Source organism: Henckelia pumila, chromosome 4, assembly GCF_033568475.1.
Source record: "Henckelia pumila isolate YLH828 chromosome 4, ASM3356847v2, whole genome shotgun sequence".
In the NCBI taxonomy this organism is placed as follows: Eukaryota; Viridiplantae; Streptophyta; class Magnoliopsida; order Lamiales; family Gesneriaceae; genus Henckelia; species Henckelia pumila.
Window position 1 is genome coordinate 173,922,376 of NC_133123.1, and position 72,089 is coordinate 173,994,464.

General features: G+C 38.5%; 3 protein-coding genes across 3 annotated transcripts; all 3 read left to right on the plus strand.

Annotated features, from left to right (window-relative positions):
- Positions 1 to 26,008: 26,008 nt before the first annotated feature.
- Positions 26,009 to 29,389, plus strand: LOC140863517 (uncharacterized). The gene is made up of 7 exons (XM_073266993.1): positions 26,009 to 26,166; positions 26,912 to 27,285; positions 27,547 to 27,774; positions 27,860 to 28,214; positions 28,315 to 28,439; positions 28,585 to 28,720; positions 28,966 to 29,389. Exons 2-7 carry the CDS (start codon positions 26,942 to 26,944, stop codon positions 29,203 to 29,205), a joined length of 1,428 nt encoding a protein of 475 aa, XP_073123094.1. The 5' UTR covers positions 26,009 to 26,166; positions 26,912 to 26,941; the 3' UTR covers positions 29,206 to 29,389.
- A 3,258-nt stretch (positions 29,390 to 32,647) lies between these two features.
- On the plus strand, positions 32,648 to 33,788 carry LOC140866798 (glyoxylase I 4-like). The gene is made up of 3 exons (XM_073271847.1): positions 32,648 to 32,974; positions 33,076 to 33,392; positions 33,505 to 33,788. Exons 1-3 carry the CDS (start codon positions 32,778 to 32,780, stop codon positions 33,588 to 33,590), a joined length of 600 nt encoding a protein of 199 aa, XP_073127948.1. The 5' UTR covers positions 32,648 to 32,777; the 3' UTR covers positions 33,591 to 33,788.
- Positions 33,789 to 43,499: 9,711 nt separating this feature from the next.
- Positions 43,500 to 51,153, plus strand: LOC140862343 (uncharacterized). The gene is made up of 7 exons (XM_073265361.1): positions 43,500 to 44,283; positions 44,422 to 44,901; positions 45,034 to 45,293; positions 45,435 to 45,494; positions 45,784 to 46,261; positions 46,619 to 46,807; positions 51,020 to 51,153. The coding sequence occupies exons 1-7, from the start codon at positions 43,500 to 43,502 to the stop codon at positions 51,151 to 51,153; spliced, it is 2,385 nt and encodes a 794-aa protein (XP_073121462.1).
- Positions 51,154 to 72,089: the final 20,936 nt, after the last annotated feature.

Genomic DNA, 72,089 nt, shown 5'->3' on the forward strand with positions numbered 1-72,089 from the left:
GAACTGTTGGCCCTAACACTCAAGCCCATTTTCTTAAATTCTGGCCCATTAACACTGAGACTGGCCCATTAACAAACTTAAGCCCAAAAATACATTTCTAAGCCCAATTAATTTATTCAAGCCCATTAACACACACTTGGCCCAATAACAACTTAATCTGGCCCAATGGGCCCAAAAGCCCAAAGACTGGCCCAATAACTTCCATGGGCCCCCAGGCTCATAAAAATTATTGGACTAACTTAATTAAATTTATTTAAGCCCAATAATAATTAAATTCAACCCAATTAATTAAATGGAGCCCAATTAAATTTTTGGATTTAATTAGGCCCATTTAACACTTAATTAAACTTAAAACTTAAAAATAAAAAATACCCAAGCCAACTAACTTAACCCGGACCCGGACCCACTAGAATTGACCCATGACTTACTGACCCGACCCGGACCCAACGAACCGACCCGGACCACCCCAAAACCCTACAGCCTGTCGCCCCCTTTCCCTGTTCTGCTCGGCCGCGAGCAGCAGCCCTTATAGGGCTGTTGCCGCCCTGCTCCGGCCGCCCCTGGCCGGAGCTCTGCCGCCCAGATGTATCCCACGTCTGGGCGTTCCAAACCAGCCCATGGCCCCAGCCCTATGCAGCCTAGACCACCATCTCCGAACCCCATTCTCAGAACCCTAAACCTGCGCCCCATGGAGGCCGATCGAACCAGCTCCAAAATCTGGGCTCTTTTGGCTTGAACCATCCGAGCCACTCGAGCCTAGACTCACCTTAGACATCCTAGGGACCTTGACCAGCAGTTGTACGATCCATGACTAAGAAAAACATGAGTGTATGTCAATCAAGGTGAGAAAAACGTGAGATGCTCAACCACCCGAGCCTTTTTCTGAAAAATTCTTGAAGATCTTGATGCATACACAATACACACATATTTTACTGATATGACACAAAAATAAGAGAAAGAAAACATGCCTTGCACCGTTGAATGGAAAGAAAAAGACGTAGATGACGATTCCGGGACGACGGGGCGATGACAACCAACTTGGAAGCTTTAAAAAAAACGTCTATGGTGCCTTAAGCTTTCTGGCCGATTGGGAAGGTGATGGAGGCGGCTATGGGTGCTTAGGGTGAGAAAGAGATGGAATTAGCGTGTGTTAGAAGATTTGGGCGATGGTTTGGGAAGTTTAGGATAATAATTTTGGAAAAATAAATAATATAGGAGATAATAGCATAATTAAAAAGGTTCCTAAGTTTGTAAAATATTGATAAATTAAATAAAATATCACAAATCCCGAAATATTAAATTAGGGGATTTTTAAAGATAATTAAATGTCAATATTTTGGCTAAATTTGGATAAAAATGGACTCCTAAAATTATATAAAATTAAATAATGATAATTTTGAGGAAATAAAACTAAAAATAATATTTTTAAACTCCTAAAAGACTCATAAAATAATTTGGGTAGAAAGTTGTCATCTCAACCGTCCACGGTCCCGTCTATGCGATAAAATAATTAAATTTCCATAAATCATGAAAATCACTAATTATGGGTTAAATGCTTAAAAATAACTTAAAACATGCACAAATAATTTCACATAATTATTTAACCCATAATCTAAAATTCTAAATAAATAAAATCCCTAATTATGCATGCGAATTTACGTACTTAAAATACTGGGTGTTACACCTTTGCTTATGGTTCTATTAAAATTCAAAATGTCCAAGATTTGCAGCATGTTATGTTCGATTTTTTACCTACTTTTCAGCATGATGTTTTATTTTTTTCGAAAATTGATGTATGCTTTGAGTTTAAAGGATTACATGGTGATTGTGATTGGAAAGTTGAAGAGTATTAGTTGCTTTTGTGAGTTTTCGAATTTTCAGAAGTGTATGCCTTACATATTTCGAAATTACATGATATTAGGGCTGTTTTTTTTTTTTTATGTTTGGTGTGTTGTGTTTCTTGGCCATTGGTTGTATTGATTAATCAAGAATCAAGACACATTTGGTGCATGTGAAAAGAGTGGGTGCCCGGTGAACCAACTTGTGGCTAAGGGCTTTTATGACTCTATGTATAAATAATTTTTTGTTTAATATAATTTACACTTTTATAATGGCATTTACTTTATCTTTTATCATATTATTATGTTGTGACATACTATAAGATGTTTAGATGAAGACCTTGAATATACTATAGTGTATGTAAGATATGGTAGCACATGGGGATGGCTATCATGAAACACATCTTAAAGTCACTTTATATTCTAAACAGTTCCTAGTCAATTGAGTCGTCCGTTAATAAGGATAAGGATCGCTCGAGATTGAGACTAGCGTTTGCGATGCCGAGTACCACGTTTCATTGGTATGGAACATAGAGATGCTCAAAGCATGCAAATGGATATTCATATGATGAATGATTGAACTACCCTATCCGGACTTTCAAAGTGGTTATCACTTATCGAGTGGATAAAGTCCGCGGTTTTGGTTGTACACCATTAGTCCTTACTACTTGAAACATCATTGAGACTCTATATGCTAGTACTTTACTTTGACTCGTTTACCGACTCTATTGGGGTCATCAGGTGTCGGGATTGGGTACAGTTACTGTTGGAAAACGGTGTTCAGATCAATTAGAATTGATACCCGGTGCAGCGGAAGTTTAAAAATTTATTTTTATTAATATGGAACGATTCCATATCTGGGTATCAAAACTTTTAAGATTAAATTCATACAAGTAAAACAAATAATCACAATTAATGTTTTACCTTAAATCTCGAAACGAGATTATGGACTCCAACAGAATTTAATCTGCTCTTCTTGTAAATCCCGAGAACTGATGGCGTCACGATCAATCACCGGAATAAGGTCCACGAACAGAAAACAGAAACCCTCTGATTGACTGCACTAAAAATCAATCAGAAGTTTATCGTAGAGAATAAACAGATATGATCTGTTAATTCAGATTGTAATTTTTCATAAAAATCACAAGACGAATTTTCTCCGAATTGACAGAGGAATTTTCGAAAATCCTCTTGAAATAATTATGCAGTGTTCGAAAATTTGAAGACTGAATCACATGTAATTTTCGAACCCACTACATGTATTTATAGATAATTTCTATACTAGGTTAAGTTATAATTGTGTTAGGACTCTAACTCCTTAAAGCCCACAATCCATAACTTAAGCCCAACAAGCCAAGCCCGTTGTTATAAAAATTAATATAAAATTCATCGTGAATCCGATTGATAAACTGATTTCACCAATGTGTACAGAAACCATTTATGCATCTTTTAGAGTCAAGATAATTTATCTGAATCCGAATTCAGTGATTTCCAAAAATGCTCATCCCTATGTCATTTTAGGAAATCTCACTCCCTTTAGTTAAGAAGTCCAACTTCTCTTTCATTAAATTTAACTCTTTAAATTTAACTATCTCTGGGTTTTAGTAATCCATTACTTGTGTAACCCTCAATGGTTCAGGAATACAGCTAGCCGTGGGCTCACAACTCCTTGTGACTCGGAACAACAATTTCCGACTTACCCATCGAATCATGGTAAGAGCGCCTAGCAACATCGCCCCATGATTCCCTAGGTATTTTTGATAGTGCCTGTAAGAACCAGTAGATTTTGGTTAGCGTACAGTACGGTCCCTTCATCCATATATCCCGATCGAATCAACAACCATTGGTATATCGAGAGTCGTTCGAGATTCGATAACTATGCATTACATCTTGGAAATCAAATAGTGACATCGCATGTGTTACTAGGATAACCAATTAACCTAAAACACATCATGTACTCTGGCCAGAGATTCGTCACACTAATATCTCCTCAGATCGCATAGGATATCCACACTCGCAAGTATGTGGTGAATCCTTGACAACAAAGCATCGACTCCTATATGTGTCGTAACTGTACCCAATCCCGACACCTGATGACCCCAATAGAGTCGGTAAACGAGTCAAAGTACAGTACTAGCATATAGAGTCTCAATGATGTTTCAAGTAATAAGGACTAATGGTGTACAACCAAAAACGCGGACTTTATCCACTCGATAAGTGATAACCACTTGGAAAATTCGAATAGGGTAGTTCGATCATTCATCATATGAATATCCATTTGCATGCTTTGAACATCTCTATGTTCCATACCAATGAAACGTGGTACTCGGCATCGCAAATGCTAGTCTCAATCTCGAGCGATCCTTATCCTTATTTGCGGACGGCTCAATTGACTAGGAACAGTTTAGAATATACAGTAACTATAAGATGTGTTTCATGATAGCCATCCCCATGTACTACCACATCTTACATACACCATAGTATATTCAAGGTCTTTATCAAAACAACAATAGTATATCATAATACAACAATATGAAGAAAGATAAAGTCAATGCCATTATAAAAGTGTAAATTATATTAAACAAAATATTGTTTTACATAGAGTCATAAAAGCCCTTAGCCACAAGTTGGCTAACCGGGCACCCACTCTTTCAATCTCCCACTTGCCCTAAAGCCAACTAGTCATACTACGTAATCCCATTGCTTCGCGATGTTTGTCAAACAATGGTCCTGGCAAGGGCTTAGTAAGTGGATCAGCGATATTGTTTGTAGAGGCCACTCTCTCGACACTGATGTCTCCTCTTTCCACAATCTCCCGGATGATGTGGTATTTCCTCAGTACGTGTTTGGACTTCTGATGAGACCTTGGCTCCTTTGCCTGAGCAATGGCACCCGTGTTGTCATAGTACACCGGGACTGGGCCAACAGCTTCAGGAATTACACCCAACTCTTGGATGAATTTCCTTATCCAAACCGCCTCTTTAGCATCAGCTGATGCTACAATGTATTCTGCCTCAGTGGTGGAATCCGCTGTGGTATCTTGCTTGGAACTCTTCCAAGAGACAGCACCGCCATTGAGCACGAATACAAATCCAGAGGTTGATTTCGAGTCATCCACGTCACATTGGAAGCTAGAGTCGGTGTAGCCTTCCAACTTCAATTCTCTTCCTCCATAAACCATGAACACATTCTTAGTCCTTCGCAAGTACTTAAGAATATCCTTCACGGCTTTCCAATGCATTTGACCGGGATTGGCTTGATATCTGCTTGTGACGCTCAGAGCATAGGCCACATCCGGTCTAGTAGATATCATCCCATACATGATACTACCAATGGCTGACGCATATGGTATGTGTGTCATCTTCTCTATCTCTTCGTCAGTCTTGGGACACATAGACTTGGATAAAGAAACTCCATGACACATAGGTAGATGTCCTCTCTTGGACCCATTTATTGAAAACCTTTTCAATATGGTTTCGATGTAGGTTGATTGAGTAAGTCCTATCATTCTTTTAGATCTATCTCTATAGATCTGAATTCCTAGAATATAGGAGGCCTCACCCAAATCCTTCATCGAGAATCTACCTGATAACCATATCTTTGTTGACTGCAACATCCCTACGTCATTCCCCATGAGTAGAATGTCATCAACATAAAGTACTAAGAATGTTACCGCATCCTTAACTACTTTCTTGTACACGCATGGTTCCTCCGGGTTCTTGATGAAACCAAAATCCTTTATTGTTTCATCAAATTTCTGGTTCCAACTTCTTGATGCTTGTTTGAGACCATAGATTGATCTCTGAAGCTTGCATACCTTATGCTCGCTTCCCATGGATGTGTATCCCTCAGGCTGCATCATATAGATCTCTTCCTTAATGTTTCCATTAAGAAAAGCAGTCTTTACATCCATTTGTCATATCTCATAGTCATACCATGCTGCTATGGCAATAAGGATTCTTATGAACTTGAACATTGCGACTGGTGAAAAGGTTTCATCATAGTCAACTCCTTGTCTTTGAGTATAACCTTTTGCCACCAATTGTGCCTTGTAGGTCAATACCTTTCCATCAGGCCCAAGCTTTCTCTTGTAGATCCATTTGCACCCAATTGGAACAATTCTATCGGGAGGATCTACTAAAGACCAAACTTGGTTAGAATGCATCGAGTCTATTTCCGATTGCATAGCTTCAAGCCATAAATTGGAATCCGCATCAGAAATTGCTTCCTTGAAGTTTCTTGGATCACATCCAATGACGGGTTCACTTTGATCCCCTTCAAGAAGAAGACCATATCTAATAGGAGGCCTAGAAGTCCTCTCGGATCTCCTAGTAATAGGCGTGTCTTGTGATGATTCTTGAGGTGTAGGATCACTATTTTGTATCTCGGGTTCTTCTCGAATTTCTTCGAGTTCCATCATCTTGCCTTTCTTATCCAATAAGAACTCCTTCTCCAAGAAGGTGGCATTCCTTGAAACAAACATTTTGTTTCATTAGGATGATAGAAATAATATCCGATTGATTTCTTCGGATACCCCACAAAATAACATAAGGAGGATCGACTATCCAACTTATCTCCCACTGTCTGCTTCACGTAAGCAGGACATCCCCAAATCCTCAAGTACGAATACTTAGGAGCTTTGCCATTCCATAACTCGTATGGTGTTTTATTTACTGCTTTAGTGTGGACGTTGTTTAACAACAATAGCGCCGTTTCAAGCGCGTAGCCCCAAAACGAAGGTGGGAGCTCAGTGAAGCTCATCATGGATCGAACCATGTCCAACAAAGTTCGATTGCGATGCTCCGAAACACCATTAAGCTGAGGTGTCATAGGAGGAGTCCACTGTGAGAGAATCCCATTCTCTTTTAGATAGTCCAAAAACTCGGTACTTAAGTATTCTCCACCTCGATCCGATCGAAGTGCCTTAATACTTTTACCTAGTTTGTTTTCTACTTCAGCCTTGAATTCTTTGAACCTTTCAAATGCTTTAGACTTATATTTCATTAAATATAAATACCCATACCTAGAATTATCATCAGTAAAGGTAATGAAGTAGGTGTTGCCACATTTAGTACCAATCCTAAATGGACCGCAAACATCTGTATGGATCAAATCCAACAGATTTTGACTACGCTCAGGTTTCCCTTTGAAAGAAGATTTAGTCATTTTTCCCTTTAGGCAGGACTCACAAGTAGGTAGAGAGTTAATATCAGACATATCAAACATGCCCTCTCCCACTAGCTTGTTCATCCTCCTTGAGGAAATATGACCTAGCCTAGCATGCCAAAGGTTTTCCGGGTTTTGACTATCGTCCTTCCTTTTAATTGTTGTTACCGGTTTATCAACATAATTAATTGGAATGTCTTTTAATTTTAAGCTATATAGATCGTTTTCAAGTTGTCCATTTCCAATCAAACATTCATTCTTGTAAATATTGCAAATCCCATTTACAAAATTGCAAGAAAAACCATCTCTATCAAGCATAGAAATAGATATAATGTTTTTGACCAAATCCGGAACATATAAAACATCTCTTAAAAATAACTTAAAATTGTTCTGCAAAACTAAATAAATGTCTCCTATAGCTTTGGCTTCGACTCTAGAACCATTCCCGAGCCTTAGCTGGGTCTCACCCATCCTTAGCTTACGACTTCTTGTCATTACCTGCAAATCATTGCAAATATGAGATCCACATCCGGTATCCAATACCCAAGAAGAAGTATTAAGCGAAACATTTATTTCAATGTAAAACATACCCTTTGCAGTTCGCAACTGTTCGAGGTATTCCTTGCAGTTACGTTTCCAATGACCGTGTTTCTTGCAGTAATGGCAAACGTTTTCATCTTTTATCTCAATTGAAGCCTTGGCCTTTCCCTTCTTATTTGGTACAATCTTCTTGGGCGGGGCAGAACGTTTCTTACCCTTTCCACTTGGTCCTTTCTTAGAGTTAGAAGAGGAGCCAACCAAGAGTACCGGTTTATCCTTCTTTAGTGTGGCTTCATAAGTCACAAGCATATTGACCATCTCTTCAAGGGTGGCCTCTATCTTGTTCATATTGAAGTTCATCACAAAGCCATCAAACGATGAAGGAAGTGAAAGAAGCAACAAGTCCACATTGAGTTCATGCTCTAATGTCAGTTCGAGTTTTACCAACTTTTCAATGAGCCCAATCATGTGTACCCCATGCTCACGGACCGAAGTCCCATCTCGCATGCGGCATGTCATGAGCTCTTTGACAGTCGCAAATTTCTCGGCCCTTGACTGAGCTCCAAAAAGTTCCTTGAGTGCGCTGTGAATGTCAGCAGCATTCACCGCATCCTCAAATCGCCTCTGGAGTTCATCAGACATTGATGCTAGCATATAACTCTTTGCCTTGACATCATGGTCCCACCAATCGTCAAGCTTTTTCAACTCTTCCGGACTAGTGTTAGCCGGGGCTTCCTTCGGAGGACGCTTCTCTAACACGTAGAAAGCCTTCTCCGAATTTAGAATGATTTTTAACTTACGGAACCATTCCGTATAGTTAGCGCCAGTCAACTTGTTTTGATCGAGAATTGAGAGTAATGGATTACGCGAATTCATAGTAATGAAATACTGAAAAGGAAACAGACAATAATCAGTGATTTGTTCAATTAATTTACTAAGACATAAAATATGGCGAATTTCATTTTATGAATTACACTCCCACTATTTTGACGATTTCACTACCCTCTAGTGAAAACGAGAAACATTTTTTTTAGCGGGAACATGGAGTCCAATTGACAAACTATGGTCCCGAATAATATCAGCCAACCATAATTTTCAAAAGGTAGAGCCCAATTGCTTCTAAAGCAACCTCCATATTTTTACCTCATGTCCAATAAGGGCCCAATAATATGACGCCGTTTATTGTAACATGTCAAGATGACCCATCAATATTAAGTTGTGATGGACGGTCGCCATGTGGATCCCCAATAATATGAGCCAATCCCATGGGAGTTCCACCCAACTTACAACATGTGTCGATCCAATGTACAGCTTTCCGACGAACGGGCCCCCCCAATAATATGAGCCGGACCGTATCCGCGGGTAGCATCACATACATTGATCGTTGATGGAAGGTAGGAATATTTAAACAATATTTAAAATTCCCTTTTGTTTATCTTGATATCAATTTTAAATCATATTTAAAATGAGGGATTTTATTTTTGAAAATTTGTCTCATCATGCAATTTATGTATGCTGGCGGGATTCATACAATTTATGTCTAAACATGCATACATCAATAATATCATATATTATTTAAGGATGATCGATCCCATTTACTAATCGACCCGTGGTTGCCAATCACGAGTCTAAGTCCAATCCTAGGTGATATGCAAGTATGCAATGCAATCCTATTACATTGAACTTCCAATTTACATTTCTTCGTCTTTATTGTCTGCTGGGCCCACCATTTCTTCAAAACATTATCTCCCACTAAGTCTAATAAATTTACAATAAATTTCGATGACAAAAATGGGATACATTTTAGGGGTGGGAACGGGCCATAAACCAGGCCCACTTTTATTACATATGACACTCATATTTGGGCTATAAACCAAGCTCATTAATAAACACCAACAACAATAGGACAACTGTAAATCACCTAACATACACCTAAAATATTGGTCATGGCAATCGATCATCCTTTTATCCAATAATTAATTCAATAATTAAAATAATTGGATAAACATGCAATGGCATCATAATTAAAAGATAAAATCATATTTTATCTTATCCATCCATAAGATCATATCTTATCATCAATTGTACCAAAATAATTAATTTTATAAAATTTAATTTAACGGATAAAATTTATAAATTTTCCAAAAATTCAAATTTATCCAAAAATCAATTTTAAAAATTTCGGACTCGAACAATTCGATCCGATTCCTCGTGATCTAATCAACAATAGCCCGTCGCTGCCCATTGGGCAGCGACGATCGCTGCCCGTGTTTTGCCCGTCAAACATTTAATTTTAAAAATTTGTTTTGTTTCAAAAACCGAGGCTTAAAAATTTTGTACAATCGATTAATTTAATCGTTTGATCTGAGCAACCTGGCTCTGATACCACTGTTGGAAAACGGTGTTCAGATCAATTAGAATTGATACCCGGTGCAGCGGAAGTTTAAAAATTTATTTTTATTAATATGGAACGATTCCATATCTGGGTATCAAAACTTTTACGATTAAATTCATACAAGTAAAACAAATAATCACAATTAATGTTTTACCTTAAATCTCGAAACGAGATTATGGACTCCAACAGAATTTAATCTGCTCTTCTTGTAAATCCTGGGAACTGATGGTGTCACGATCAATCACCGGAATAAGGTCCACGAACAAAAAACAGAAACCCTCTTATTGACTGCACTAGAAATCAATCAGAAGTTTATCGTAGAGAATAAACAGATATGATCTGTTAATTCAGATTGTAATTTTTCATAAAAATCACAAGCCGAATTTTCTCCGAAGAGACAGAGGAATTTTCGAAAATCCTCTTGAAATAATTATGCAGTGTTCGAAAATTTGAAGACTGAATCACATGTAATTTTCGAACCCACTACATGTATTTATAGATAATTTCTAGACTAGGTTAAGTTATAATTGTGTTAGGACTCTAACTCCTTAAAGCCCACAATCCATAACTTAAGCCCAACAAGCCAAGCCCGTTGTTATAGAAATTAATATAAAATTCATCGTGACTCCGATTGATAAACTGATTTCACCAATGTGTACAGAAACCATTTCTGCATCTTTTAGAGTCAAGATAATTTTTCTGAATCCGAATTCAGTTATTTCCAAAAATGCTCATCCCTATGTCATTTTAGGAAATCTCACTCCCTTTAGTTAAGAAGTCCAACTTCTCTTTCATTAAATTTAACTCTTTAAATTTAACTATCTCTACGGGGTTTTAGTAATCCATTACTTGTGTAACCCTCAATGGTTCAGGAATACAGCTAGCCGTGGGTTCACAACTCCTTGTGACTCGGAACAACAATTTCCGACTTACCCATCGAATCATGGTAAGAGCGCCTAGCAACATCGCCCCATGATTCCCTAGGTATTTCTGATAGTGCCTGCAAGAACCAGTAGATTTTGGTTAGCGTACAGTACGGTCCCTTCATCCATATATCCCGATCGAATCAACAACCATTGGTATATCGAGAGTCATTCGAGATTCGATAACTATGCATTACATCTTGGAGTCGGTAAACGAGTCAAAGTACAGTACTAGCATATAGAGTCTCAATGATGTTTCAAGTAATAAGGACTAATGGTGTACAACCAAAAACGCGGACTTTATCCACTCGATAAGTGATAACCACTTGGAAAATCCGAATAGGATAGTTCAATCATTCATCATATGAATATCCATTTGCATGCTTTGAACATCTCTATGTTCCATACCAATGAAACGTGGTACTCGACATCGCAAATGATAGTCTCAATCTCGAGCGATCCTTATCCTTATTTGCGGACGGCTCAATTGACTAGGAACAGTTTAGAATATACAGTGACTATAAGATGTGTTTCATAATAGCCATCCCCATGTACTACCACATCTTACATACACTATAGTATATTCAAGGTCTTTATCAAAACAACAATAGTATATCATAATACAACAATATGAAGAAAGATAAAGTTAATGCCATTATAAAAGTGTAAATTATATTAAACAAAAGATTGTTTTACATAGAGTCATAAAAGCCCTTAGCCACAAGTTGGCTAACCGGGCACCCACTCTTTCAGTTACGACACATATAGGAGTCGATGCTTTGTTGTCAAGGATTCACCACATACTTGCGAGTGTGGATATCCTATGCAATCTGAGGAGATATTAGTGTGACGAATCTCTGGCCAGAGTACATGATGTGTTTTAGGTTACTTGGTTTCCTAGTAGCACATGCGATGTCACTATTTGATCTTCAAGATGTATTGCATAGTTATCGAATCTCGAACGACTCTCGATTTACCAATGGTTGTTGATTCGATCGGGATATATGGATGAAGGAACCGTACTGTACGCTAACCAAAATCTATTGGTTCTTGCAGGCACTATCAGTGATACCTAGGGAATCATGGGGTGATGTTGCTAGGCGCTCTTACCATGATTCGATGGGCAAGTCGGAAATTGTTGTTCCGAGTCACAAGGAGTTGTGAGCCCACGGCTAGCTGTATCCCTGAACCATTGAGGGTCACACAAGTAATGGATTTCTAATCCCCGTTGAGATAATTAAATTTAAAGAGTTAAATTTAGTGAATAAAGAAGTGGGACTTCTTATTTAAAAGTAGAGGGAGTAAGATTTCCTAAAATGACATAGTGATGGACATTTTGGAAACCACTGAATTCGGATTCAAAAAATTTATTTTGACTTTAAAAGATGCAGAAATGGTTTCTGTGCACATTGGTGGAATTGGTTTATCAATCTGAGTCACGATGAATTTTATATTAATTTCTGAACATGCGGGCTTTGCTTGTCAGGCTTGAACTTATGACTAATGGGCCCTAAGCTGTTAGCAGCCCACATTATAAATAAGTTATTGCAGTACAGAAATTAAAAAAAAAGGTCACAAAATTTTCGAAAACCCTAGTTGTTCTCTCTAGGTGTGGCCGCCCCCTCTCCTCTCTCTGTTCGAAAATTCCAGCCTGTGAATTTCGAATTTGCAGTCTGGTTTAACAGATCAAATCTGTTATTTCTCTTCGTAGAAACTTCTGATAGACTTTCTAGTGTAGTCTATCAGAGGGATTAAATTTTTGTTCGTGGACCTGATTGAAGAATTGTTCGTTCATCAGTTCCTGGGATATACAACAAGAGCAGTTTAATCTGTTGGTGTCCATAATCTCGCTTCGAGATTTTAAGGTAAAATTTATATTGTTTAAATTTTATATTATCAATTTTAATCGTAGGAATTTGATACCCATATGGAATCGTTCCATATAAAATTTTAAAACTTCCGCTGCACCGGGTATCACTTTCTTTTTCGATCCGGAGAACGACCGTGTTCCAACAGTGGTATCAGAGCCAGGTTGTTCTCGGATTTTACGATTAAAATTTTATCGATTGTACAAAGCCTCGATTTTTCAGAAAAATAAAACGGAAAAGAAAAAAAAAATTGGGGCTGCCCGCTGCCCGAAGGCAGCGAGCAGCGCCGCGTGCAGCCCTGCGCGCAGCTTGGCTGCGCACAGATGGGCTGCACGCAGCAGCCCTGCGCGAGCTAGGGCAAGCGTTGCCCTAGCCCGCGCAGTTGGGCCGCATGGAGCGGCCCAGCGGCTGTCCAGCCCAGCGACGGGCGGGCAGCCCGGAATTGTCCCGGGCTGCCGAGAAATTTTTTTTATTAAAAAAAATTAAATTTTCGTGAATTATGAATTCTAGCCCAAAATGGTTTTGGGCCCAGTTTTTGGCCCGATTGAAAATTGTTTCAGTTGGTCCACGAGGCAATGGGTCAAAATTGTTTGAGCCCAAAAAAATTTTTAAAACTAAGAAAATTAATTTTTAGATAAATTTTGAATTTTGGAAATTTAAAATTTTAGTCCAATAAATTAAATCTTTAATTATTAATTTTGGTACAATTGATAATAAAATATGATTTTATGTATAAAATTGGATTTTATATGTAAAATATGATTTTATGGATAAACTAGATAAAATATGATTTTATATATAAAATATGATTTTATGTATGAAATATGATTTTATCTATTTATATTTATTGCCATTGCATGATGTCCAATAAATTAATTTTTGAATTAAATATTATTGGATAAGGATGATCGATTGCCATGATCAATATTATAGGTGTATGTTAGGTTGTTTACATTTGGCTTTATTATTGATTGTTGGATTTTATTAATGGGCCTGGTTTATGGCCCAAATTTGATTTTATCATTTGTAATAAAAGTGGGCCTGGTTTATGGCCCATTCCTACCCCTATAATGTATCCCTTTATTTGTTATAGTAATTTATTGTAAATTCACTAGAAATAGTGGGAGATTTTGAAGATGGAGGTGGGACCAGCAAGCAATGATAAAGACTGAAAAAATGTAAATTGGAAGCACAATGTAATAGGATTGCATTGCATACTTGCATATCACCTAGGATTGGACTTAGACTCGTGATTGGCAACCACGGGTCGATTAGTAATGGAATCGATCATCCTAAAATATAATATATGATATTATCGTTGTATGCATGTTTAGACTAAATTGTATGAATCCCGCAAGCATACAAATTTTAAATGATGAGACAAATTTTCAAAATTAAAAATCCCTCATTTTAAATATGATTTAAAATTGATATCAAGATAAATAAAGGAAATTTAAATATTGTTTAAATGTTCCTACCTTCCATCAACGATCAATGTATGAGATGCTACCCGCGGATACGGTCTGGCTCATATTATTGGGGGGGCCCGTTCGTCGGAAAGCTGTACATTGGATCGACACATGTTGTAAGTTGGATAAAACTCCCATGGGATTGGCTCATATTATTGCGGATCCACATGGCGACCGTCCATCACAACTTAATATTGATGGGTCATCTTGACATGTCACAATAAACGGCGTCATATTATTGGGCCCTTATTGGACATGAGGTAAAAACATGGAGGTTGCTTTGGAAGCAATTGGGCTCTACCTTTTGAAAATTATGGTTGGCTGATATTATTCGGGACTATAGTTTGTCAATTGGACTCCATGTTCCCACTAAAGAAAATGTTTCTCGTTTTCACTAGAGGGTAGTGAAATCGTTAAAATAGTGGGAGTGAAATTCATAAAATTAAAATTCGCCATATTTTATGTCTTAGTAAATTAGTTAAACAATCATCGATTATTGTCTGTTTCATCTCAGTATATCATTATGATGAATCTTCGTAATCCACATGTTTCAATTCTAGAACAAAACAAACTTTCTGGCGCAACTATACGGAATGGTTCAATAAATTAAGATTGTCCAGATTTTGGAAAAAGATTTTCTAAGTGTTAGAAAAGGCTTTTTCGAAAACAGCCCCGACTGATGTAACTGCCGAAAGGTTGGCCGAACTAGAGAAATGGTTGGACCATGATCTCAAGGCAAAATGTTACATGCAAAATTGGACAAGTCTAAACAAGTTTGCCATCACTGCAAGAAACCCGGTTACTAGAAGCGCAACTGCAAAGAATGTATATCGAGTAGTTACGAGCTACAAAGGATATATTTTATAAATGTTTCACTTAATACTATTTCTTGGGTATTGGACACCAGATGTAGATCTCACATTTGCAATGAGTTGCAGATGATGACAAGAAGTCGTAAGCTTAGGATGGGTGAGACCCAGTTAAGGCTCGGGAATGGTTCCAGAGTTGAATCCAAAAGCCATGGGAAACATTTTTTTAATTTTGCAAAAACAATTTTAAGCTATATTTTGAGAAATATGTTTTTATTTGTACCAAGATTTCATTAAAACATTATTTCTTTTTCTATTCTTGATAGAGAAGATATTTTTTGAAAATTTGCGAATGGGATTTGCAATATTTACAAGAATGAATGTTTGATTTGAAATGGACAATTTAAAAATGATCTATATGACTTAAAATTAAAAGACGTTCCAGTTGATTATGTTGATAAACCGGTAACAACAAACAAAAGGAAAATGATAGTCAAAACCCGGCAAACCTTTGGCATGCTAGGCTAGGTCATATTTCCTCAAGGAGGATGAACAAGCTAGTGGGAGAGGGCATGTTTGATATGTCTGATATAAACTCTCTACCTACTTGTGAGTCCTGCCTAAAAGGAAAAATGACTAAATCTCCTTTCAAAGGAAAGCCTGAGCGTAGTCAAAATCTGTTGGATTTGATCCATACGGATGTTTGCGGACCATTTAGTATTGGTACAAAATTTGGTCACACCTACTTCATTACCTTTACTGATGATTATTCTAGGTATGGGTACTTATATTTGATGAAATATAAGTCTGAATCATTTGAAAAGTTCAAAGAATTTAAGGCTGAAGTAGAAAACAAACTAGGTAAGAGGATTAAAGAACTTAGATCGGATCGAGGTGGAGAATACTTGAGTACCGAGTTTTTGAGCTATCTAAAAGAAAATGGGATTCTCTCTCAGTGGACTCCTCCTATGACACCTCAGCTTAATGGTGTTTCGGAGCGTCGCAATCGAACTTTGTTGGACATGGTTCAATCCATGATGAGCTTCACTGAGCTCCCACCTTCGTTTTGGGGCTATGCTCTTGAAACGGCGGTATTGTTGTTGAACAACGTCCACACTAAAGCAGTGAACAAAACACCATACGAGTTATGGAATGGCAAAGCTCCTAAGTATTCATACTTTAGGATTTGGGGATGTCCTGCTTACGTGAAGCAGACAGTGGGAGATAAGTTGGATAGTCGATCCACCTTATGTTATTTTGTAGGGTATCCGAAGAATTCAATCGGATATTATTTCTATCATCCTACTGAAACAAAAGTGTTTGTTTCAAGGAATGCCACCTTCTTGGAGAAGGAGTTCTTATTGGATAAGAAAGGCAAGATGATGGAACTCGAAGAAATTCGAGAAGAACCCGAGATACAAAATAATGATCCTACACCTCAGGAACCATTGGTTGACACGCCTATTACTAGAAGATCCGAGAGGACTTCTAGGCCTCCTATTAGATATGGTTTTCTTCTTGAAGGGGATCAAAGTGAACCCGACATTGGATGTGATCCAAGAAACTTCAAGGAAGCAATTTCTGATGCAAATTCGAATTTATGGCTTGAAGCTATGCAGTCGGAAATAGATTCGATGCATACAAACCAAGTTTGGACTTTAGTAGATCCTCCCGATGGAATTGTTCCAATAGGGTGTAAATGGATCTATAAGAGAAAACTTGGGCCTGATGGAAAGGTACTGACCTACAAGGCACGATTGGTGGCAAAAGGTTATACTCAAAGACAAGGAGTTGACTATGATGAAACTTTTTCACCAGTCGCAATGTTAAATTCCATAAGAATTCTTATTGCCATAGCAGCATGGTATGACTATGAGATATGGCAAATGGATGTGAAGACTGCATTTCTTAATGGAAACATTAAGGAAGAAATCTATATGATGCAGCCCGAGGGATTTACATCCATGGGAAGCGAGCATAAGGTATGCAAGCTTCAGAGATCGATCTATGGTCTCAAACAAGCATCAAGAAGTTGGAACCAGAAATTTGATGAAACAATAAAGGATTTTGGTTTCATGAAGAACCCGAAGGAACCGTGCGTGTACAAGAAAGTAGTTAAGGATGCTGTGACATTCTTAGTACTTTATGTTGATGACATCTTACTCATTGGGAATGATGTAGGGATGTTGCAGCCAACAAAGATATGGTTATCAGGTAGATTTTCGATGAAGGATTTGGGTGAGGCATCCTATATTCTAGGGATACAGATCTATAGAGGTAGATCTAAGAGAATGATAGAACTTACTCAAGCTACCTATATCGACACTATATTGAAAAGGTTTTCAATGGATGAGTCCAAGAGAGGACATCTACCTATGTGTCATGGAGTCTCTCTATCCAAGTCTATGTGTCCCAAGACTGATGAAGGGATAGAGAAAATGACACACATACCATATGCGTCAGCCATAGGGAGTATCATGTATGAGATGATATCTACCAGACCGGATGTGGCATTTGCTCTAAGTGTCACGAGCAGATATCAAGCCAATCCCGGTCAAATGCATTGGAAAGCCGTGAAGGATATTCTTAAGTACTTGAGAAGAACTAAGAATGTATTCATGATTTATGGAGGAAGAGAACTGAAATTGAAAGGCTATACCGACTCTAGCTTCCAAAGTGACGTGGATGACTCGAAGTCAACCTCTGGATTTGTGTTCATGCTCAATGGCGATGCTGTCTCTTGGAAGAGTTCCAAGCATGACACCACAGCGGATTCCACCACTGAGGCAGAATACATTGTGGCATCAGCTACTGCTAAAGAGGCCGTTTGGATGAGGAATTTCGTCCAAGAGTTGGGCGTTATTCCTGAAGCTGTTGGTCCAGTCCCGGTGTACTGTGACAACACGGGTGCCATTTCTCAGGCAAAGGAACCAAGGTCTCATCAAAGATCCAAACACGTACTGAGGAAATACCACATCATCCGGGAGATCGTGGAAAGAGGAGACATCACTGTCGAGAGAGTGGCCTCTACAGACAATATCGCTGATCCACTTACTAAGCCCTTGCCAGGACCATTATTTGACAAACATCGCGAAGCAATGGGACTACGTAGTATGACTAGTTGGCTTTAGGGCAAGTGGAAGATTGAAAGAGTGGGTGCCCGGTGAGCCAACTTGTGGCTAAGGGCTTTTATAACTCTATGTATAAACAATCTTTTGTTTAATATAATTTACACTTTTATAATGGAATTTACTTTATCTTTTATCATATTATTATGTTGTGACATACTATAAGATGTTTAGATGAAGACCTTGAATATACTATAGTGTATGTAAGATGTGGTAGCACATGGGGATGGCTATCATGAAACACATCTTAAAGTCACTGTATATTCTAAACAGTTCCTAGTCAATTGAGCCGTCCGTTAATAAGGATAAGGATCGCTCGAGATTGAGACTAGCGTTTGCGATGCCGAGTACCACGTTTCATTGGTATGGAACATAGAGATGTTCAAAGCATGCAAATGGATATTCATATGATGAATGATTGAACTACCCTTTCCGGACTTTCCAAGTGCTTATCACTTATCGAGTGGATAAAGTCCGCGGTTTTGGTTGTACACCATTAGTCCTTACTACTTGAAACATCATTGAGACTCTATATGCTAGTACTTTACTTTGACTCGTTTACCGACTCTATTGGGGTCATCAGGTGTCGGGATTGGGTACAGTTACGACACATATAGGAGTCGATGCTTTGTTGTCAAGGATTCACCACATACTTGCGAGTGTGGATATCCTATGCAATCTGAGGAGATATTAGTGTGACGAATCTCTGGCCAGAGCATGATGTTTTTTAGGTTACTTGGTTTCCTAGTAGCACATGCGATGTCACTATTTGATCTTCAAGATGTATTGCATAGTTATCGAATCTCGAACGACTCTCGATTTACCAATGGTTTTTTATTCGATCGGGATATATGGATGAAGGGACCGTACTGTACGCTAACCAAAATCTATTGGTTCTTGCAGGCACTATCAGTGATACCTAGGGAATCATGGGGCGATGTTGCTAGGCGCTCTTACCATGATTCGATGGGCAAGTCAGAAATTGTTGTTCCGAGTCACAAGGATTTGTGAGCCCACGGCTAGCTGTATCCCTGAACCATTGAGGGTCACACAAGTAATGGATTTCTAATCCCCGTTGAGAAAATTAAATTTAAAGAGTTAAATTTAGTGAATAAAGAAGTGGGACTTCTTATTTAAAAGTAGAGGGAGTAAGATTTCCTAAAATGACATAGTGATGGACATTTTTGGAAACCACTGAATTCGGATTCAGAAAATTTATCTTGACTTTAAAAGATGCAGAAATGGTTTCTGTGCACATTGGTGGAATTGGTTTATCAATCTGAGTCACGATGAATTTTATATTAATTTCTGAACATGCGGGCTTTGCTTGTCAGGCTTGAACTTATGACTAATGGGCCCTAAGCTGTTAGCAGCCCACATTATAAATAAGTTATTGCAGTACAGAAATTAAAAAAAAAAAGAGGTCACAAAATTTTCGAAAACCCTAGTTGTTCTCTCTAGGTGTGGCCGCCCCCTCTCCTCTCTCTGTTCGAAAATTCCAGCCTGTGAATTTCGAATTTGCAGTCTGGTTTAACAGATCAAATCTGTTATTTTTCTTCGTAGAAACTTCTGATATACTTTCTAGTGCAGTCTCTCAGAGGGATTAAATTTCTATTCGTGGACCTGATTGAAGAATTGTTCGTTCATCAGTTCCTGGGATATACAACAAGAGCAGTTTAATCTGTTGGTGTCCATAATCTCGCTTCGAGATTTTAAGGTAAAATTTATATTGTTTAAATTTTATATTATCAATTTTAATCGTAGGAATTTGATACCCATATGGAATCGTTCCATATAAAATTTTAAAACTTCCGCTGCACCGGGTATCACTTTCTTTTTCGATCCGGAGAACGACTGTGTTCCAACAGCATGATCTTGATATTTTCCAATTGTGGAGTGAGAGTGTGGTTGAGGGTTGCCTAGATGCTTGGGGTAAGTCCTAAGGGTTGTTAGAAAGTGTATTTGGTGGATTGGTATGGGTTAGAGTTAAGGGAAAAAGGTTTGGGGTTGAAACATGATGTTAGGAGTGAAGTTGAGCCTTGTTTTCTTAGAGAGGAAGTTACTGTTCCGTGGCAGGGGAGGTAGAAATCTTGGCCTGGGCGTGTCATGGGCTAGTCCTAGGTCAAGTTTATGATGTTTTGGTCGCGTCGGTATAAATTGGGCTCATTTCGGTTAAGTTTTGAATAGGTTTCGGGTCTTTTAAGTTTAAGGTGTTGGTGCAAAATTTTGTGGAGTCTAGGGGCTGTCCGGAAACTCTTTTGTTTGAGATGCTTGGGCTGTCATTGGGGGTAATAATCTGGTCCTAGGGGTAGTTTGAAGTGTTTAGTAAGTGTCGGTTCAAGCGGGACGGGTTTTGGTTAAGGTATGATAGAGTTAATGGATTTACGGTTTGGTTGCTCGGTTTAAGTCAAGTTAGAGGAAATTGATGAACAAGTTGAGCTTCTAGCTTAGGGGCAGCCACTCACCCACCTTGCACCCATATTTTTGAGTTGAGTTTCATTTCTTAAAGTTGCGTATTCGTGTGCGTGAGTCTCGTCTTTGAGCCAAGCAATATTTTCAAAGGAAGTCGCTTCAATTCTTGCATGCTAAGTATTTTGAGTCGAGTCAAAGAAGGAAAGAAAATAGTTTTGAACAAAGTGAGTTGATTGTGACTGGACAGGGCAATGTGGGTTTGGAGATGCCTCACCCACTTGCCATAGACGTGTAGTAAGCGGCTGGGAGACATCCCAGCTCCCCTACCAAAAGAGACGTGTAGTAAGCGATCGGGTTCATCTCGGCTCCCCTACCAAAAAGGAAAGTAAAGGGGCAAAGCACGTCGGGAGAAATCTCGGCGTCTTGTCGGCATAGTGCACTGTAGCCATGATCATGATCGAAACTTGAGTCACAATTCGAGGATCTAAGTTCTAAAGTAAAAGCAAAAGTTAAAGTTTCAAGTATCAGTTGACTCGTCTCAATTTAATCAGTTTTATGTTATGCATGCATTTCAGTTAAGTCAAGAAAGTTCATAAGTTTCATGGCGTGAGTTGGTGTGAGTTCATTCTTGCATGTTGCCCAATTTCCCTTGTTTCACGCACGTTTACAGTTTAAGTTTCAAAGTATATTATGTATTGTAGTTTGAGTATTGCTAGGAGTATTTTAAACCCTTGTTATATCACTGTTTATACTTACTGGGTCATTAGACTCACTATGCTTGTTTGTTTGCCAGGTGAGGAGCAGTTTGTTGAGACCGAGGGGCAGGCTCCTCGAGGTTGAGGTCGCCGGTGGTGCGAGGCCCTAAGACCGTCGCTGCTATGTTTCCGCTTTAGTTTATGATTGTAATAAAGAGTTTAAACTTATGTACTTTTGGTAATAGCCAGGATGTGTTTTCCTTGTGCTTAAGTTTTATTTGTTAAACATGTTATTGCTATTTTGGAAACCGGGTGGTGGTTGCCTTTCCTTTTCGTACTTATGATTATCGCAGTATTTATGATTGCCGCATTTATTGCTTTTGGTTAAAATTGCTTTCTGTGACAGGGAGGTTTTACTTACTTACAAACAAGTCATGCGAAATTTTTTTTAAAATTCTTTTATTATTTATTTAAGTTTAGAGGTTAGGGTCGTTTCAGGAACACTGGGTATGGGAGTAACCAAGAAAGACACAGAGAGAAGAGCGATGGGTGAGCTTATGCGGAGCGTAGGGGGGAATCCACAGATAGCACAGAGATCCAAAGATGCGGAGCTTGGAGAGATTAGGAGAATAAGCAAAAAGACATTCAAAGGATGACTTGTAGGAAAGGTTGTGTTTAGGTAACCAATTAATGAGATAGACCGTAGTGGCAAAGGAAAACGGCCCGAAATGAGTAAGAACAGATGCATGGTGAAATAGAGCAAGGCCAGTTTCGACAACATGACAGTGACAACATTCGGAGTAGCTATTATGCTCAAAAGTGTGAGAGGGGGGGGGGGGGGTGGTCAGGTGAGAAATATCGTGAAAACTAAGAAATTCTTTGATTGTCAGGAATTCACCACCATTGTCAGTGTAGAAGGTGAGAATATGACAATTAAACCATTTTTCGACGAGAGATTTAAAACATCGAAAGACAAGAAGAATGTCTGATTTATGTTTTAAAGGATAAAGCCATATATATTTACTGTAATGATCAGCAAATACAACACATTATTTCTAACCATTGCATGAGAGAATTGGGGAAGTCCAAACATTAGAAAAAACTAAATCAAGGGGAAATTGCGAAGAATGAGAGGAGTCATGAAAGGGTAATTTATAAATTTTATTGCAATGACAAGAATTACAATTAAATTGACTCAACGGAGAATTTAAAGACGATAGTGACTTAGACATGACTAACTAGTGTAAGACTCAATCAGACGGGTGACCTAGATGACTATGCCAAATAGGCAATTACACGACAGAGGACGAGAGTGTCAGTGGTGGAGAAGGCGGGGATGTAGACTAGGGGTGCAAACGAACTGAACCTGTTCGTGAGCTTTACGAGTTTGCTCGATAAATATTTGATTCGTATTCGAGCTTATCGAACTCGAGCCGAATTCGACATGTTCGAACTTTTTTTCGAGTCGAGCTCGAGCCGAAATTATATTGTTCGATAGTTCGCGAATAGTTCGTGAACCTTAATATTTAATTAATATAATTATATAATAAATATATATACATTTCGAACTTTTTTCGAACATTTCGAGATTTTCGAACCATAATATCCGAATAGTTCACGAATAGGTTCGAATATTTCGAGCCGAACTCGAACTCAAACTCAAACTTCATTTCGAGCCGAGCTCGAGCCAAAATATTTGAAATTATCGAACTTCGAATCGAGCTCGAACTCGAATATACTCTTATCGAGCCGAATTCGAGACTTAAAATTTTACCATTATTCGGCTCGATTTGATTCGTTTGCACCCCTAATGCAGACTAGGAGTAAGCCTCTCCCTTAAGTGGACCCTGATAGAGAATGACCCCATCCCGGTGTGAGGATCCTTCACCTGAAAAGGCAGAGGAAGAGAAAACAACAATAACATCATTACATTTGCAAAGTTGAGAGATTTATAAAAGTTGCTTATTAATTGAGGTAACACAAAGGACATGTGGGAACTTCAGGAAGCACGGAGTAGAGGGTGGTAAGAGACAACATGTGTGAGTTATAGGGAGGCCAACACCATCACCAACAAAAACACCATCAGAGACAAAATAGGGAGCATGCATGGAGATGTTTGCAAGATCATAGGTCACATGGTGAGTGGAACCAGAATCAAGAATCCAATCAGACAGAATGTATGGTGTAAGTGTGTAGGAAGCAGCATGGGAAATAGGCTGGCCCGTGGGAGGCGCAGGAGCTGGCAGATACTGAAAATCTAGGCAATGACGAGCATAGTGGCCCTGAAAACTGAAGAGCTGGCAGTGCCCGAAATACGGGCACGGGGCAGCTGACCGTGCGCCAACTGATTGGGATTTGGCGGCGACCGAGAGGGCCAGGGGCCAGGTTGGAGGCTGACGTTGGTTGGTTGCAACCGGCGACAGATGGCTCCTGGCGGTAGGAACCACTAGATCGGGTGGAGGAGAGAGCCATGGCTGGAAGAGGGGCTGGAACATCCCGGGGAGCCGCGAGATGGGCTTCATGGTTGAGGATTTTTTCATGTAATTCCTCAAACGAGATCGCAGTGTCCATGCCTGGATGTCATTGGAGAGTTCCTTATAGTCATCATCCAGACCACGGAGAACCTTGATGGTAAGATCCTTAATATCAAGAGGAGAATTCATGAGATCTAGTTCATCATCTTTAGATTTGATGAACTACATGAAATCGGTGATGGACTGATAGCCCTTTATCGGATTGTGAAGTTGCGTCTTGAGTTGAGTGATGTGACCACGAGAGGGCTTGCAATAGGTGAGAGCAAGGGTGTTCCAGGCGACAGCGGAGGTGGTAGCAGTTGCAATAAATGGAATCAACGAATGAGACATTGATCCAATGATGATATTCAGGATCCACTGGTCCTGGTGGATCCAGGAGGTGAACTCAGGATTCAGCGATTGAGTGGCAGTGGCAGTGGAGGTGGTTGTGATTGATTTGTCCGGACAAGGATGAGAGTCATCAATAAAGACAAGGAGATTATGACATGTGAGTAGGGTCGTGAAAGAGAGAGAGAGTTCGAAGAAGTGAGTTTCAAAGGCGTGTGGGCAGCAACATTGAAGGAGATTGGAGTATTAACAGTGCCGGTGGCAGCCAAAGAGCCGAACAGAAAAAAAAAAAAAAAAAAAAAGAGGGAAGATTTTCCGGTGGTGGCTGGGAGAAGACGGCGGCGGCGGCTGGAGGCTAGGATTAGGGTTTAGTGACGTAGGCCGTAGGCTCTTGATACCATGTAGAAACTAATGAGAAAATAATATTTTCATATATATCAAAAAATGAATACAAGAGATGTTTATATACAACAATAAAAGTTTAAGAAAGATAGAGATTACAAATAATAAAAGATTACAACATAAAAAAAACATAATATAAATTAAATATACAATATATTCCAATATAATTATTACTCAAAAACAGTATACAAAGGCGAACCCCACAACCCAAAGATGAAATGGCTAGATTCTGAATCATGAACAAATTGGCCATGTTCGACCAAATACGTGTAGCCAAAAACAAGACAGAACTTACGTGAATCGGCGAGCCCCTAAATCCATACGAAAATCCCCAAAAAATAACTAGAAATCGAATAAAAATTTGAGCCGGAATGAGTTACCTACGCTGCAAAAAGTTTTGGCGGAGAGAGCAGCAAAGTGAATGCACATCCCCAAGCTTTCAATTTGACCGAATAGATAAAAATTCGATTGACCCTTGACTGGTTTTTTTTTTAATCGGGTCGAACCTTGATCTGTTATTTTGACAAGCTTTATATTTGGGCCGGATCCGGATGGAGTATTTGTGTGTGTATGAGTGAGTGATCAGGCCCGGACCTAGGGGGAGGCCACCTAGGCTCTGCCTAGAGCCTCCCCTAGGGCGGGGCCTCAAATTTAAAAAAAAAAACTATATGTGTATAATTTATTTTTTTTATTTAAAATTTTTTATAGGTCATGTGCCTTTAAATGTTTTGTAAAAATATTGAAAGTTATTATTTTTTGTGATTTTAATCATTTTTTTTATTTTCTAACAAAGAAAACCTCTATTTTTAGAATACAAAGATTTTTTTTTGAAAAAAAAAATTCTTCTTTCAAGTAAGTGAGATTACTCAAAGTGGGTCAATTATCATGTCGTTTTTATTGAATTTGATTTTTCTTGTATGTTTGTATGTCGCGGTTGGTGTTTTATTTGAATTTGAATTATTTGGACCTTGGTCTTCGGGATTTTAATTTCTTTCGTATTTTAGTATTTAAATTATAATAAAATTACTATTGTACCCCACAAAAGTATCACATATGATTTAGTATGTAATTTAGTATTTTGATTTTTATTATGTCATTATTTTAGTAGCAAAAATTTGAAATTTTGATTATTATATGGAATTATTGTATTGAGTCTTTTTTGATAAATTTGACAGTAAATAAAATCAATGTTTAATATTTTATTACGATCTAAAAAAACATTTATATTGTGTTTATATTAAATCTCATATCAACATCAATCTTTGTTATTATTAAATTATTTTTTGTATTTGTTCTATTAAATTTTTATTGTAAATTATGATGAAAAAAAAAAATTTGAATCTAGAAATTCAAATAGAAAAAGAAAGAATTGCAATAACTATATTTATTAAATTATAAATTTGTGATCATTACATTCATTTTATTATCAGTTTGTATATAATATTTTTAAATTTAATAAAAATTTTATCTATAACTTAAATTAGACTAGGCCTCCAATTTTCTGGGACGGCCGGGTGAGTGATTGCAGTTGGATTGGGAGTCTGATTGCCCATTGCTTATAAAAGGAACAATCTTTTGTATTTGTATTTTGTATTTGTATTTGCAAGACAAACAAGTCCAACGCCCATCGATCGCCGGAATACAACCAATTACATCAGAGGTAAAGGAAGGCTCTTTTTGTTTCTCCAATTATTCCCAAATTCATGCTAAGATATGTGGCGTTGGAGGGAAATCCATGTTAATGGAAGATATAGATTCGTGCAGATTTTACTTGAGTAGGAACTTTTGACCTTCCTCGCCCCAAATTCTGTGCCCGTCGCTTTTCCTGTGTGGGAATTATAATTTTTTGGCATATTTTATTGTGATTGGATTTGTTTTTTGTTTTTATTTATTTATATAGGCTTGTGTAAGTGCTTGTTCCTAAACCTGTTTCCATAGATTTGAAACCAGATGCATTCCGATACATTGAACGTGGTTGAATGGCTGCTTACGGAATTCAAATTCGAGCTATTTCGACCTAAAGTTCGATTATACTAGAATCAGGGTTTGAACAACTTGGATCGAAGTACTGGAGCTTAAGTTGGTTGAATTTTCGAATTTCAAATCAAGTTTATACAAAATATATATAACTCGAACGCCTATATTACTATTTTGCTCGAGTCCGTTGTTTGTATCCAGCGAGGATCCATTTAAACTGTGTAGTTGACAAGTTTGTGAAGTTTGAGATTGAATTCTAAAGTTGATATGTGTTAACACTGGTTTACAAGTGAATATATAGAATTCTTAAATTTTATTGTGCTGCATGTTAGTTTGATTTCAGTTTGCTTCAATGTTGAGCCAATAGAGGCCCCTATAATTTTAGGGTACAGATTACTGAAGAATCTCTTTTCAATGTGATTCTGCAGTTTGGTTGAAATACTTTGATCAACAAAAAAATGGGAGGTGGATTTAGAGTGCTCCATTTGGTTCGACCTTTTCTTTCGTTTCTGCCAGAAGTTCAGTCTGCCGACCGGAAAATTCCATTCAGAGAGAAGGTCATATACACTGTAATATCCCTTTTTATTTTCCTGGTCTGCAGTCAGCTGCCGCTATATGGAATACACTCCACCACGGGTGCTGATCCATTCTACTGGATGCGTGTTATTCTTGCCTCAAACCGGGGAACAGTGATGGAGCTAGGAATCACACCCATAGTGACATCTGGTATGGTTATGCAACTTTTAGCAGGTTCAAAAATCATTGAAGTTGATAACAATGTGCGAGAGGATCGAGCCCTTTTGTAAGTACTTAACGTATTAAAAATCTCTATTAGAATTTCATCTTGACGTTTTGAACTTATTTTTTGTATCTAATTCTTCAGGGTCGAAAATTATGAATTTCAAAATTAAATGCCTCTATGTGTTCCTTTCATCTATTTAGTTATGCTGTCCTATGTACCACTCAAGAGTTGCGTATTTGTGAAACTTGTCCCTTGTTTTCTATGAAGTTTAGCACAATTTGTAGCCTTTGTAGTAATGATTTATTGTTTTCCCTCATCCAGAAATGGTGCACAGAAGCTGTTAGGCATCCTGATAGCAATTGGTGAGGCAGTTGCATATGTTCTCTCGGGAATGTATGGCAGTGTTGGACAACTAGGAGTTGGGAATGCAATTCTCATAATTTTGCAACTGTGCTTTGCTGGAATTATTGTTATTTGCCTTGATGAACTTCTCCAGAAAGGATATGGTCTTGGGTCTGGAATTTCTCTCTTCATAGCAACCAATATTTGGTTAGTAGGCATCGTTATTGATTCTGTATTCACTTATTTTCTACCAGACAAGGTGTTTATTTATCTAAGTTTTCTCCCTCAACAGTGAAAACATTATCTGGAAAGCCTTTAGTCCAACTACCATTAACAGTGGACGTGGTGCTGAATTTGAAGGTGCTGTTATTGCTTTATTCCACTTGTTGATTACTCGAACGGACAAGGTTCGTGCGCTGAGAGAGGCTTTCTACCGGCAGAATCTTCCTAATGTTACGAACTTACTTGCCACTGTCCTTGTCTTCCTTATCGTCATATATTTCCAAGGGTTCCGTGTTGTTTTGCCTGTGAGGTCAAAGAATGCTCGTGGGCAACAGGGTTCTTATCCAATTAAGTTGTTCTACACTTCAAATATGCCCATAATTTTACAATCTGCACTCGTGTCCAATCTTTATTTTATTTCCCAGGTAACCTGCCTGCATTTCCGTAGTATGAGATAGTGAAAACGGATTAGAAACCTACTTCTTTTCACTATTGATGAGGCTGATATGATTTGATTCTGTGCAGTTGCTTCATAGGAGATACAGTGGAAATTTCCTTGTTAACCTTCTGGGAAAGTGGAAGGAATCTGAGTATTCTGGTCAATCTGTACCTGTTGGCGGCCTTGCTTATTACATAACTGCACCATCGAGGTCGTCTAGATTTTTGCATTTGTGTTTGTATCTTCATATTCTCCTTGTTTTTGCTGTCTACTCTGCCTAGGAGCATAACTTGATTTTACACTTCTTCATTTGACTTCTAATGCTATGACTAAAGATAATTCCTTCTGGTTTGCAGCTTGTCAGATATATTAGCGAATCCTTTCCATGGATTATTTTATATCGTATTCATGCTGTCAGCATGTGCCTTGTTCTCGAAAACGTGGATTGAGGTCTCAGGATCCTCGGCTAAGGATGTGGCTAAGCAGTTGAAGGTATCCTCATGCACACATTGATAATTTATTCTCGAAGTTTTGGCTATATGACAATTTTAATCATTCATTATCCATGAGTGTCAAGGATTTGTTCTTTTGCATGCGAGAAATGTCCTTTGTAAGTAAGATATAAAAAACAAATGCATTCTTGGTAAGGATTTCCTTTAGGCATTTCTCTTGGCGCGAAGCATGCAGCAAGAATCCATTATTTATCGTTACTCACTGTATATTTCTCGAAATGTCAGGAACAACAAATGGTGATGCCCGGACATCGTGAATCGAACCTTCAGAAGGAACTAAACCGTTACATTCCAACTGCTGCGGCCTTTGGTGGCATCTGCATTGGAGCGCTGACTGTGTTGGCAGATCTTATGGGGGCTATTGGTTCGGGCACCGGGATTTTACTTGCAGTCACTATCATATATCAATATTTCGAGACCTTTGAGAAGGAAAAGGCAAGCGAGCTCGGTTTCTTTGGTTTCTAATGCATACTTGGAGCTCTCTACCTAATGGTTTGGTTTTGTCTAGTTATTGAGTGGAAAAAAGATATCCAAAAAATTGAGACATTGGATTCCTTGTCGGATCGAAGTTGTAGTCGATTTTGTATACTTTTTAAATTAAATCTAAGACTTAATCGTGAAATAGCCAAATTAGTTCACGCACAAATTGAATTTGTTGAAAATTTTACAAAAAGTAGACCATTTGAAATGTTCATGGAGAAGAAATCCCCTTCGATTTTAGTTGAGCACAAATCCTCAATTCAAACGTATATTAACTTATATTTAAATATCTCCCTCCTAATCTAATTTGTAGAAGGATTTGAGAAATATATTTAAAATGATACTCCAACGCAAGCTGAGATTAGTGATATCAAGTTATCAACAACTCACTCATAAAAGACAAGATCGACGTAATAGAGATAAGTTTTAATTCTTTTGATCAAAGTGAGATGAATTTGCTAATACTATTATATATTTTTGTATAATAATTGAAAAAAGAAAAGCATATGCAGCAGCCACAATTCTTACTTTTCTCATATGTTCAGCTGGCAGTTGGACTCATTCGCACCAATTTTTAAAAATATTTTAAAATTCCAGCCCAATTCTGTCTACGTACATGTTGGAATTATTGAAAGATAAATGAAAATCAACTAAGTTATGCCATCGTTTATGTAAGGTTACTTTTTTTTCCTGAGAACTCGATGTCATTATCCTTCGAACTAGCAAGCTTTGTGCAACAAACTAATAAGATAAACAATATTTGAAAGCATTATGTAACAAGCTCACCTAAAAAAATAATGATAGAAAAATCAAATTTCTGACCAATGACCAAAAGCTTTCTTTATATGTGTTAGTTATTTTTTTTGCCTCCTTATTTCTGCGTGCTAAAAAGATTTTTTCCTTCTCGTAATTCGTTTGTAATACGAAAAAGCTCCTCAATTTTTGAATTTTATGAGCTTTTAAAAAATTATTTATTTTGACTTAATTAAATATTTTTAAAAGCACTTCAAATTTTATCAAAAAAAATTTGAAACAATAAAAACTTTAATAGTTTTTTTAATTTTTTTTTTCTTTTGGCTTCTTAATCCAAACGCACTCATTAACTCGTTATTAAAACTTAACGAGAAGGGGACAAAATTTTTTTATCCCAAACAATATGAAAGACAATTGTGACCATCATATTTCATAGAAGTGCCAATTTTGGGGAGAAATTAGGCACTTGCGACGAATGTAATTTTTTTCCGTTAATTTTTAACTATGAATATTTGTTGGGGTACCAAAACATCTGATATTAATACTTCCGAGTTGTTTTTTTTTTTTTTTTTCACATTTCGGATACGAAAGGGACAAAACAAGGTTTTAAGCATAAACAATATAGATGAAAAAATACTAGGTATTTAATTTTCTGGGGGAAAAAAATGAAATCCATATTATCGATGCATCGTTGATCTATGATTCATGCCACTTGCAGTGCATTTTATTGCAAGTTGAATTAATCATTAATTGTCTTTGATATTATACATTTTTTTTTTTTGAAAAGCCAAATGATTTTATAAATCAGCCAAATCTGAAACAAGTACATAAGATATTATACACTTAATTTGTAAATTATCTGCAGTGTTAATTAAAATTATGTATATAGTCAACTATAATAATTTGTGTTAAAATAAAAACATGTACATAACACGATTAAGGTAGCTAAAAATAATTAATTAAAGTTTCCATAAAGTTCAACATATTGATTACTTTAACAATATTAGAGAATCATACAAAATCGCAGTGTCAACTGTGACTAAATATATATATATATATATATATATATATATATGAACGCACAATGTATTATAATGCACAAAGTCATTAGAGAAAATTGGATTTGATAAAAAAATGTGAACGGAAAAAATTGCCATTATTTCTCTTTTCTTTGATAAAAATTAGAAGGCTAAAAAATATATTTTCGAAAGGAAAAAAAATGATTCGACCAAACTCAACCTCCCTTGCTTTGCATTTCCTCCCCACGTTTCTTTTTCTCTCATCATCGATCTTTCCGAAGTTTTCAATTTTCTTTTTTCAGCTTACAATTTATGTAAATTTATGATGATAAATCTTATATCTTATTAATTGATTAATATAAGATAGCATATGATTATATCTAAATATTACATTATGCATTCAATGTGTGTTCCGTGGCTAGTTTATATATGTGTGTGTGAAATACTCAAATAATGAGATGAAGGGGAGTAATTTAAAATTGCGACTTTTAGTAAATTTCACGGAAGGGCAGAGTGAAATGTGCGTGAAATGTCAACTATATATCAATAATTAAATTAAATTTGACGATGGATTTTATTTAATTTAATTTAAAAATTTTGTATAATTTTATTGACTTCTCGTCGAAACTAACACCAAAATACATTGGAAAATAAAATATTTTCGGTTGGACATAGTGAGAGACGGGCCTGCAAGCCACGTTAGATATGTGACTAAAAGCAAAAGATGTATGTCAATGTGTACATAATAGAAAAAGGGAAAAATATTGTTTTATTCATCCTGTGTCATGTCATATGTGATTTTGATATGCTATATATGTTTGTTAATAATAGCACTCTAATTATTTTTGTTTTTAAGAAATGTTTTCTTATAATAATCAAATTGATAAGAACCTGATTTCGTTTTCAAACTTAAAATATCCATATATTAATTAAACTATTTGGACATTAATTTATTTACTAGTTTCACTTGAAATCAATCATTCGTATACCAAATTAAGGGAATGTTTGCAAAAGATTATGTTTTTGTAGAAGTGATTAATTTATATATTATAAAAAAGTTAAAAAAAATCAAAAGTTGGTAGCTAGTGTTTGGAAGCAAATGGAAAATCTAAAAATCAAATTAAGTTGGGTACGTAGTGTTTGATAAATAAGTGATTAAAATGATTTTAACATTGACTTTTCTATTAGAATAACTTTTGGAGAATCATAATCACCATATGAGTCATGACTAGCTTTTGGATTCCAATTAAGCATAATGTAATATAGAATTTGAGTTTAAGAAACACATAAAAGTGATTTTTTAAAGTCAAAATCTAATAATCATTTTTTTTAGTGATTGCAAACACTCCCTAAATTCCACTCTGCATAAATAATTTCATGGTATCGATATTTATTATACATCTATCTATAATCATTAGAAACATACCGGTAAAGCCTCAATATATATGTTTGACTAGTATTGCAAAATAAGTGTTCAAAACGTGTTGCTATATTTAATATTATGGATAAGATCATTAGGAACATGATGTAGGAATTTTTATGGTGTGTCACGTTGGATTGAGTTGGATTTTGAATTAATGGCACAAAATATCAACCATTAATAACATAAATTTCTCTCGTACGTTTTCTAGCTTGCTTCTATATATATGCATGCATGTACCCCTCCTATCATAATATTGCATATATATTAATATTCATTGAAACTCCGATCGATCCCTCTTCTTGTAAGCTAGGTACGTAGGTACAAAGAACACACACGTACACAAACAGTACTGATCTATAGGCATGGGGAAAGAGATAAATGTGGATGAAGCCGGAGACCGATTAATGGAAAATAGTAATATTACCAAATTGCCTTTGTTATCTTTGAATCATGTATCGTTCATCTGCAAATCGGTGAAAAAATCTGTTGAATTTTACACCCAAGTTCTTGGATTCGTGCTCATCAAGCGCCCATCTTCCTTTGATTTCGAAGGGGCCTGGTATGTATGTCAATTATATAATATATCTATGTTCTTCATTAACTCTAGCTATAGCTTCGTTTTGTTACTTAATGAATTGGGAAATTGGGGTACTTTTGTAGGTTGTTCAGCCACGGGATCGGAATCCATTTACTGGAGGTGGAGAAGGTGACGTGGAAAAAAGACAAGATAATAAATCCGAAAGACAATCACATCTCATTCCAATGCTCGGATATGGATGTGATAATGAGTCGATTGGAAGAGATGAAGATTGAGTATGTGAAAGCAATAGTGAGAGAAGGTGGGATAATTGTGGACCAAATCTTCTTCCATGATCCTGATGGTTACATGATTGAGATTTGTAATTGCCAAAACATACCAATCCTCCCAATGCCAACTCATTCTACTCCCATTAATTCATCCACCTCTGATCTCTTTGGTAATATATAAATACTTTTTATTTATTCCAGTACTTCATTTTATAATGTGAAAAATGCATATATATATAAACTTAACTTTAATTGATTTGGATTTTTATTTGTCGCTTGCAGGGAAGGTGCAATACTGCAGTGGAGAAGCCGAGGCCTTGATGATGGAGAATAATTTGGCTACGGACTTGTTGAATATTTCTATATAATTAAGGGATTTTATTAATAAGCTATCAATATTTATTACTAATTGTTGTTGGAAATTGATGTTTTTTTTTTGGTTGATTCATCTCTCTTTAAATAATTCAGCTCGATGGAGTGTTTGCAGGAAAATTTAATTTCGATTTATTCAGAAGCAGCTATTGTTGCATTTTTCACGCATAATCAATGCATGTTCCGTACGTACAGACCAGTTTGATTCGTTTATGTTGTCTTTTAATCTTTATATATTCACCCTACAAGGTATAAACTATAACAAAAATTTACAATAGAAAGAATAATAACTTATTATTTCTTTAATTTTTTTTAAAAATAAATTAATTCAACATTTTTGAAAATTTAAATTAAAATATCAATGCATTAATTTATATTTTAAATTAAATTTATTTTTACCATCATTTTAATTAATTTAAATATTAAATTTTATTTAAAAATAATTAAATTTATTATTTAATTGAATGTAATAACACAATTTACTATTAAAATATATTTCGAGTATAACAAATATTAAAATAAAATAATTATATACAATTTTCAGAGTTATTTAACTAAAATTTTATTATTTTATTCAATTCAGTATAAAATAAACTTAATTTAACTATTTATTTAAGAGGGATATTTTTGTCATTTTTTTTACAGGAAGTGATCATGTGTATGCTACAGATCTAGAATCATCGGGATTTATTAGCTCAAAAAACTTTCATAGCGAGTTATCCACAAACCCGAAATTTCATTATTCGGGTGATATATGCAATTTTCCCTAAAAATTATTCCTTTCTTGAAATTATGAGAACTGGGTGTTCTTAATTTCTCCTCTTGGTCTTCTTATTTTGACACATATACATAATTAGAATATGAAAGAAAGAGACATAAACCTTTTACTTCTAAAGCATGACCGAAAGATGCTAAAAAGGGGAATTAGAATAAAGAAACATAGATAACGTTGTTAATTGGTTCTTGTTAAACTTTGCTCCGGTGTCATTTTCACATAGCTTATCAGGTAAGCAAATGAGATTATTGTTAGTTTTGTGTCGTTCTTGTTGTTGTTGTTGTTTTTTTTTTTTGGGTTAATTTAAGCTTTGGGTTCGCCATGCAAAGGTTGGGGCTTTGGTTAATTGATTTATGAACTGAGCAATTTACATAGTAGAACATTGAATGATAATGAATGTGATCATGAATTGAATTTTGAAGACTAGAGTTAACTTTGTTTTTATTTCATTAATTTATGTTATCGTGATTGAGTAATTTTAATTAAACTAATGGAATTAATACTATTTGGTACGGTTTGGTACATTGGATGAAAGTTGGATGATCCACAAATTTTTACTCATCCCATGTTTCTTTCATTTTTTTGTTAACCCAATGTCATCTCATGGCCCGGTATGAATTGTATGTGGGCTTGATGAAAAATCCCTTCAAACCCATGGTATTAGTGGAGGATGAGTAGAAATTAGAAAGGTCAATTAAGAGATTCTATAGTAATAAACACAATAATCCTACAAATTTAAAAACATACAAAACAACATATTGTTCATATCTATGTATTGTTTATCCATATTTCATCATATTTTTATTACACTTCTATTCATCTCTCATACATCTCATCCATAAAACCAAACGATATCCTTGTGTATATGGTGGATATATTGAACTTGCGAGACATCAATTTTCATGTTGAGTATTTTGAGACATCAATTAAGACTGTTAGGATCGAAAACGTGTGTAGAGGAGAGGTGAATACACACTCAAAAATATTTTGAAAGTTCGAACTGATTTAACAGCCTGAAGTAACAGTCATGGAAAGATTCAGAGCATCCATTTTCAGCTGACTTATAACAACAGAATCATTTTCAGAGAGACAAAATCTCTTCTTTGAAGAGCTTGTGATATGTCTAGGGCCTCAACCCATTCTAAAATTATCTGTTCACTGGCTGCTAGATTTTGAAGCATTTTCCATGATTGAAATTCAAAAAAAGTTAATTTTTGTTTTGTATTTGGCCCACCTATCAAATATCTTCATCTTTTCGTCCACTAGTGCTGTGATATCTTGAGAAGCTTGATTAATCGCAATCTGATCATTGGAGAGAAATTGAGATGCATCCGTTGCACTGGATCCATGATCCTTAGATTGTTGAAAGCCCGATTACAGACAAATGATGTTGGTCTCAACAATTGGTGGATTAACCAGAGTAACTTTTGAAAGAGGGATTGTGGCAAAAGGAGCAGTTTGAACAGATGGAGTTTTCACAATCTTTGGTAAAAAAGATCTCTTCTTGGTCTGGACCTTTGGCGAGGCAATGATGGTTGCCAAAGTCACTTGATCTGATTCTGATTCCTCTGCCTCTGACTCGTGAATGATAAGCTTGCGTTTTACTGAATTCTTTTTCGGAACAACAGTCTTCTTTGCTAGAGTAGGTTTGGTGACTAGTGCTGAAATTTCTTCAATTTCAGTCTGGATAGTGAGATCTTCAATCTCATCTTCATCTGTGGTGCCTCTCTTAAGTACAATGAGCTGCTTTGCCTTGTAGACCTCGATAGCTCGTTCATTCAAAAGTTTGTGGGAATGGAGGGAGGATGAAGGACCCAGATGGACATTCAACTCATTGAGAATATAACTTATCTGAATAGCAAAGCCTTGAGATTGAATGGTGGGAATTGTATCATATTAGTGAGGACTTTGAAGAGTACCTCAGACTAGTTAACAGGAGTTCCAGTGGTAATAGCAGCCATGATATCAAACTTTTCCACCGTGATTGCATCGAAAGAACCAGCTTTGGCTAGAAGATATTTGGCCACTATGTCATGAAGAAGTGAAAATTCAAGTTTCAGTTCCTTCTTCTTTCACGAGATCTTGATGGGAACATTGGTCATAGAGTACAGGGTGTCTTCATCTAGATTCTCTGTTCAGTAGTGATAGAAGAGACGTTCGTCAAGCCTGTCCATGGCAAGTCAAAAGAGGAGGCGAACAGATCAGAAGTGATATTGACAAATTCTCCTGCTAGTGAACTGGTGATTGCTTTGTCTGTTAATTGGGTTGTATGAAAGAATTTGGGCGTGGCTTGCTTATAGATGAAATTCCTGCAATTCAAAAACTTGCGAAGGCCCGAAGCTTCCAAAGTGCAAAACATCGCAACCAATCATTCGTCTAGAAGATCATAGACAGTGTGAAAGTGAAAGAGTGGGTGCCCGGTGAGCCAACTTGTGGCTAAGGGCTTTGATGACTCTTTGTATAAATAATCTTTTGTTTAATATAATTTACACTTTTATTAATGGCAATGACTTTATCTTTCTTCATATTGTTATATTGTGATATACTATTGTTGTTTTGATAAAGACCTTGAATATACTATAGTGTATGTAAGATGTGGTAGTACATGGGGATGTCTATCATGAAACACATCTTATAGTCACTGTATATTCTAAACAGTTCCTAGTCGATTGAGCCGTCCGTTAATAAGGATAAGGATCGCTCGAGATTGAGACTAGCATTTGCGATGCCGAGTACCACGTTTCATTGGTATGGAACATAGAGATGTTCAAAGAATGCAAATGGATATTCATACGATGAATGATCGAACTACCCTATCCGGAATTTCCAAGTGGTTATCACTTATCGAGTGGATAAAGTCCGCGGTTTTGGTTGTACACCATTAGTCCTTACTACTTGAAACATCATTGAGACTCTATATGCTAGTACTGTGCTTTGACTCGTTTACCGACTCTATTGGGGTCATCAGGTGTCGGGATTGGGTACAGTTATGACACATATAGGAGTCGATGCTTTGTTGTCAAGGATTCACCACATACTTGCGAGTGTGGATATCCTATGCAATCTGAGAAGATATTAGTGTGATTAATCTCTGGCCAGAGTATATGATGTGTTTTAAGAAATGGTTTCTTAGTAGCACATGCGATGTCACTATTTGATCTTCAAGATGCATTGCATAGTTATCGAATCTAGAACGACTCTCGATTTACCAATGGTTGTTGATTCGATCGGGACATATGGATGAAGGGACCGTACTGTACGCTAACAAAAATATATTGGTTCTTGCAGGCACTATCAGTGATACCTAGGGAATCATGGGGCGATGTTTCTAGGCGCTCTTACCATGATTCGATGGGCAAGTCGGAAATTGTTGTTCCGAGTCACAAGGAGTTGTGAGCCCACGGCTAGCTGTATCCCTGAACCATTGAGGGTCACACAGAGTAATGGATTTTTAATCCCCGTTGAGATAGTTAAATTTAAAGAGTTAAATTTAATGAACAAAGAAGTGGGACTTCTTAAGAGTAGAGGAGTAAGATTTCCTAAAATGACATAGGGATGGGCATTTTTGGAAATCACTGAATTCGGATTCAAAAAATTTATCTTGACTCTAAAAGATGCAGAAATGGTTTCTGTGAACATTGGTAAAATTGGTTTATCAATCTGAGTCACGATGAATTTTATATTAATTTCTGAACATGCGGGCTTTGCTTGTCAGGCTTGAACTTATGACTAATGGGCCCTAAGCTGTTAGCAGCCCACATTATAAATAAGTTGTTGCAGTACAGAAATTACACAACAGAGGCTCACAATTTTCGAAAACCCTAGTTGTTTTTATTAAAAGTGGCCGCCCCCTTTTTCCTCTCTCTGCACGAAAATTCCAGCCTATGAATTTTGAATTTGCAGTCTGGTTTAACGGATCAAATTCGTTAATTCTCTTCGTAGAAACTTCTGATAGATTTTCTAGTGCAATCTATCAGAGGGATTAAATTTCCGTTCGTGGACCTGATTGAAGAATTGTTCGTCCATCAGTTCCTGAGATATACAACAAGAGCAGAGCAATCTGTTGGTGTCCATAATCTCGTTTCGAGATTGGAGGTAAAAATTTAATTGTGATTTAATTTTTACACACACAATTTAATCGTAAAGTTTTGATACCCATTATGGAATCGTTCCATATAAAATTTTAAAAATTCCGCTGCACCGGGTATCAATTCTGATTGATCTGATCACCGTTTTCCAACAGAAATTCCACTATTAGAATATTCTTGGTTATTGAAGACATTGTTCTGAAAAAAAATCAAGTGAAAAGAAAAGAGTCTACAGAGATTTCTAGGGTTTTAGCAAGGTAAGGAAGATAAGATATAGATGAAACATATATACTTATGCCAAAATGACGTGGCTAAGTGCGTGGAAATTTTGAATTTCAAAAAATTAAAAGGTACATGTTACGCGGTAAAAAGGACGCACCCACTTGTCTTGTACCGGGGTATTGCAATCGTTAAAGACAAAAACAAAGAATTAGAAAACTGTTTGCATTCGCACTCGATTGATTATAAATACCAACCTTAAAGTCTAAAGGTTTCCTTAACACTTAGCAACTTTAGTAGATAAAATAGTGAGAATAACAATGGATAAGGCTGGGTCGTCATCCTCTGCTCGCAATCCAGAAGAATACTACTACATTTGCAGGGACATGTATATGGAGGAGAAGAAGAAACAGATCGAGGACATAGTTTTGAGGAAAACTATGTCTACATGGTTCAAGATCGAGGAGCTGTCGATGTATCTCAATGCTCTTCTGCTCCTAAAAAGGATAAGGATGCCCGAGATTTGGCTATGAGAAGAGAAAAATACATATTAAAGTGATGTCTTATATCAATATGTTTTGTTCTGAAATGAAGGATTGGGTTGTAAATGATAGCTATTGCACTGGTGTTATCATAGAAGATAGGTTCTTCAGATGAGTTAACACCATAGTCTCTGAGTTGATGTTGAATCCAGAGCAATTGAGCACAACAAATTCCAGGTACTAAGTACTCTGCTTCAGCTGTAGATGTGGCAATAGAAGTTTGTTTCTTGCTGAACCAAGAGATTAGTCTATCACCAAGGAATTGACACAGTCCACTTGTGCTTTTTTGATCAATTCTGCATCCAGCATGATCAGCATCAGAGTATCCTATAAGATTAAAACTTTAGTCCTTTGGATACCACAGACCAATATTTTGGGTGCCCTTTAGATACTTCAATATCCTCTAGGCACCGTTTGGTTCGAGGATAGAATAAATAATACTTGGATAAGTAATATAATGTAATATAAAATAAATAAAAAATGATAGTGAATATAATATTTTATTTGATTGATAGATTATAGTTTATTTTATTTGATTGATTGAATTTTATATTAAAAATATAAATTACCATTTTGCCCTTTCAAGAATAAATAAAATATGAATAATATTATTTATAAGGGTAATATAATAATTTAAATTCAATGATTTGATTGATGTAAGATAAATAGTTAATGATTTGATTGATGTAAAATAAATAATTAGTAGATGGATAAATAATATGACAAGAAGAACGCGAGATTGAATATGATAAGTTGTACAAGTACTAATTGAACTCGTAACAAACGGTACCTAGGAGACTACAAAGTGTGATTGCTTGGGATCAGATTGAAATCTCGCACAGAGGCAGACTGAAAATATAATATTCGGTCTGCTAACAGTGAGATAGAGCAGTGATCTAATGAGTCATCTATAATGTGTTTGATCTATTGATATGCCAGATTCATCTTTGTCAATCTTGATAGTAGCATTCATAGGATTGTTACGTTAGCAGCAGTGCATTCTCCATTACAAATTTCTTTAGTAGCTCTTTTGTATATTTCGTCTGGTTTATAAATATTCCCGGCAGGTCTGAAGATAGACTGGGCGAGTGGATTGAGGCAAGGTTATCTTGAAAGTTCACGATTGTAGTAACCCGTAACCCAATGAAGTGATTAAGGAATTAATTAATAAAAAGTATGAAATTGGGCCAGCGCAGATCGAACGCTTCGAAGTGGAGTTCGGAGGCTCCGATTGTGATCGGACGATCCGTCGGCAGGTTCGGATGGTCCGATCGTGGCTAGGGCTTACGTCATTGTCTACGTTAGCAAGATGACATCATGGCTGTCGCAATGATGGGACTTCGGACGCTCCGAAGTCGGGATCGTACGCTCCGATCGTGTTCAGAGGCTCCGAACTGGATTCGAACGGTCCGTACTCCGTCTATAAATAGAGGGTCCGAGAGCTCATTTCACTCGCACCTTTCCTCTTTTCTCTCTTGATTCCTTAGCCTTCTAGTTTAGATCTAAGGAATTCTAGGCGTCCTTTTGGAATTTCAGAAGTGGCATAGTGATCCAAGCGTCATAGCGTAGCCGTGGCCTAGTTTTGAGGCAAACGACAACAAAGGTGTAAGGTCCAAAAATCCACTAAATCGCTCATGATGATTTTAAGATGATTTTTATCATGTTGTGAGTTTAAATTATTTTTTATGTTATGAACTATGAATATGATTTCTTGTCTGCATATATTTTATTTTAACAATTTTGAGTAAGTTTACGGTTTCAGGCTGAGTTTGATTCTGGACTCACGGGACGAGGCTAAGAAATGAACGAGGTGATATAGTACATTTTTATGAGAGTTTTAAGTATAATATTGATATGCTTATTATGTATGAGTCGGGGGATAGTATTTTTATCAAACGAGTCGGGACGGGTGACTGACTGCATTTTAGAGATGAACACACATTGCGTGTTGAATGATCATTATCATATCTATCCACCCGGTTCCCCACCCCATTACTTCTCATGTCCCCTTGTTCCCTTGACTCTCACTTCTTCCCTATCCTCTACACGATTCCTTCCCCCTTGTCTCCATTCTATCATTTTCTCCTTCTTTTTTCTTTATTGAACCTTCACGGTTCTTCAAGATAGTCACAAGCCAAAGTTCCAAATCTCGTTCTTGGTGTGGTTAGCTCGTTGCCAAGAATCCAAATCAACTCCGTCTTCATTTCAAGGCAAGTACAAATTTAAAAGATTTTAAAACCCATTCAAGCTATTATGTATTTTTATATGAATTGATGTATGTTGAGATATGTATGCATGATTTTCATGAATGTCAAGAGCATGAAGTTATAATTTTACGAGATCGTGAAGCGTAGGTTGTTCTTGTCAAGTTCTTGAGTTGATTCAAGAGATTCATGTTATTTTAAGATTTTAGTGTTTTGAAGTTAGTTAATTCATTTTCAACTACAATAAAATTAGTTTTGATGATTTATGTAGTTAGGATTTTGGGTAAAAGAAGTTTATGTTTGAAGTTTGAAGTGTTGAAGTTGTGTTCGGTGGCACCGAATTACCGACACCTATTATGATTTTGAGTATAAAAATTAGTTTACTAATCCAAATGATATGATGCCAACTGTATTTGAAAACTAACCTATTTATCTACAACTTTCATGTTTTGAGTTTTGTCAAAATCATTTTTAAAGATTGGTTAAAATCTCCCCTAATTGTGTCAAGTGTTTTGAATTTCCGGAAGTGACACATCTAGGGAGAATGAGCATAACGTCTTACTGAGAACTCCATTTTAGGTTAAGTTTTTGTCATTAGAACGAAAAGTTCAAGAGATACAACTTTCATGTTTACCACTTTTTCAAATTCCGACTGAAAAATAGAGTTTCAGAGCGAGCAAGCAGGCCCATCTGCGCAGGGCATGCGCGCCCGCGCTCGAGAAGTTGAGCGGCCGCGCATGACCTTCGAATTTCAAGTTTTTTTTATATTATTTTAGGGTCCTAATTTCATGGTTATGATCTTTTAAGGTTTCTAAAATATTTTTAAGAGTTTCTATGCAAAAATTTCAAGTTTTAAGGTCAAGAACGAAGAGAATGACTTACGTGGACCGATTATGTTATGCGATGCATGTACATGTTTAAGGTTCATTCATGAAACCTATGTTCAATATGAAAGTATGATTTTTTAATCATATATGACATGCATAAAGTTATCAAGTAAAATTTTATGTTCATGAAACAAAAGTTAAGACGAAAATTATGATGTTTCAATGATGCTTCACAATGAATGACATGTTATGATAACACAATGAAAATATGATGGAATGATATGATGAATGATGTATGATGAAGCATAAAGGATTTTGATGTCTTATGTTTCTTTGTGGTGGCAAATACGGGAATGGTACTTCGGGATGGGCGCCGGAGGGACCTTTCAAAATCTACGGGACTGGAACTTCGGGATAAGCTCCGGAGGGGCCTTTCTAATTATGAGTTAAGCAATGGAAAGACACGGGACTGGCACTTCGGGATAAGCTTCGGAGGGGCCTTTCCAATTACTTGTTGATCAACATGAATGTTGAGATCAGGCCTATCAGACGGTTGCCACAAATTTCACATAATTCATCAATTAAGAATGACTTTATGTTTATGTTCAAGTTTATATTACGTCATATTATATTCAAAAAAAAAATTTAAAACTCATGATTTTTATTGCATATTCTTGCTGAGTCTTTAGACTCACTATGCTTGAATGGTGCAGGTAATAAGGATGACAATTATGCATAGGTCGATGAGTTTGATTCCGGACATGAGGAGGAGCCAAGAGTCGAGCCGGCGAGAGATGCATGAGTGTGTTCGTGTTGAGTTTAATGGAACTGAATATTATTATGTTTGAGTGAAGGAAACAGGTTTTATGTTTGAAATTGTTGTGAATTGGTTTGTAAACTATTAGAAATATTTTAAGTAAGGTTTGATGTATGCATACATCTTTTTTTTAAAAAAAATAATTAATTTTATTTTCCGCGTTTATATAAGGTCATGTTATTTGAGTAATGTCCCCATCGGTTGAGGGCGTTACAGTTTGGTATCAGAGCAGTTCGCTCTGGGTCTTCTTTTAGACACTCTCATGCATACTCACCACGACTCCAACACTTCGTCTTCATGTCTGTAAGTTATGAGTTTTATGTGATTATGTGCATGATAATGTGATGAGTTATATGTATACGAAATGTATATTAAGCTTATCTATGTTGTAAATCGTGACTGAGCAGTGTGGATAATGTTGGACTTTAGGACTATGGCTTCTCGTAGGGGAAACAACAACAACAACAACAACAACAACAACAACAACAACAACCATGCCGACTTCGAGCCAAATAATCAGAACAATCAGAACAACCAATTCTTGGCGGGATTAACTACTTTGCTACAAGATCATAGTCGTAATCAAGGATCACAAATTCAAAAGCTTCTCCAAGACCAAGCGACCAATGCTGGTAATAATCGTGTCGGAATGGTTCAGAACCCAATCTACAAACTGTTCTTGGAATTAGGACCACCTGAGTTCAAAGGAGAAACTGATCCTTTAGTGACTGAACAATGGTTTCAGGCTATGGAGTCTGCCTTTGAATTTATGCAGGTCACAGACACGGACCGTGTGAGGTTTGCCACCTACATGTTCCGAGATGATGCCCGAATATGGTGGAATGGAGCCAAAGCTGCATTAAATCTAACAACTTTGTCTTGGAATGGATTCAAGGATGTATTCTATGGGAAATATTTTACGGTAAGTACCAGGACAAGATTGGCAAGAGAATTCTTGGAGCTTCGCCAAGACAACATGTCTATTGTTGAGTATGTGAAAAAGTTTGAAAGAGGAAGGTACTTTGTTCCTATGATTTCAGGGGACCCAGTTGAGGAATTAAAACACTTCGGTGAAGGATTGAGCGCCTCCATTCGTCGAGATGTAAGGGTAAGTGGGGCTGCCACTTACAAGGATGTTGTGGATCAAGCTATGTTGTCTGAAAAAGACGGAAACGATATAATCAAAGAGTCTCAAACAAAGAGGACCAGCTACCAAGGTAGAGACCATCAAGGACCTAGCAGGAAAAGACAGTACCATGCCCCACCCCATTACCGACCATACTAGCAACAACAACCTAGACGACAAGGACAGAAGCAGTTGGCCATCATTGCTCCAAAGCCAATTAATATGCCAGTATTGTGTCCAAAATGTGGGAAGCCTCATTCAAGCCAGTGTTTGCAAGGAAAAGGCGTGTGTTACCTTTGCAAAAAGCCGGGACATTTTTCAAGGGAGTTTCCTCAATCAAAAGAACCAGTCAAAGGCCGAGTCTTTGCAATGACACACGACCAAGTGGACCCGAACTCCGCCATAGTCACAGGTATGGTTAATGTTTCCAATATTCCTGCTCATATTTTAATTGATACTGGAGCCACACATTCCTGCATATCTGTTGATTTTGTGAATAAATTGGGAGTGAAACCGGATAAGTCAGTTTCGGGTTTTAGTGTATCCTTGCCTTCAGGAGAAGAATTGAGTAGTAACTTGATTATCAGAGAATGCAGTATACAGATGCAGGGTCATGAGTTACATGTTGATATTATTGTCCTAAATATGGTTGACTTCGACGTGATAATTGGGATGGATTGGTTGTCTCGACACGAGGCTACCATGGACTGTAAGCGGAGGACTGTTTCCTTGAAAATTAAGAATGGCGAACCGTTTCTGTTTTATGCCTAACCAAGGAAGAGTTCGTCCCTTATTATTTCAGCAAATAAAGCCTGGAAATTTTTAAACAAAGGGTTTACAGGTTTTATAGAAAATGTAAATTGTGATCAAGAATTACCCCGACCAAAACTTGAAGAAGTTGAGGTAGTGAGAGATTTCCCTGAAGTATTCCCTAAGGATATTGCGGGATTACCTCTAGTTAGGGAAGAAGAATTTGGGATTGAGTTGATGCCCGGAACCCAACCAATTTCCAAAGCACCGTACAGGTTAGCACCAACTGAAATAAAAGAATTGAAGAAGCAGTTACAAGAGCTACTCGATAAAGGCTTCATCAGACCAAGTGTATCTCCTTGGGGTGCACTGGTGTTATTTGTCAAGAAGAAAGATGGGTCAATGAGGTTATGCATTGATTACAGGGAATTGAACCGTGTAAAGGTGAAGAACAAATATCCATTGCTGAGAATTGATGATTTGTTTGATCAGTTGCAAGGGGCAGTGGTGTTCTCTAAGATCGATTTGAGATCGAGCTACCACCAGTTAAAGGTTAAAGAGGGAGATGTTCAGAAAATGGCTTTTAGAACTCGTTATGGCCATTAAAAGTTCTTAGTAATGCCGTTTGGAGTTACCAATGCACCGGAAATATTCATGGATCTTATGAACAGAGTGTTCCAGCCTTTTTTGGATCAGTTTGTCATAGTATTCATAGATGACATCCTGATTTACTCTCGTAGTTTAGATGAGCATCGCCAGCATTTAACTACGGTTTTTGCAGATTTTGAAAGAGAAACAGTTGTTTGCTAAGTTCAGTAAGTGTGCATTTTGGCTTGAACAGATTGCATTTTTGTTACACTTAGTTTCAGCGAAGGGAATAGAGGTTGATCCGTCAAAAATAGAGGCAATTAAAAATTGGGCCACTCCAAAGAATGCTACAGAGATACGGAGTTTTTTGGGATTAGCGGGCTACTATAGGAGATTCATTCAGGATTTCTCCAAGATAGCGCTGCCACTAACGTCATTAACTCGCAAAAGTGCGAAGTTTGAATGGTCTGATCAGTGTGAGAAAAGCTTTCTGGAGTTGAAGGAAAAGTTGATGACAACACCAGTGCTAGCCATACCAGAAGGCTCAGGTCGATTCGTAATTTATACAAATGCTTCCAAGTGTGGATTAGGGGTTTTTTTGATGCAAGATGGAAAGGTAATAGCATATGCTTCACGACAGCTGAAGATTCATGAAAAGAATTACCCTACCCAAGACCTTGAATTGGCAGCAGTTGTCTTCGCATTGAAACTGTGGAGAAATTATCTTTATGGTGAGAAGTGTCTGATTTTCACCGATCATAAGAGTTTGAAATACTTCTTCACTCAGAATGAGTTGAACATGAGACAGAGAAGATGACTAGAATTGGTGAAAGATTATGACTGTGACATTAGCTATCAACCGGGTAAAGCTAATGTAGTAACTGATGCTTTGAGTCGTAACTCTGTTACTTTGAACAGAATGACAACTCAACAGGAGTTGATTGCAGATTTTGAATGACTCAGATTGGAAGTGATTGAACCGAAGGAGGTTTGTGCCATATCAACTTTAACAATGGTTCCAAGTTTGCTCGAAAAGATTTGAACAAGTCAGTTTTCAGACCAGCAAGTGCTAACTTGTAAACATAAAGATGAAGCCAAAGGTGGTGTATTGTATATAGTGAAGGATGGGATCGCACATCACAAAGGGCGAATGTGGGTACCAGCAGTAGATTCACCGAGGGAAGAGGTGATGACTGAGGCTCACACTGTGCCGTATTCTATTCACCCAGGGAGTACAAAGATGTTCAAGGATTTACAGAAACTATACTGGTGGCCAGGTATGAAGAAAGACATCGTTAAGTTTGTTAACGAATATTTGACTTGTCAACAGGTGAAAGTTGAACATCAAAGACCAGCAGGACTTCTGATACCCATTCCTACATGAAAATGGGAAGATGTCACTATGGACTTCGTGGTTGGATTGCCAATTACACCACGGTGAATGAATTCAATATGGGTGATAGTTGACAGAATGACAAAGCCAACTCATTTTCTACCAGTCAGAAACAACTTCTCGATGAATCAATATGCAAAGTTGTATATTCAAGAGGTAGTCAGATTGCATGGAGTTCCCGCAAGGATAGTCTCTGACAGGGATCCCAGGTTCACTTCAAACTTTTTGAAGAGTCTATATCATGGATTGGGAACAAAGCTAGCCTTTAGTACAACTTTCCATCCGCAGACAGATGGACAATCTAAACGAGTGATTCAGATACTAGAGGATTTACTTAGGGCTTGCATGATTGACTTCGGAGAAAATTGGGAATCGAAGTTGCCTTTAGTGGAGTTCACCTACAACAATAGTTATCAAACCAATTTGGGATGACTCCTTATGAGTCTTTGTATGGGAGGAAATGTAGGACTCCATTGCATTGGGATGAAGTGGGAGAAAGAGCTGTTTTAGGACCAGAAATAGTGCAGCAGACAGTCAACATGATAGCGAAAATCAAGGATAGGATGTTGACATCACAGAGTCGTTAGAAAAGCTATGCCGATCAAAGGCATAGGGATTTGGAATTTCAGGTAGGTTACCATGTGTTCTTGAAGGTGTCACCTTGGAAGGTAGACCTGGCCACGGGCCGGTTCAGGTCCGGTTCCGGGTTGGAACCGTCGGGTCCGGGTTGGTATTTTACCAACCCTTAACCGGCCCGCCCTTGGCCGGTTTGGGTCCGGGTTCGGGTCCGGTTAACCGCCGGTTTCGGGTCCGGGTCAACCTTTGCTTTTTTTAAAAAATAATAATTTTTTTTTAAAAATTTTTTACAATTAAACTTTTAAAAACTCTATCAAATATTTCATTATCTCAAAAAAAAATATATAAATTTATTAAATAAAAATATATACATTTAAACTTTTAACATCTTTAAATATTATATTTATTCAATAAAAAAATATATGACATTTCAACTTTCAACATTTTATATTAAAAAATGTCTATTTCAATAAAAAAAAATTATATTTATTAAATAAAAAATATATATTACATTTCTTATATTAAAAATTATATATATTTCAATAAAAAATTTATTACATTTATTCAATAAAAAATATATTATATTTCAACTTTCAAGATCTTATATTAAAAACTATACATATCTCAATAAAAAATCTATTACATTTTAATTTAAACATCTTGTATACAAATTTTATTACATTTAATTATTTTCAATCACAATCAATATCAAATGATCTATTGGCCTAGTGGCAAGAGTGATGCCTCAATACCAATTGGTCTTGAGTTCAAATCCAACATGTGTAGGTTTTATATTATTTAAAATTTTAACAAAATAATAAATATATTATTTAAAAATAGGCCGACCCGCCGGTTCGGACCCGGGTCAGAACCGTCGGGTCGGCGGGTTTCACCCTGTTAACCGGCCCGTTGACCACGGGCTGGTTCCGGGTCGGTTCCGGGTTTGACCCGGCCCTTGGCCAGGTCTATTGGAAGGGAGTCTTGAGATTTGGAAAGAAAGGGAAGCTAAGCCCAAGATATATATGGCCTTTCGAGATCCTTGACAAGGTTGGAGCAAGAGCTTACCGAGTAGCATTGCCTCCAAATCTGGAAGGAGTGCACAACGTTTTCCATATCTCTATGCTAAGGAAGTACATCGCAAATCCTTCCCACATCATTCACCACGAGCCAGTTCAATGGACGCCCGACTTGTCCTATGAAGAGACTCTTGTTCAAATTTTGGATAAGCGAGTCCGGAAGTTGAGAAACAAAGAGATCAAAATGGTTATCTTGTGGCGCAATCAACTAGTGGAAGAGGAAACATGGGAAACCGAGCAAGACATGCATAATCATTATCCAAAACTGTTTGATAAGTCGAATTTCGAGGACAAAATTCTTTTAAGGAGGGTAGAGTTATAAGGTCCAAAATCCACTAAATCGCTCATGATGATTTTAAGATGATTTTTATGATGTTGTGAGTTTAAATTATTTTTAAGTTATGAACTATGAATATGATTTTATGTCTGCATATATTTTATTTTAACAATTTTGAGTAAGTTTACCGTTTCAGGCTGAGTTTGATCCTGGACTCACGGGACGAGGCTAACCAATGAACGAGGTGATAGAGTACATTTTTATGAGAGATTTAACTATAATATTGATATGCTTATTATGTATGAGTCGGGGGATAGTATTTTTATCAGACGAGTCGGGACGGGTGACTGACTGCATTTTAGAGATGAACACACATTACGTGTTGAATGATCATTATCATATCTATCTACCCGGTTCCCCACCCCATTACTTCTCATGTCCCCTTGTTCCCTTGACTCTCACTTCTTCCCTATCCTCTACACGATTCCTTCCCCATTCTCTCCATTCTATCATTTCTCCTTCTTGTTTCTTTATTGAACCTTCACGGTTCTTCAAGATAGTCACAAGCCAAAGTTCCAAATCTCGTTCTTGGTGTGGTTAGCTCATTGCCAAGAATCCGAATCAACTCCATCTTCATTTCAAGGCAAGTACAAATTTAAAAGATTTTGAAACCCATTCAAGCTATTATGTATTTTTATATGAATTGATGTATGTTGAGATATGTATGCATGATTTTCATGAATTTCAAGAGCATGAAGTTATAATTTTACGAGATCGTGAAGCGTAGGTTGTTCTTGTCAAGTTCTTGAGTTGATTCAAGAGATTCATGTTCTTTTAAGATTTTAGTGTTTTGAAGTTAGTTAATTCATGTTCAACTACAATAAAATGAGTTTTGATGATTTATGTATTTAGGATTTTAGGTAAAAGAAGTTTATGTTTGAAGTTTGAAGTTTAAAGTGTTGAAGTTGTGTTTGGTGGTACCAAATTACCGACACCTGTTTTGATTTTGATGATAAAAATTAGTTTACTGATCCAAATGATATGAGGCCAACTTTATTTGAAAAATAACGTATTTATCTAAAACTTTCATGTTTTTAGTTTTGTCAAAATCATTTTGGAAGATTGGTCAAAATCGCCCCGAATTGTGTCGAGTGTTTTGAATTCCTGGCAGTGACACATCTAGGGAAAATGAGCATAACTTCTTACTGAGAACTATTTTTGTCATTCGAAAGAAAAGCTCAAGAGCTACAACTTTTATGTTTACCACGTTTTCAAATTCCGACTGAAAAATAGAGTTTCAGAGCGAGCAAGCAGACCTATCTGTGCATGGCATGCGCGCAAGCGCTCGAGAAGTTGAGCGGCCACGCATGACCTTCGAATTTCAAGTTTTTTATGTTATTTTAGGGTCCTAATTTCATGGTTATGATCTTTTAAGGTTTCTAAAATATTTTTAAGAGTTTCTATGCAAAACTTTCAAGTTTTAAGGTCAAGAACGAAGAGAACGACTTACGTGGACCGATTATGTTATGTGATGCATGTACATGTTTAAGGTTCATTCATGAAACCTATGTTCAGTATGAAAGTATGATTTTTTAATCATATATGACATGAATAAAGTTATCAAGTAAAATTTTATGTTCATGAAACAAAAGTTAAGACGAAAATTATGATGTTTCAATGATGCTTCACAATGAATGACATGTTATGATAACACAAATAAAAGATGATGGAATGATATGATGAATGATGTATGATGAAGCATAAAGGATTTTGAAGTCTTATGTGTCTTTGTGGTGGCAAATACGGGAATGGTACTTCGGGATGGGCACCGGAGGGACCTTTCCAAATCTACGGGACTGACACTTCAGGATAAGCTCCGGAGGGGTCTTTCCAATTATGAGTTAAGCGATGGAAAGACACGGGACTGGCACTTCGGGATAAGCTCCAGAGGGGCCTTTCCAATTACTTGTTGATCAACATGAATGATGAGATCAGACCTATCAGACGGTTGCCACAAATTTCACATAATTCATCAATTAAGAATGAGTTTATGTTTATGTTCATGTTTATATTACGTCATATTATATTCAAAATAAATTTTAAAACTCATGATTTTTATTGCATATTCTTGTTGATTCTTTAGACTCACTATGCTTGAATGGTGCAGGTAATGAGGATGACAATTATGCATACGTCGATGAGTTTATTCCGGACATGAGGAGGAGCCAAGAGTCGAGCCGGCGAGAGATGCATGAGTGTGTTTGTGTTGAGTTTAATGGAACTGAATATTATTATGTTTGAGTGAAGAAAACAGGTTTTATGTTTGAAATTGTTGTGACTTGGTTTGTAAACTATTTGAAATGTTTTAAGTAAGGTTTGATGTATGCATACATTTTTTTTTAAAAAAATAATAATTTTATTTTCCGCGTTTATATAAGGTCATGTTAAAAAGATAATAATTTTGTTTTCCGTGTTTATATAAGGTCATGTTAGTTGAGTAATGTCCCCATCAGTTGAGGGCGTTACAAAAGGGCTGACGACGGACACATGTATAACTTTGGTTTCCTAAAAATATTTAGGAGTATAGAATAGCTTAATTAAGCCTTTGAGAGCTTATTTAATAATGAATGAGTATTTGCATTGTAGACTCCTTAGTGTGGACTTGTAGGCGTGAGATCTAGACCAGTGGTGCTAGGTTTTTCCTGCAGTGTTAGAGGTACGTAAGTACTGACCGAGATAGCCGGCATGATATATATGCTTATATGTTGCATGAGTATGTGTATAACGCCCGAAATTATTTAATTTTAATTCGAAAATATTTAATTTGGGAATATTGGGAGTTTTGATTTAAATTCTAATATTCTTAAATTATTTAATATTGAAATTGAATGAAATGAAAAATTGAGGACCAAATTGCAATTAGTGAAGACTTGAGGGGCCAAAGTGCAAAATTATTATGTTTAGTGGGACACTTGTTATTCTGAAAGGTATTCACGTGTTTGGTACAACATTTCATCAGAAATTGAGAGGAAGAAACCGAGAGTGCAAAGGAAAGGAACCCGAGTTTCATTCTTCATCTTCAAATTGAAATATCTTGAGTTCCGGCTATCCAAATTCGATTCCAAAAAGTGTTTTGGAATCCTTGCGACGAGGCCTTTGAATTGATGTAAGTTTTATTTTGATTCTTCATGGTTTGAGAATTCAAAAATGGAAGAGATCAGATTTGTGTATGAATTGGTGTTGTTGAACTTCTATGTTGTGTTCTATTGAAGTCGGGTTGAAGACGGTTGTTGTATCAGTTTTGTATGAATTTCCAGCACTTAATTCGAGATGCTTAACATCTGATATGCTGGTTTTGAGTAATATACAGCTGATATATGATGTATATGGTTATAGAATTGATTTAGTTGAGTTTCGGGATGCCGAATTATACCGTTACGCCGTCAAACTTGTGAATTGAAGCTGTTTTGCTTGCTTATGTTTGAGATGCCATTGAAATGAGTTAAAGCTGATATTTTCTTGGTAAATATGCTGTGATTTCAGTTCATAAACAGGGGACATCAATTTGAGAAGTCCGACTTCGAAACCGATAGAAGAAAGAACAAGATTTGAACAGCTAGAAGACACCTTAAACATCACATTTGAAAGGTAAAAGTGGACTACTATTTGAATGAGATTAAAACTCGAGATGGTTTGGATCGAGTTCCCTAAATCACATACTTAATTGATTACTTGCTTTTATATGACTTGTGAAATGAGTTTATGATATTAATGGATGCTATATTGATGTTATATGTTGCATTCATATTGAGAAACCAATTCCTTGAATTTGAAATGAACGGAAACGTTCAATTAAATGATTTTAGGGATTATATATGTATGGTCTGGGTGGTTGACTTAGCCTAGCGTCTGAATTGCATATATAGTGGCTTCAAAGTCTAGAAAAGCAAGATAAGTAGCCCCACCTCGATCGGGAGAGTCGGTGGTTTAGTTACGATATCTTCTTCTCGGGATCCCAACCGATGAAATGATAGAATTCTTTAGCGAACCATGTTTTAAAGCATGCATTGTATTTTATTTTATATCATGAGTTTGATATATATAATTTGATATGCATGTTAGTTGCTTTTACTGGGAAAATATGTTTCTCACCGGAGTTATCCGGCTATTGTTGTGTTGTATGTGTCATGGCAATAGGCGTGAGTGGAACAGGGCAGAAGCAAACTTGAAGAACAGAGAATGAGGGATTAGCGTGATGATCCGGTATAGATGTTGAGTTGCTGTCACTTGTTTGATAAGATCAAGAGTTATGCTGTATAGTTGTTAGACTTGAATCTTGTCTACTTTACAATATAAGTTGATCCTATGTTAGAGTTGGAGTTGTTTAGTTTTGAGACTTGAACTTGTATCTAGAAGGGATACTATCCTTGCTTGTATAATACTTGATCTTGATGTATTTCCTTTGCAATGACATGTTGTATTTTATGTTATTGCCTTGTTAATACCTCTTGGAACTTGCTTGATGGTTATTACCCTTAGTAGAGCTGATATAATGGACCTTGAATAGCCTTGATAGCAGCTGTGTGTGTGCAGGAAGTTTCTGGCCATTTGGCCTACGCACAGGCGAGCCCTTGCTCGCGCGCACGCAGGCCAAGCCCAAGGGGGCTCTGCCCCATTGAACTGCGGACGCGCAAGGGGCGAACCCCGCGCGCGCGCAGGCCATTTATAAATTTTTTTTTTCTTTGTTTGGTTTAGGCTTTTGATACTTAGCCTTGACTATTGAATGTTGTTGTATTAATTGAGATTAAGAACCGGGTCGTCACAACAGGTGGTATCAGAGCGAAAAAATTCTGGACTGAGTTAGATTGCGAGTGGGGTAGATCGAGTCATCTTCCTTGCTTACTTATTTTGTTATGCTATGATTTAATTACATGTTGTAAATGCTAGCCTGTTTTACTTTCAAGTATTTGATTACATGATGTTGTATTTATTTTATTTGAAAGTATGATTTACGATGGTTAAAGACGCATGCTTACTGGAATATCTGAAACGATTAGAGGCATGTGTTCTGTTGTTTTATGACATGCTACCTGATTATCTGAATTGATTGGAAGCATGTTTTATATGAGTACCATGATTATTTATTTAAGATTGAATCATAACCCAGTCTTGATCAGAGGAGGGCTGAGATCGATTTGATGATTGTGGTATTCTAACCATTTTGATAATCAGATATGTCTCAACGACCTGGACGACCACCTCTTAGACCGCAAGCTCCTACTCCTCTGCCAGAACAGACAGTTGTAGCACCGACAGTGCCACAAACTACAGAAATTCCTAGCAATGAACAAGGAAGTACCTCTCGAGATATGACAGATATGACTGCTACTCCAATGAAAACATTACTGAAACGGTTTCAATCCTACAAGCCGCCAACCCTAAAAGGTACTGAGAATGCAGTTGAATGTGAAGGATGGCTTGATGATATGGAGATGTTATTTGATTCTCTTGATTATGGTGATGAACGAAGAGTCAGACTGATAGGGCACCAGTTGCATGAGGTTGCGAAGAGTTGGTGGTTCACAACCAAGAAAGCTTTGGAGCGTAGAGGAACTGTACTCATCTGGAATGTTTTCAAAACTGAGTTTTACCAACGCTTCTTTCCGGTGTCTTACCGCAAAGATAAGGGAGCTGAATTTGCTAATTTAAAGCAGGGAAATTTAAACATTGAAGAATATGTTGCAAAATTTTCTACCTTGCTACGCTTTGCTCCACATGTTGCTGATAGTGACGAGGCAATGGCTGATCAGCTCATTAATGGACTGCATCTAGATGTATTTACTTTGGTGAACACAAAGCGACCAAATACTTTTGCTGAGGCCTTGAATAATGCCAAAGGAGCGGAAGCTGGTTTGATACAACAGCGAGGAGCTTCATATGCCGCTCAGCCTCAGAGGCAGTCACAACCTCCAGTTCAGGTTCCGCAACAACCTCCTCGATTTGAAAGTGGTAGTAGAAGTAGTAAGAAAGGATATTTGCAAGCTCGAGGGGAACAATTTAAAAAGCCAGGGAGCAGTTCATCTAGTTCCAGTGTCTCAAAACTGAAGTCAGGAGTGTATTGTAGCAGTTGTGGTGGAAGTCATTCGACCGATCAGTGCCGAGGTGTATCTGGGAGTTGCCATATATGCCATCAGCCTGGCCATTTTGCAAGGGTGTGTCCTCAGAGAGGTTCTGGAAGAGCACGAGGTACAGAGTCATCACGATCAATGGCTCAACCTGCGAGACAAGCCTCCTCTGTCCATTCCTTCCAACAATCACAACCACAGCAACAGACAAGGCCAGGAGGGAGTTAGACAGGTAGTCAGCCTTCGAGACAACAGGCTCATGTCTTTGCACTGACGGAAGAACAGGCACAGGGAGCACCAGATGATGTGATTGCAGGTAACTGTTCTCTTTATGGTTATCCTACCTATGTATTGATAGATACTGGTGCATCTCATACGTTTATCTCTGAACGATTTGTATCATTACATGCTTTGCCTCTTGAATCATTACCTGTAGTAGTATCTGTCTCTTCACCTTTGGGGAGAGGTTTTATATCCATGCAGATTGTTAGAAATTGTTTGCTACAGTATGATGGTAATGGGATAGAGATAGACTGTATTGTGCTTGGTTTGTCTGATTTTGACTGCATTATTGGGATTGATATGCTAACCAAGTACAGAGCTACCGTAGACTGTTTTCAAAAAGTGGTGAGGTTCAGACCCGAGATGGCTGGAGAATGGAAATTCTATGGTAAGGGTTCTTGTGCTAAGATTCCTCTGATTTTGGTATTATCTATGACTCGACTTTTGCAGAAAGGAGCAGAGGGATTTCTTGTTTATACAGTTGATGTTCTGAAAACTAGCCCAAACCTGGCTGATTTGCCAGTGGTTAGTGAATTTGCGGACGTTTTTCCTGATGAAATTCCGGGATTACCTCCGCATCGTGAGATTGATTTCAGCATTGAATTGATGTCAGGTACTGTACCGATTTCTAAAGCACGTTATCGAATGACACCAGTGGAATTGAAAGAATTGAAAGAACAATTGGAAGATTTACTGGCCAAGGGATACATTCGACCCAGTGTTTCTCCTTGGGGTGCTCCAGTATTATTTGTCAGAAAGAAAGACGGTTCCATGAGACTTTGTATCGACTACCGGCAACTGAACAAGGCAACGGTAAAGAACAAATACCCTTTGCCTCGTATTGATGATTTATTTGATCAGTTGCAGGGTTCTATCTGAGATCTGGATACCATCAGCTGAGAGTTAGAGATTCTGATATTCCGAAAACTGATTTCAGAACCAGGTATGGCCACTTTGAGTTTATAGTTATGTCGTTTGGTCTGACGAATGCTCCAGTTGTGTTTATGGCTTTGATGAACCGTGTTTTTCAGAAATATCTTGATGACTTCATGATAATATTTATTGATGATATTCTGATATATTCGAAGAATCTGATTGATCATTCTGAGCATTTGAGAACTGTGTTAAAGACTTTGAGAGCCGAGAAATTGTATGCTAAACTGTCGAAATGTGAGTTTTGGCTGAAACAGGTTGTTTTTCTTGGACATATTATATCCGGAGATGGTATATCTGTTGATCCAAGTAAAGTCAAGGCAGTGATCAATTGGTCTAGACCCACATCTATTCCTGAGATACGTAGTTTTATGAGTTTGGCTGGGTATTATCGCCGTTTTATTAAAGATTTTTCTAGCATTGCGAAACCGATTACTCAGTTAACTCAGAAGAATGCTCCATTTATCTGGTCTGAAGCTTGTGAATCCAGTTTTCTTGAGGTGAATAAACGATTGACCAGTGCACCAGTCTTGACGATTCCCTCAGGTACTGGTGGTTTCACTGTGTATTGTGATGCATCTCATCGAGGCTTGGGATGTGTATTGATGTAGCGAGGGCATGTGATTGGTTATGCCTCGAGACAGTTGAAGCCTCACGAGACCAGATATCCGATTCATGATCTTGAATTGGCCGCCATTGTATTTGCTTTGAAGATTTGGCGACATTATCTATACGGGGAACAGTTTGAGATTTATTCTGATCACAAGAGTCTGAAATATTTGTTTTCACAGTCAGAATTGAATATGAGGCAATGTAGATGACTTGATTTGCTTAAAGATTTTGATTGTGAGATTAAATATTATCCGGGAAAATCCAATGCAGCTGCTGATGCACTGAGTTGAAAGGTATGTTCCTTGTCTTTATCGACGATTGGTGTATCAAATTTGATTGAAGAATGTTGTCTTTCTGGATTAGTATTTGACACGAATTGTCATCCTCTTCGACTTAATCACATTCAAGTTGAACCAGCGTTATTGTTGCAAATTAAAGATGCTCAGAAACTTGATCAGAATGTGCAGAATTCGATTGAGAAAGTCCAATCAGGGCATGTATCTGAATACGAGGTTCGAGATGATCTTTTATATGTAAACAATCGCCTTGTAGTGCCTGATATTTCTGATGCGCGACAACAACTACTGAAAGAGGCGCATTGTAGCCGTTATAGCATTCATCCTGGTGGTAGGAAGATGTACAATGATTTAAAGGCTCAATATTAGTGGAAACCAATGAAGTCAGATATCACTGATTTTGTTTCTCGATGTCTTAATTGCCAACAGGTGAAGGCTGAAAGAAAGAAACCGCCTGGTTTATTGCAGAGTTTATCAATGCCTGAATGGAAATGAGATCATGTTTCCATGGACTTTGTGACGAAGTTACCTCGATCTTCCAGAGGTTGCGATGCTATCTGGGTGATTATCGATAGATTGACGAAATCAGCGTGTTTTATTTCTTATCGCATGACATATAGACACGACCAGATGGCAGAGATTTATGTCCGAGAAGTTGTCAGGTTGCATGGAGTGCCGAAGTCTATTGTATCAGATCGTGATCCTAGATTTACATCACACTTCTGGCACAGCTTACAGAATGCTTTAGGTACTCAGCTACACTTGAGCACAGCTTATCATCCACAGATATACGGACAGTCTGAGCGTACCATTCAGACTTTGGAGGATATGTTGAGAGCTGTAGTGCTTGATTTTGGCACGAGTTGGCAAGATTCACTACCACTTTGTGAATTCTCGTACAATAACAGCTATCAATCGAGTATTGAAATGGCTCCGTTTGAAGCTTTATATGGAAGAAAGTGTCGATCTCCTCTTTACTGGGATGATATTTCAGAGGTACCTGATATTGGACCTGACATGATTCAAGATATGACTGAACAAGTGATGTAGTAGCCCGAACCCTAATTGAGTAATTAAAGGATTAATGCTAATTAAATAAATTGGGGATTGGACGGATCGGAAGCTCCGAAGGGACGATCGGAAGCTCCGATCGGGATCGGAAGCTTCGATGAGGATCGGAGGCACCGATGATATTACGTCATCCATGACGTGTGGCTGGATCGGAAGCTCCGATCAGGACCGGAGGCTCCGATCACCCCTATCCGGAGTCAACAAGTGATATTTTGACACGTGGCAGATCAGGATCTTCGGAAGCTCCAATGGCAGGATCGGACGTTCCGATCCAGGTTTGGACGTTCCGATCGAGGCTCGGAGGCTCCGATCGTTGTCTATAAATAGAAGGCCGAGACTTCATTTCTCCTTGCCAATTCCGGATTTCCTCTCTATTTCTAGTCATATTCGAGCTGTTCTAGTCTTCTTAGGCTTGGTCCGGAGGTCGGAGAGGCGTTCGATAGTCGTAGCGGAGTTGTGCCCAAGTTCTGGAGGCATCGACATCAAAGGGCTAACGACGGACGAAGGTATAGCTTTTGCTTCCTATAAATATTTAGGAGTATGCAATAGCTTAGTTAAGGCTTTTAGAGCACTGTAATGATAGTGGTATCATTTCGCTGTGTAGGCGGACTTTAGGCTTGGACTTAGAGCTGGTAGTGCCTACCTGGTATTTGAGGTACGAAAGTACTGTTCGAGATATCCTGACTGAGTATGCATGTATTATATGACTGCATGATTTATATGCCATGATATTATGCTGCATTCATTTGCATCTTGTTGTATCTCCTTCGAGATGTCTGTTAGTAGGGTTGTACCCTATCCTGTTAGTGGATGGACTTCCATCGATTTGGGTCCGGTGTTTCCACGGTTATCTCGGTATGGGAGCCACCTCCTGAAGCGACGGCACAGCGTGCTACATACCAGGGCCCGGTCTGTCTCTGTTATCTAATCCTTGACCTCGAGTCTATAGGGAGTTCACTTTGCATGCATGTATACTCATACTCTCGCACTGAGCGTTTTATGCTCATGTCTCGTACTCTGTATTTTCTGGACACCCTATTCCATGGGGCAGGTTTGCGATTGGACGAGGAGGGTGGATCCAGGAGGGTCTAGTCAGTGGTTGGCCAGCTGGAGCTTCGTCTAGGTTTTATTACTGTTGTTTGGGTTTATACAGCTATTCGATTTGGTTGTATATTATTGGATAATTACAGATTCCTTTTCTTGGGATTGTATAATGTTATGGATTCCGCAGTTTTATTCTGATATCTGTTTTATTAAGTTAATTGCATGCATAAGTTCTGTTTAGTAGGTGATCCGGGTAAGGGTCACTACATTTATGGTATCAGAGCATGCAAAAGATTTCTTGGGATTTAGTCTCATCTTGAGGTATTTTTGTAGATGTCAAATCGTGACGACCAGAGTTCTCATGGCAGTGTTGGTGGGCGTTGGGGTGATGCCGATTGGGAGCCTCGTCGAGAACGGCGTCATCGTCACCATGACGACGAGCGTTTCACTGTGCGTCGATTCTTAGCTATGGGTCCTAAGCCCTTAGTTGGAGGTGAGTCTCCAGAGGATGCGGAGAACTGGTTAGACCGCATGGAGACGACTTTTCAGACTTTTCAGTGCACCGAGGAGCAGAAGGTGGAAACCCTTGGCTATCTTCTCGATGGGCGTGCGCGCAGGTGGTGGAGGTTTACTTCTGCACCTTTTGTTGCGGAAAGAGGAGTGGCCACCTAGGCCGAGTTACGCACAGCTTTCCAAAAGTGGTATTTTCCTCCTGCACTCCGTCAGTCGAAGGCGGGCGAGCTACTGAGTCTGCGACAGGGAGCCATGTCTATTGATGAGTATCAGCAGAGGTTCTTTGATCTGCTATCCTATTGCCCCGAGATTGCTGATAGCTCAGAGATGAAGTATAATCTATTCCTTCAGGGCCTTAACCCTGAGATCCATGACCGTGTGGCGGTTGGTGACGACATGTCCTACGAGGGTTTGGTGAGCCGTTGTCACCAGGCGGAGGACAGCATTCGGCGGAACAAGTCTTTCTCTCAGTCGAGACCTGCTAGTTCTTTGGGTCCCCGTGCCCAAACTTTCAAGAGGTCTGGATCTTCTTCTTCCTCTGGTTCTGGAGGTGTTGTTCGTTTCGGTAAGAAGGACAAGTGTGATCACTGTGGGAAGAACCATCCACCCGACAAGTGCCGTAGAGCTTCTGGAGCTTGTTTCCGTTGTGGAGAGACTGGTCATATCCGGAGGGATTGTCCACAGTCTGGGGGAGGCGGTTCTGGATCTGGTTCAGGATCGGGTTCTCAGGCCACCGTACAGCAGAGGTTGCAGGAACAGTCTGCTGGGAGTTCCCATTTGAGGCCACGAGCTTCTGGCCAAGTGTTTGCCCTGAGACATGATCAGGCTGTGGAAGAGAATGAGAAAGTCATCACAGGTACATTTATGCTTTATGGTATACCTGCTCTTGTACTTATTGACACTGGTGCATCTCATTCCTTCATTTCTGCACGTTTTGTTAAGAGGCATAAGTTACCATGAATTGCACTAGACGTAGTGATGTCTGTTTCTACTCCGACGGGCCAATCTGCTTTGGCTAAACGTCTAGTGATGGGTTGCCCTTTAGAGTTCGAAGGGAACATTCTGTTAGCTAATCTCATGGTCCTGGCGATGGACGACTTTGATTGCATTCTGGGAATAGATATGCTGACTACCTATCGAGCTTCAGTGGACTGCTATCAGAGATTAGTACGCTTTCATCCGGAAGGGAGTGAGAGTTGGTTTTTCTATGGTGAGGGAGCGCGACCCCCGATGCCTTTGGTATCAGCTTTGAGAGCCTGTCGAGCTCTAGAGTCTGGCGGGGAAGGCGACCTTATCTATGCAGTTGATTTGTCCGCTGAGAGTATTGGGATAGAGAGCATTCCTGTTGTGGATGAATTTCCAGATGTGTTTCCTGATGAGATTCCGGGTTTTCCTCCTGCTAGGGAAGTCGAGTTTGGCATAGAGTTGATGCCGGGTACTTCGCCTATTTCTAGAGCACCGTATCGTCTGGCTCCGTCAGAGATGCGTGAGTTGAAGAATCAGCTACAGGATCTTTTGGACAAGGGGTACATTCGTCCTAGTGTATCTCCTTGGGGAGCTCCTGTTCTCTTCGTGAAGAAGAAGGATGGGTCGATGCGGCTGTGCATTGACTATCGGCAGCTGAATCGAGTCACTGTGAAGAACAAGTATCCGTTGCCTCGTATTGATGACTTGTTTGATCAGCTGCAGGGTACTTCTATTTACTCCAAGATTGACTTGAGATCTGGGTATCATCAGTTGAGAGTCCGTGATCAGGACGTAGCCAAGACTGCATTCCGTACTCGCTATGGGCATTACGAGTTCCTAGTGATGCCATTTGGTTTGACCAATGCGCCGGCTATATTCATGGATCTGATGAACCATGTCTTCAGGGAGTATTTGGACAAGTTTGTCGTGGTCTTCATTGACGACATCTTGGTGTATTCACGTAATACGGAAGAGCATGTTTCTCACTTGCGGTTGGTACTACAGACTCTTCGAGATGAGCAGTTGTACGCCAAACTGAGCAAGTGTGAGTTCTGGATGGATAGAGTGGTTTTTCTTGGCCATATCATATCCAGGGAGGGGATTTCTGTTGATCCAAGCAAGATTGAAGCGGTACTTAATTGGTCACGTCCGACGACGGTTGCTGAGATCCGTAGTTTTCTGGGTCTAGCAGGGTATTATCGTCGCTTCATTCTGAACTTCTCTCATTTAGCTCGACCGTTGACGCAGCTTACCCGCAAGGGTGTGCATTTCGAGTGGTCCTCCGAGTGCGAGGAGAATTTCCGTGAGCTTCGACGGCGGTTGACTTCTGCACCGGTGTTGGCATTACCGTCAGGATCTGGAGGGTATGTAGTTTACACGGATGCTTCTCTTCAGGGGTTGGGTTGTTTCCTGACTCAGAATGGGCATGTAATCGCATACGCTTCTAGACAGCTGAAGCTTCACGAGGACAATTATCCAGTCCATGATTTGGAGTTAGCAGCCATTGTGTTCGCTTTGAAGATCTGGCGTCATTATCTGTATGGCGAGAAATTTGAGATCTTCACCGACCATAAGAGTCTCAAGTATTTGTTCACTCAGGCGGAGTTGAACATGAGGCAGAGACGTTGGATTGACTTGCTTAAGGACTATGATTGCGAGATTAAGTACCATCCGGGAGCTGCTAATCTCACCGCTGATGCTTTGAGTCGCAAGGTGCGACTATCCGCACTTCAGACTTGTTCGATGTCTAGTGCGATCAGTGACTGTTGTACTTCAGGTTATACCTTCAAGCATAAGAAAGGTATGCAGAGTATCCAGATGTTTGCGATATTATCTGAGCCAGCCTTGTACTCGCGGATCCCAGATGCTCAGATGTCTGATTCGAAGACCCAGCGTTTAGCTCGTCTAGCTAATGAGGGTAGCTCGTCTGGATTTCATTATCAGTCAGATGGCTTTCTGTGTTTGTCTGGTAGGCTTGTGATTCCACAGGATGAACTAAGTTGAGTATTCATCCTGGGAGCAACAAGATGTACAAGGATCTACGTACTCGTTTCTGGTGGAAGGGAATGAAACGCAGTGTTTATCAGTTTGTTTCCAGATGTTTGGTGTGTCAACAGGTCAAGGCAGAGCACCGACGACCTGGAGGATTGCTTCACAGTCTGCCTATTCCTGAATGGAAATGGGAGTTTATCACTATGGACTTTGTGACCCATTTGCCGGTATCCCCGAGGAACTGTGATGCTATCTGGGTTGTGGTGGACCGACTCACCAAGTCAGCACATTTCATTGCCTATAGCCGAGAGTACTCTGTGGATCGCATGGCACGGATGTACATTCAGGAGATCGTCCGACTTCATGGAGTGCCTGTGAGCATTGTCAGCTATCGGGACCCCAGGTTTACTTCTAGATTCTGGGGGAGTGTTCAGAGTGCGATGGGTACTACTCTCAGTTTTAGTACAGCCTATCATCCAGAGACTGATGGTCAGTCAGAGCGCACTATCCGTACGTTAGAGGATATGCTTAGAGCGTGCGTCATGGATTTTGGTTCAGCCTGGCAGGATCATTTGCCGTTGATCGAGTTCGCTTACAACAACAGCTATCACACTAGTATTGGGATGGCACCTTTTGAGGCGTTGTATGGGCGACGTTGTCGTACTCCACTCTTCTGGGAAGAAGTGGGGGAGAGACAGGCTGAGGGACCGGAGTTTATCCAATAGGCGATAGACATTGTTGATCAGATCAAGAAACGAATTAAGACTGCACAGGATCGTCAGGCCAGCTATGCTAATATCAAGCGTAGGCCTTTGCAGTTCGAGGTCGGGGAGAAAGTGTTTCTGAGAGTGTCACCTTTCCGCAAGATTCTCAAATTTGGCCTTAAGGGCAAGTTGTCTCCCAGATTTATCGGTCCGTTTGAGGTCTTGGAGAGCATTGGCGATTTGGCTTATCGACTAGCATTGCCACCGCATCTATCCAGTATTCACGACGTGTTCCACGTATCTCTGTTGCGACGGTATGTGGCGGATGAATCTCATATTCTGCAGCGGTCTGAGGTTCAGGTAGACAAGGATTTGACTTATGTTGAGAAACCTCTTCGCATCCTTGATTTTAAGGATAAGGTTTTACGGAACAAAGTCATTCCTTTGGTTTTAGTTCAGTGGCAGCGCCGAGGCACTGAGGAAGCTACTTGGGAGCTTGAGGACAGGATGCATAAAGACCATACTGAGTTGTTTTGATTTCATTCTTTAAGTTGTATTCAGTTGCAAACTCTGTAAACGTTTGATTTGAATAAAGAATGTTTCTGATTTCTGTATTTGCATTCGGTACTTAAGATCTGATTTCGAGGACGAAATATCTTAAGTGGGGGAGAATGTAGTAGCCCGAACCCTAATTGAGTAATTAAAGGATTAATGCTAATTAAATAAATTGGGGATTGGACGGATTGGAAGCTCCGAAGGGACGATCGGAAGCTCCGATCGGGATCGGAAGCTCCGATGAGGATCGGAGGCACCGATGATATTACGTCATCCATGACGTGTGGCTGGATCGGAAGCTCCGATTAGGACCGGAGGCTCCGATCACCCCTATCCGGAGTCAACAAGTGATATTTTGACACGTGGTAGATCAGGATCTTCGGAAGCTCCGATGGCAGGATCGGACGTTCCGATCCAGGTTCGGACGTTCCGATCGAGGATCGGAGGCTCCTATCGTTGTCTATAAATAGAAGGCCGAGACTTCATTTCTCCTTGCCAATTCCGGATTTCCTCTCTATTTCTAGTCATATTCGAGCTGTTCTAGTCTTCTTAGGCTTGGTTCGGAGGTCGGAGAGGCGTTCGATAGTCGTAGCGGAGTTGTGCCCAAGTTCTGGAGGCATCGACATCAAAGGGCTAACGACGGACGAAGGTATAGCTTTTGCTTCCTATAAATATTTAGGAGTATGCAATAGCTTAGTTAAGGCTTTTAGAGCACTGTAATGATAGTGGTATCATTTCGCTGTGTAGGCGGACTTTAGGCTTGGACTTAGAGCTGGTAGTGCCTACCTGGTATTTGAGGTACGAAAGTACTGTTCGAGATATCCTGACTGAGTATGCATGTATTATATGACTGCATGATTTATATGTCATGATATTATGCTGCATTCATTTGCATCTTGTTGTATCTCTTTCGAGATGTCTGTTAGTAGGGTTGTACCCTATCCTGTTAGTGGATGGACTTCCATCGATTTGGGTCCGGTGTTTCCACGGTTATCTCGGTATGGGAGCCACCTCCTGAAGCGATGGCACAGCGTGCTACATACCAGGGCCCGGTCTGTCTCTGTTATCTGATCCTTGACCTCGAGTCTATAGGGAGTTCACTTTGCATGCATGTATACTCATACTCTCGCACTGAGCGTTTTATGCTCACGTCTCGTACTCTGTATTTTCTGGACACCCTATTCCATGGGGAAGGTTTGCGATTGGACGAGGAGGGTGGATCCAGGAGGGGCTAGTCAGTGGTTGGCCAGCTGGAGCTTCGTCTAGGTTTTATTACTGTTGTTTGGGTTTATACAGCTATTCGATTTGGTTGTATATTATTGGATAATTACAGATTCCTTTTCTTGGGATTGTATAATGTTATGGATTCCGCAGTTTTATTCTGATATCTGTTTTATTAAGTTAATTGCATGCATAAGTTCTGTTTAGTAGGTGATCCGGGTAAGGGTCACTACAAGTGAAGCTTATTCAGAAAAGAATGAAGACAGCTCAGGACAGACAAGAGAAGTATGCCAATGTTCGACGTCGACCTTTGTATTTTGAACAGGGGGATAGGGTGTTTCTGAAGATTTATCCGTTCAGAGGCACTGTACGATTTGGCAAACGAGGGAAGTTGTCTCCACGTTACATTGGTCCGTATGAAGTTCTTGAGAAGATAGGCACTCTTGCCTATCGATTAGCTCTTCCTCCATCCTTATCTGGAATACATGATGTCTTTCATGTATCGATGCTTCGAAAATATCTAGCTGATGAATCTCATGTGCTTCAATCTGATGAGGCTGAACTCGATGAAACCTTGAGTTATTTTGAAAAGCCAATTCAGATTCTTGATCGTAAGGAGAAGCAACTTCGAACGAAGACTATTCCGCTTGTGAAGGTTCAGTGGAGTCGTCATGGTATTGAAGAAGCAACCTGGGAGACGGAATCGGATATGAGACAACGATTTCCTGAGATGTTTCAATGATGTGAGTTCTCCTTTAGTCTTTCTGTTATCTGATATATCTTATGTGCTGTTAGTACTTAAGATTTCGAGGACGAAATCGTGTCTTAGTGGGGGAGAATTATAACGTCCGGAATTATTTAATTTTAATCCGAGAATATTTAATTTGCAAATATTGGGAGTTTTGATTTAAATTCTAATATTCTTAAATTATTTAGGATTGAAATTGAATGAAATGAAAAATTGAGGACCAAATTGCAATTAGTGAAGACTTGAGGGGCCAAAGTGCAAAATTCTTATGTTTACTTGGACACTTGTTATTCTGAAAGGTATTCACGTGTTTGGTACAACATTTCATCAGAAATTGAGAGGAAGAAACCGAGAGTGCAAAGGAAAGGAACCCGAGTTTCATTCTTCATCTTCAAATTGCAATATCTTGAGTTCCGGTTATCCAAATTCGATTCCGAAACATGTTTTGGAATCCTTGCAACGAGGCCTTTGAATTGATGTAAGTTTTATTTTGATTCTTCATATTTTGAGAATTCGAAAATGGCAGAGATCAGATTTGTGTATGAATTGGTGTTGTTGAACTTCTATGTTGTGTTCTATTGAAGTCGGGTTGAAGACGGTTGTTGTATCAGTTTTGTATGAATTTCCAGAACTTAATTCGAAATTATTAACATCTGATATGCTGGTTTTGAGTAATATACAACTGATATATGATGTATATGGTTATAGAATTGATTTAGTTGAGTTTCGGGATGCCGAATTATACCGTTACGCCATCAAACTTGTGAATTGAAGCTGTTTTGCTTGCTTATGTTTGAGCTTCCATTGAAATGAGTTAAAGCTGATATTTCCTTGGTAAATATGCTGTGATTTCAGTTCATAAATAGGGGACGTCAATTCGAGAAGTCCGACTTCGAAACCGATAGAAGAAAGAACAAGATTTGAACAACTAGAAGACACCTTAAACATCACATTTGAAAGGTAAAAGTGGACTACTATTTGAATGGAATTAAAATTCGAGATGATTTGTATCGAGTTCCTTAAATCACATACTTAATTGATTATTTGCTTTTATATGACTTGTGAAATGAGTTTATGATATTAATGGATGCTATATTGATGTTATATGTTGCATTCATATTGAGAAACCAATTCCTTGATTTTGAAATGAACGAAAACGTTCAATTAGATGATTTGAGGGATTATATATGTATGGCCTGGGTGGTTGACTTAGCCTAGCGTCTGAATTGCATATATAGTGACTTCAAAGTCTAGAGAAGCAAGATAAGTAGCCCCACCTCGATCGGGAGAGTCGGTGGTTTAGTTACGATATCTTCTTCTCGGGATCCCAACCGATGAAATGATAGAATTCTTTAGCGAACCCTGTTTTAAAGCATGCATTGTATTTTATTTTATATCATGAGTTTGATATATATAATTTGATATGCATGTTAGTTTCTTTTACTGGGAAAATATGTTTCTCACCGGAGTTATCCGGCTATTGTTGTGTTGTATGTGTCATGGCAATAGGCGGGAGTGGAACAGGGCAGAAGCGAACTTGAAGAACAGAGAATGAGGGATTAGCGTGATGATCCGGTATAGATGTTGAGTTGCTGTCACTTGTTTGATAAGATCAAGAGTTATGTTGTATAGTTTTTAGACTTGAATCTTGTCTACTTTACAATATAAGTTGATCCTATGTTAGAGTTGGAGTTGTTTAGTTTTGAGACTTGAACTTGTATCTAGAAGGGATACTATCCTTGTTTGTATAACACTTGATCTTGATGTATTTCCTTTGCAACGACATGTTGTATTTTATGTTATTGCCTTGTTAATACCTCTTGAAACTTTCTTGATGGTTATTACCCTTAGTAGAGCTGATATAATGAACCTTGAATAGCCTTGACAGCAGCTGTGTGTGTGCAGGAAGTTTCTGGCCGTTTGTCCTGCGCACGGGCAAGCCCTTGCTCGCGCGCGCGCAGGCCGAGCCCAAGGGGGCTCTGCCCCATTGAACTGCGCACGCGCGGGGGGCGAACCATGCGCGCGCAGGCCATTTATAAAAAAAAAAATTTCTTTGTTTGGTTTATGCTTTTGATACTTAGCCTTGACTATTGAATGTTGTTGTATTAATTGAGATTAAGAACCGGGTCATCCCAATGTGCTATGCGTTTTACCATGTTTTACGGCTTTAGCACATGCATGTTTTTACGGTAGACTGCATCTGGTATGATATGAGTCATGACAGTTTCCATCGGTGAGGGATTACTACTTATGGATCCGTGTCGAAAGACGGGAGACTCAGCCCCTGGTTTTGCTATCACTAAGAGCAGCCACGGCGGTGGGTTTTGAAACTATAGTTCATAGGAGAATATACGATTACCCCACGGAGTCGCTCTCTTAGCACGGTACTGTATATTTATGGCGCCCTGAGTAGACTGTTTTAGCCAGTATTTTAAAGTCATTTGCTTGCTGCATATTATTTTATATATCATTGCTGTCGTATTGAGCATTGTCGCGCATGCCCCTGTGTTTAGTATTTTGGGTACTTTGTGGCGGGGCATGTTTGAGGCTGGACGGTCCAGGTGATTCGTAGCAGAGTTGAGTTCATTTCCTGTTGCAGTGAGAGTTTAGCGGTAGGGCTTGTGACCCTTAGACTTTCGATTTAGTTGTATAAGAGTATTTATACACTTGTTATCGTCGGTTGTATTCTGCCGATTGGATTCGTTGTATTTAAAATATTTCGCTCTTCACACTTTAAGTATTTATTGCATGCGCTGATTTGTTGGAAAACGCGGCTCTCTGATCAATCACGATTGTTACCCGGTGCAGCGGAAGTTTAAAATTTTTATCATGGAACAATTCCATGGTGTGGGTATCAACCGTTCAACGATTATATTATTGTGTGTGTAAAATTTAAATAACAGTTATTAAATTTTACCTTCAATCTCGCAACGAGATTACTGGACACCAACAGATTTTATCTGCTCTTGTTGTCTCTCCCTGGAACCGATGAACTCCTTCAATCAGGTCCACGAACAGAGGTTTAATCCCTCTGATAGATTGCACTAGAAAATCTATCAGAAGTTTTCTGCGAAGAGAATAAACGAATCTGATTCGCTATTCCAGACTGCAATTCAAAATCACAGACCGGAATTTTCTCGGGCAGAGGACAGGGAGGGGACGGCCGAAACTTTTGAGAGGCTAGGGTTCGATTTTTGCTTCTCAAAAATTATGAGCTGTTGTGTGTAATTTCTGTACTGAAATAACTTATTTATAATGCAGGCCACTAACACCTTAGGGCCCATTAGTCATAAGCTGGGGCCCGACAAGCAAAGCCCGCTCGTTCAGAAATTAATATAAAATTCATCGTGACTCCGATTGATGAACTGATTTCACCAATGTGCACAGAAACCATTTCTGCACATTTTAAAGTCAAAATAAATTTTCCTGAATCCGAATTCAGTGGTTTCCAAAAATGTCCATCCCTATGTCATTTTAGGAAATCCTACTCCCTTACTCTTATTTAAGAAGTCCAACTCCTTAGTTCATTAAATTTAACTCTTTAAATTTAACTATCTCAACGGGGATTAAAACTCCATTACACTGTGTGACCCTCAATGGTTCAGGGATACAGCTAGCCGTGGGCTCACAACTCCTTGTGACTCGGAACAACACTTTCCGACTTGCCCAACGAATCATGGTAAAGCGCCTAGCAACATCGCCCCATGATTCCCTAGGTATCACTGATAGTGCCTACAAGAACCAGTAGATTTTGGTTAGCGTACAGTACGGTCCCTTCATCCATATATCCCGATCGAATCAACAACCATTGGTATATCAAGAGTCGCTCAAGATTCGATAACTATGCAATACATCTTGAAGATCAAATTAGTGACATCGCATGTGCTACTAAGAAACCATTTCTTAAATCACATCAATTACTCTGGCCAGAGATTTATCACACTAATATCTCCTCAGATCGCATAGGATATCCACACTCGCAAGTATGTGGTGAATCCTTGACAACAATGCATTGACTCCTATATGTGTCGTAACTGTACCCAATCTCGACACCTGATGACCCCCATAGAGTCGGTAAACGAGTCAAAGCACAGCACTAGCATATAGAGTCTCCAGGATGTTTCAAGTCGTAAGGACTAATGGTGTACAACCAAAACCGCGGACTTAATCCACTCGATAAGTGATAACCACTTGGAAAGTCCGGATAGGGTAGTTCGATTATTCATCCTATGAATATCCATTTGCATGCTTCGAACATCTCCATGTTCCCTACCAATGAAACGTGGTACTCCGCATCGCAAATGCTAGTCTCAAACTCGAGCGATCCTTATCCTTATTATCGGACGGCTCAATCGACTAGGAACGGTTTTTAGAATATACAGTGACTATAAGATGTATTTCATGATAGACATGTCCATGTTCTACCACATCTTACATACACTATAGTATATTCAAGGTCTTTATCAAAACAACAATAGTATATCACAATATAACAATATGAAGTAATATAAAGTCATTGCCATAAAAGTGTAAATAATATTAAACAAAAGATTGTTTATACAAAGAGTCATCAAAGCCCATAGCCACACAGTTGGCTCACTGGGCACCCACTCTTACAATCTCCCACTTGCCCTATAGCCAACTAGTCATACTACGTAGACCCATTGCTTCGCGATGTTTGTCAAACAATGGTCCTGGCAAAGGCTTAGTAAGCGGATCAGCGATATTGTCTGCAGAGGCCACTCGTTCGACAATGATGTCTCCTCTTTCCACAATCTCCCGGATTATGTGGTATTTCCTCAGTACGTGTTTGGATCTTTGATGAGACCTTGGTTCCTTTGCTTGAGCAACGGCACCCGTGTTGTCACAGTACACCGGGACTGGACCAACAAATTCAGGAATGACGCCCAACTCTTGGACGAACTTCCTCATCCAAACGGCCTCTTTAGCAGCAGCTGATGCTGCAATGTATTCAGCCTCAGTGGTGGAATCCGCTGTGGTGTCCTGCTTGGAACTCTTCCAAGAGACAGCACCGCCATTGAGCATGAACACAAATCCAGAGGTTGACTTCGAGTCATCCACATCACTTTGGAAGCTAGAGTCGGTATAGCCTTCCAATTTGAGTTCTCGTCCTCCATAAACCATGAACATATTCTTAGTCCTTCGCAAGTACTTAAGAATGTCCTTCACGGCTTTCCAATGCATTTGACCAGGATTAGACTGATATCTGCTCGTGACACTCAGAGCAAATGCTACATCCGGTCTGGTAGATATCATCCCATACATGATACTACCTATAGCTGACGCATATGGTACATGTGTCATATTCTCTATCTCTTCATCAGTCTTGGGACACATAGACTTGGATAGAGAAACTCCATGACACATGGGTAGATGTCCTCTTTTGGACCCATCCATTGAAAACCGTTTCAATATGGTATCGATGTAGGTTGATTGAGTGAGTCCTATCATTCTCTTAGACCTATCTCTATAGATCTGTATCCCAAGAATGTAGGATGCCTCTCCCAAATCTTTCATCGAAAATCTACCTGATAACCATATCTTTGTTGACTGCAACATCCCTACATCATTCCCAATGAGTAGGATGTCATCAACATAAAGTACTAAGAATGTCACCGCATCCTTAACTACTTTTTTGTACACGCAAGGTTCCTCCGGGTTCTTGATGAAACCAAAATCTTTTATTGTTTCATCAAATTTCTGGTTCCAACTTCTTGATGCTTGTTTTAGACCATAAATTGATCTCTGAAGCTTGCATACCTTATGCTCGCTTCCCATGGATGTGAACCCCTCAGGCTGCCTCATATAGATTTCTTCCTTAATGTCTCCATTAAGAAAAGCAGTCTTCACATCCATCTGCCATATCTCATAGTCATACCATGCAGCTATGGCAATTAGGATTCTTATGGACTTGAACATTGCAACTGGTGAAAAGGTTTCGTCATAGTCAACTCCTTGCCTTTGAGTATAACCTTTAGCCACCAATCGCGCCTTGTAGTTCAATACCTTACCATCAGGCCCAAGCTTTCTTTTGTAGATCCATTTACACCCTATCGGAACAATTCCATCGGGATGATCTACTAAAGACCAAACTTGGTTTGTATGCATCGAATCCAATTCTGACTGCATAGCTTCAAGCCATAAATTCGAATCC

Bases quoted from the DNA above. Each gene is read 5' to 3' on its own strand.
- LOC140866798 (XM_073271847.1), top strand. From the start codon at position 32,778: ATGGGGAAAGAGATAAATGTGGATGAAGCCGGAGACCGATTAATGGAA. The intron at 32,975-33,075 runs GTATGTATGTCA...GTACTTTTGTAG, and splicing joins TTTGATTTCGAAGGGGCCTG to GTTGTTCAGCCACGGGATCG. The intron at 33,393-33,504 runs GTAATATATAAA...TGTCGCTTGCAG, and splicing joins ATCCACCTCTGATCTCTTTG to GGAAGGTGCAATACTGCAGT.
- LOC140863517 (XM_073266993.1), top strand. From the start codon at position 26,942: ATGGGAGGTGGATTTAGAGTGCTCCATTTGGTTCGACCTTTTCTTTCG. The intron at 27,286-27,546 runs GTAAGTACTTAA...TCCCTCATCCAG, and splicing joins CGAGAGGATCGAGCCCTTTT to AAATGGTGCACAGAAGCTGT. The intron at 28,215-28,314 runs GTAACCTGCCTG...GATTCTGTGCAG, and splicing joins ATCTTTATTTTATTTCCCAG to TTGCTTCATAGGAGATACAG.
- LOC140862343 (XM_073265361.1), top strand. From the start codon at position 43,500: ATGGCTTCTCGTAGGGGAAACAACAACAACAACAACAACAACAACAAC. The intron at 45,294-45,434 runs GTATCTCCTTGG...TTGTTTGATCAG, and splicing joins AAGGCTTCATCAGACCAAGT to TTGCAAGGGGCAGTGGTGTT. The intron at 46,262-46,618 runs GTGAGAAGTGTC...GTAAACATAAAG, and splicing joins GTGGAGAAATTATCTTTATG to ATGAAGCCAAAGGTGGTGTA.